Source organism: Conger conger, chromosome 11 (assembly GCF_963514075.1).
Source record: "Conger conger chromosome 11, fConCon1.1, whole genome shotgun sequence".
NCBI classification, from domain to species: domain Eukaryota; kingdom Metazoa; phylum Chordata; class Actinopteri; order Anguilliformes; family Congridae; genus Conger; species Conger conger.
In genome coordinates, this window is record NC_083770.1 from 43,269,314 (window position 1) to 43,341,402 (window position 72,089).

Consider the following 72,089-nt stretch of genomic DNA (forward strand, 5'->3'; position numbering starts at 1 on the left):
AATGGTATTAGCGAAAACAGGCTTTATATAGTGAGAAGCATTGCCCCTCCCTTCAATGAAGAAAATGGAAACACAGGAAATGCATTCTAGGAAATCTATTGCCGCCCCACACTGGAAACACGATTTCACATAAAATACTGTACATTATGTTACTATGATGTAGGCCAAGCATAAATTGCTTCATACTGTCAGTTCCCAACAAATGTTGCTGTATTTACAGTGTGGTATGGGCATGCATTGCTATAGACTGTCAATTCATGAGCAGCTCACTAGGAATTTTACAATGAAATTAAAGTTTTTATTTGTGTTGCACATTTCACACAATATTTGTCAGTACATGTTTTAGAGCTGTGTTTCTCAACCAGGAACTGATTTAATTAATTAAGGGCATTTTTGGTGGTATGATTGGTTCAGTCACTAAATCTGGTGTGTGAGTTTCTGGTTACAACAAAAACCTTCTGGCCTAGAGGACTAGAGTTGAGAAATACAGCTTTAGAGTAAGCCCCAGCCTTTTCCCCCATGAAAGCATGCCGAGGGCAACAGTGGCAAGGAAAAACTTCCTTGGCGGGGAAGGAAGAAACCTTGGGAGGAACCAGAGTTAGGAGGGGGGGGGCATCCTCCTCTGGCCGGCTTAGTGACCATGATGGTCAGATCAGACAACAATTAATTGAGAATAATTTGCTTGTGTGATGAGTTTTGAATGTGTGTGAGATTGGCTGGGCGCAGATGAAGGAGGTGGTGGTCCCGGGGCAGTGTGTGGGCCAGAACCAGTGCTGCAGCATGGTTGCAAATCCAGTGACAGACAATCAAGAACTGCAGATAAAGATGAGTCGTGGTGTTTCAGTGAATCCATTAATATTGCATTTAGTATTCTGCAATGTCCCATAGTAATATAAACCATGGTCCAATGTAAAGAGGGTAATACAAATTCACTAACAGTTTTGCTAACAAATTACCATAGAAAGTCGAGCCTGTGAAAAATGTATAAATAAAATGAAGCAATCTTACCTGTTTGATCAAACGATGATGAAAATGGAACTGTCTTCTTTGTCAATAAGTTAGTTCACAGGTATAAAGCAAAAGTTATGAAATTATTAGATAGCCATAGGTACAGTGCATCCGGAAAGTATTCACAGCGCTTCACTTTTTCCACATTTTGTTATGTTACAGCCTTATTCCAAAATTGATTAAATTCATTTTTTTCCCTCCAAATTCTACACACAACACCCCATAATGACAACACACTCACAGCAAGGAGGTCCTGGGTTCGAATCCCCGTCGACCAGGGCCTCTTTGTGCGGAGTTTGCATGTTCTCCCCGTGTCTGCGTGGGTTTCCTTCGGGTACTCCAGTTTCCTCCCACAGTCCAAAGACATGCAGGTTAGGCTGATTGGAGAGTCTAAATTGCCCATAGGTATGAGTGTGTGAGTGGATGGTGTGTGTGCCCTGCGATGGACTGGCGACCTGTCCAGGGTGTACTCCTGCCTTTCGCTGTGAATACTTTCCGGATGCACTATATGTCAAATGGGGAATGCAGAGGTTCTGAATGGTATTTGCGAAAACAGGCTTTATATAGTGAGAAGCATTGCCCCTCCCTTCAATGGGGGAAAAAAAAGGAAACACAGGAAATGCATTCTAGGAAATCTATGGCCGCCCCACACTGGAAACACAGTAACAATTTCTGGGAACATGATTTCGCCAAAAATACTGTACATTATGTTGCTATGATGTAGGCCAAGCATAAATTGCTTTATACTGTCAGTTCCTAGCAATTGTTGCTCTATTTCCAGTGTGGGGTGGCCATATATTGAAATAGACTGTTGCTGATTACTCTGATTACTCAAAAACTAGAAATTGGTACCAAAGGAAAGCTGGTATACAGTAACCCATATCTTTAAAATTGAACAGTCTTTTCTGTGAAATCATGTTACCTGCAATTGTTGCTGTATTTCCAGTGTGGGGTGGCCATAAGTTGCAATACACTGTCAGTTGACAACCAGCTAATTTACATAGCTGAAAAACTATAAATTGTTATAGACATTACAAAATATGTATTTAATTTGGAACCCAAGATATAAGATATATAAAAAAAAACAGATTTGTGGAAGAAATAAATATATAACTTAAATATTAAATCTGTTAAATCTCAGTAAATAAAATCCTATGTAGCTTAAATCTTTAGGAAAATGCTGTATTTAGGCTAAGAGAGATATGCTGGACATTTGGCACCACATAGTGATGTGATTGTTTTGGTCTTTGAAATGGTCTATAGTATTCAACCAAATACGTGGCAACAACTCAATGCATTAAAGAGGTTCAGTTGTTGTTCAGAATGTGGAAGAAATGTGATCTTTAAGTGACCTGATCTTTAGACTTTATATTGACTGTGGTGTGGAATGATTGTTAGTGCCAGACAGGGTGGTTTGAGTATTTCAGAAACTGCTGTCCTCTTGGTATTTTCAGAACAAAAAAAAAAGTGAGTGGCAGTTATGTGGGTGAAAAAGGCGTGTTAATGAGAGAGGTCAGAAAATGGCCAGACGGTTCAAGCTGACAGGAAGGCGGCAGCAACTGAAATAACCGCACCGTACAGCAGTGATATGTAGAAGTGCATCGCTGAACACGTGGAACCTTGAAGTAGATGGGCTACAACAGTAGAAGAGCAATAATATATGATATATAATAAAGATATATAGAGTATATCAGACCACTTTGTTTCCCCATCTGCTGGATTCAAGAGTGAACTGTGTGTGTGTGTGTGTGTGTATATATATATATATATAAAATGGATAAAGGGACCCAATGCAGGAACGAATCGCTCTTCGGCATGGGACATCCCTGATATGGTCCAGCTTGAAGGCTGTCATCCTCCTCTTCAAACTAGCGGAGAGGTGCTGAGGGCGGGGTCACGGAAAATTAGGGCTGCACACTGCAGAATTGCGCGTAGAAGTCGTCTTTGCGTTGTTCTGCATTGGACTACGAGCGAAGTGTAGGCTAGTTGGCGGTTCTGACCGCGGCAATTCGCACTGCCTGGCGGGCTCAAGTGGAATAAACGCGGTTAAACTGCCACCTGAATATTTATTCAGTAACAACTGTTCGATGGAGAGAACTTGCTGATGAAAACAAGTTATAGTTACAAACTGAAAGAATAATGCACAGTGAAAGATAAGGTAATGTCCCATTGCCTCTGACATTAAGTAGTCTAATGTAAAGACAACCATTAAACTTGCCTGTGCCAAGTTGGAAAAGTTGCCTGAGCGACAGATAGTAACCCATGTGATTATTTGAAAACAAACGGGAAGGTTTGAAAGGTAAGGTGGCCTATTATTTCAGAAATGTTTGGCACTTGTTAAATCGGGAAATTTGTACTGTCTCAATTGCAGTGTTTAGGGCAGACGTAGGATATGTAGCCCATGTTTAATGATACTTACGCTTTTATTAGCGTGAAATTAAAATTGTTTCCTGAATATTTTTTCTGCTACATGCCTACTGTAAACAAGCATGGGAATTTAACTTTGGCGATATTGCGAACGAAACTTGTCACCATGCTCTAAATGTTCAGAAAAATTAATGTTGTTCAGACGATTAAGTCAGAAATCGCATTTTAGGCTTAATCACTTGATCATTTCCCGAAAAATAGTTACCAACGCTTGTTTTGGTCTCTGATTTGAAAATCGATTGTTTGATCTATTATGTTGTAAATCCAACAGCCACAGAAATGGCTTATATTTTCATCGTGCCTTCCATTTCAGCATATCGCAGCACAGTGAAGAGGGACCTCAGGTAGCCTACTACCCGTACAGTATCCTACGCACCTGGTGGATACAGGGCAGCCATTTTGCACTGGAAGTCAGCCCAGGCATCTCCCTTTAAATGTTTTTTTCCTTATAATTTTTTAATTGATCATATATGCATAAATACATGAAAGAGTTACATTAAAGAATGATTCCTGTTCTATTAAAATAATTCGTAAGGCAAGTAACAGATTGGACATAAACGAGCTGTCCCAAACCTCCAGTCTGCACTCTGCTCTGTGAAGTCAGGAGAGCACACCAGTCCGCCGGGAGAATCCCAGAGAGCCGATGAACACGACAGAGCCGGGACTCTACATCTGCTCCGCCTGGTGAGGTCTTGCTGGCTGCTAGCAGTTTGGGGATTACATCACTGTGACTGACAGTTACAAGAGTAGAATGATCATGGGGGTTGAAAGATGGATAGATAGATACAGTGGGCTCCAGAATTATTGGCACCCTGATAAGAAGACTGCATATATAAACAACATGGATAATATCTATATGTTATGTGAAAACATGGGAAAACATTTACTCTCATGTTTCAATACCTTTTTACTTAATATAGTTAATCTCAGTCTAAAGGAACTATATTTTGTCATTCCATTATTTCAGGTTTCACAGGAGCATAAAAATTTGGTAACAAGCATACAAAATCCTTTTGTCAACCATCAGCATGGGAAAAGCCAAATAATGTCAATTCAGAAAACACAGATGGTAATTGACCATCACAAGTCTGGTAATGGGTTAAAAAATAAAAATAAATGGTTAGCATACCACTTTGCACTGTTAGGGCAATAATAAAAAGGCTAAAAACATGGAATGGTTGCAGACTTGCCAGAGGAAGAGGACGCAAGTGCATAAGTTACCCATTAATCACAGTTTAGGAATTTTTGAGATTGTTTGCATCTTGGGGTCACCGAGTCTCAATAACCCCCATAAAATGGCTGAAGACAGCCCTTACTGAGCACAATAAACAAATTCAAGCATCTGGAGTTTGCCAAACCTCATTGGAATTATGAGTGATACCAAAATTGAACGTTTTGACCATACGCACGATCAACATGTCTGGTGGCAAATGCATACAAGAAGAAGCACCATGGCGGTGAGTCATTGATGTTTTGGAGATGTTTGCTGCCAGTGGCCCAGGGGTACCAGGAAAATATGGTTGCCTCTGATAGGAAACTGAGACTTGGTTATAGGTAGATTGTCCAGCAGGACAATGATTCCAAACATATATCAAAATCCACAGAGAAATGGTGGAGTAAAAACAGCACCCATGTTCTGCAATGGCCGTCTTAGTCTCCAGGCACAAGTCCCATTAAGAAATAGTGATCTGAACTGAAGAGTGGCATCCATAAGTGCAAACCCAACGATATGAATGTTTCTGAAAAGTTCTGCATGGAGGAGTGGTCAAAAATCCCTCAAATGTGTTCTCCAACCTTATTGCAAATTATAGGAAAAGACCCTTATCCTGTTGTCCCTGTCATCTTTGCCAGGGGTGTTTGCACAAAGTATTAAACCAGGGGTGCCAATAATTTTTTTGTTTTGTGGGGAAATACATTTTTATTTGTAAAATGTAAGACTTTGGTTGATTCCATTGAATCATTAATAAAGCACACTGCTTTACACATGTTGGAAAATAAAGCTTATGTTAGTTTATAGCACTTTTTGTGCATATTTGGGGCAACATTAAGTGCAGTCATCTGGCAGTTGGAGGGTTGCCGTTTCGATCCCGCCCTGGCTGTGTCAAAGTGTACCTGAGCAATTGCTCCTGACAGGCTGGTTGGTGCCTTGCATGACAGCCAATCGCCGTTGGTGTGTGAGTGTGTATATGAATTGGTGAATTAGAAGTATCAATTGTACAGCGCTTTGGATAAAGGTGCTATATAAATGCAGACATTTACCATTTATATTTATTGAGGGTGCCAATAATTCTGGAGCCTGCTGTAGATAGTTGCATTTATATTGCACTTTTTTCACTCTTTACAATGATGAGGAGGGACTCACCTCATTTCACGTCAGAATGTTCACCACACATCAGCTAAGGTGGAGAGGGAGAGAATCGGGATGATTAGGTGGCAGGTTGAAAGAGCCATGTTGGGAATTTAGGAGGTGTTTGTGTCCTGTGTGATCAGGAGCCCAGGAGCAAATCCTGCTGATGGTCGGCAGGGAGGCCTGAAGCTGCAGTGTTCTGGTGTGGTTGACCCGAATGGACCTGCTCGTTTACATCCTCATGAAGTACGAAGCCCAGATGACCCCAGTCAGAGACCAGACGGATGGGAGTATGATTGCCTCTCCCCATCCTCCCACTCTCAGGCCAGGCTCAGAGACCTGCTGCAAAAAAACAGAGGCCTTGAGAGGCTCAGAGAGAAGATCCACCAGCAGAGATTGGACAGGAAGTCAGTTGTAACCACCAGTGACCCCAAGTTCACGCTGGTCAGTCACAGAGGTCGAATCACCAGGAAGATATGCAGGGTGAACTTTGACCCCTCGATGCCACCCCCCACTCTCAGAGGTAAGTGCCAGCAGCAGGGGTCAGGGGTCATGAACTGTCTGTGTTTTAGCACACAGACAACAGGGCATACAGCCCAGCTTAAACAGAGATTTGTCTGACCTGAACATTTTTAAAACCCAATAAATATTTTCTCAAAACCACCTGTAGATGTGTACTCAAGCATTGGTGATTTTCTGCTTGAACTGATGTTTCCTAGCCCACATTGTATCAATATGTATTGCATGTCTGTTTATTTCTCATGTTATTATTTGATACTGTTGTTTTCAGGGCTGTGAGTTTTCTCTAAATTGACTCCTAATATATAGTTATGTCCTGTCTGTTGTAAAAGGCAGATATAAAGCCTTCTTGTTGGTTGAATGCTTTTGAAATGGTCAATTTCCCCTACTTTACAGTATTTACATTCTATGTTTTTGCAGGGTTAGCTACCAAATCCACTGATCATCACAACGACCCACAAGGCATGATTCCATCCAGCCTGGAGAAGACGGGCAGGGGACAAAATGTCGCCCTAACAGATGGTGCGAATCACTTCCTCTAGAGCAGAAACCCACTCATCACTGGCTGTACACATATCTGGCAGTAGGGGGCAGTAGAGTTCAGAACAGAGCTGATGGGTTGATGTTGTCCATACAGGGTACGACAGCAGGCATCTCTCCCTGTAGAAATTGCACCATAGGAACAGGCCCCAGGGGTGTGCTTCTGGGCAAGCATTTGAAAAATGTATACACAAATTTCAACATCGCTACTTCCACATATTAAATGACAGCTTCACAGCCGTGACGTGGGTATTTGCCCTGTCCTGTTTCTGAGTTGGAGCCAAAGCAGACACATCATGCAACACGCTGAGGTACTCTCCATACATCAATGGAAATCTGTCAATTCCGTTTTTCCTAGAATAGCCCATTATTCAGCTTGGCATGGATACTCACAGCCAGTCAGTGGGAAACGGGGGTCAGACTACTGGAGATGGGTGTTGTTGAAAGGTTATGAGAGCCACATTTGTGAGGTGGGTCCTGTAACATGGATCTGCAGGAAGATGCAGGGAGTCCTCCAGTCGTTGCTGTGACCACATTTACGATGAAACGCGCACGTCAGCTTAATTCAAGGCGTTTTTCCTTTCTCATTACAGTGGGGTGCCACAGTGACACACATGCCATGAAAGAAGCCCAGTCAGGTTTGGGGCCCAATCAGATGGTCCTCCCTTCACCCACGCAGAGAAAAAACTGCAATCCCAGCAGGACAGCAGGTGCTGTATCTGTGTATCAGTAAATCATACAAAAAAATCAAAGTGGGTTTAAGTTGGTATAAATGTTGGCATAAAAATAAATGTTACAGGAAACGTTTAATACTTTTTAAAAACTAAATATTTAATGACATTCTGATGGCAGGAAAACAGATTTTGATGGCAAAGCTGTGCAAGCCTGTGATTAGAGGCAGAAATCCAGCTCCTGAACTCTCAAATAGAAGCCTCCGGAAATCTGCCCAGAGACCGAAACCGAGCAACGCTACAAGCAAAATAACCTCCTCTAAACAAAATATTGGTTTCAAGTCTCCCATTTCTACTCCTGGCACCCCAAATAACAGTGTGTCAAAGAAAAGCCCAGCCCCTTCGACAGATGAAGCAGCCAGAATGCTGGACAGAAGCCTTAGCCCATCTAAAGCCCTCTCTGCAGAGGGACCGCTGGGTCTCTCCTCAGGGCAGGCGGAGGACCAGGGGGCAGAGAGATGCGGTGCCTGGGAGGTCCGTGAGTTCATGGGCCGGAAGGAGAGGGACAGGAGGAGAATGGAGCGGCAAAAGAAGGAGGCGTTGCAGAGAGAGGAGGAGAGGAGGAGGGCCCGTGTGCAGGAGGTGCTGCACAAACAGAAGATGGCACTAAACCGTGCCAAAGGACGCCGCCAAAATCCGCCCCAGGTCAGATTAACTCTCTCCCGTTCATCTGAGATGTGTGCTTTGTGAATTGTGCACGCATTAGGACGGAATGGAGCTGCTTTTTCTATAACAGGTGGACCAGGGTGTGGCTGTAACAGGTGCAGGTCAGAATCAGGACGTGTCCCGCTGTGGGAGAGAGAAAAGGATGCCCGGAAGGGTGTGGCAGGGGAAAGGGTGAGCCTGTTCAACTATTTGAAAAGTGTTGTAATCAGGCTGTGACCGCTCTCTGGGGCGAAGCTTTTGTGTGCCAGCAGGGGGCAGCATTCACCACTGTATGTGAGGCTGCTATCACTGTTGTGGTGAACTGTTATGTAACTTCACATTATTGCCATCTATGTATATGATTCTTAATTGATATTGCTAGTCATATTACTGTGACTGTTACTAGGCATGCAAATAATCTTAACGGTAGCAGTACTTATTAGTCGATGTATAGGTGTATGGTAGTGAAAATTAGAAAAATCTAAATCAATAAATGTTTTCATTGTCAGAAGTACAAATGTGGAGCCAGTATCATCGGAGCCAGGCGAGGGACCCAGCCTGGACCAGGGCAGGCGTGTTCCCCCCGAGAGCAGGGGGCAGCGGGTGGAGGCCCTGAGGCAGGCCGCAGTCGTCCTGGGGCTCCGCGTGGAGGAGGAGGCTGCCCGCCTACGGGCAGCGGCCGGCCAGACGCTTAATCCGACCCCAGGACTAACCGGGCCCTCTCTGTGTCCTGAATGCCAGTCCAGGTCCACCTCCTTCAGCGTGGACCTCCCCTGGTCCGGGACGCCTAACCCAGGTACCAGCTCGATTTGATCAGAGAAAAACACACACGAACACGTCCAAATACAGCCCTGGTTAATTAGTGCTACTAATTGGCGAGACTGTCTTCACACCTGAGTCCAAGGTGAAGGGAGGGTGGAAAACTAGCAGTTCTTAGCCCTCGAGGATCGTGAGTTGCTGATCCCTGATCTCGGCCTTTGGAGCCTGACCCTGGGCCTTGTTCTGACTCAGCAACAGCTTTCAGCCGTAACCCCTCCCGCATTACTGCACGGGTCAGTTACACAGAATCTGCCTCTGGGTGCATCACTGTGCCCTGGACATCAGCAGTCAATCCACTTATCTGGCCTGGAGTTCAAGGGTAGTGTGACTAGGCGTGGGTCAGGATGAGATTTTGATGGTGTACTAACCTAAACCAGAACAATTACACAAAGAGCAATGGCTGGTGCTCCCGCAATTGTGTGATTGCTCCCACTCTTCTCCGGCACGTTTTACTGGTTAAGTGACCTTCTTCCTTTATGTCTGCCCCTCTTTCTGCCATGGTACATATTTTACTGCGTCTGTACACGGTGAATCCAAATTACCTCTTTCATCCAGCAAATCACTTTAGTAGATTTTTAGCAGATTAGATGCAAATCGCATTGATAGAGTGCCTTCTCATGTCTGTGGTAAACATTATGAATAGATGCAAGTTGCATCTTTGTGAATAGTTAAAAAATAGCTCATACTGTTGGAACATTGTGATGGGAAATTATTGGTTGTTTAGCAACATTTTCATACAGTAGTATACCCATGGCTGGGTGACACTGTGTCGGCCTTTTGATTAAATTCAATTCAGTTTCATTTGTATAGCGCTTTCACAGAAGACACAAAGACACTTTACAGAGTAAAAAGAGAAAAAAAACTCTGGGTATGGAGGGGGAGCCTCAAATGGCTGGCAAGATGTAAGGGTAGATGGATATCACATAAATATGTTAAAATTATAACAAATAAAATAGGTTGAACCGGTTACAGTTGGGGTGGCACAGATAGTGCAGTGGGAAGCACTGCTGCCTCACAGCAAGGAGGTCCTGGGTTCAAATCCCCGTCTGCCGGGGCCTCTCTGTACCCGGTTCTCCCCCGGGTACTCCGGTTTCCTCCCACAGTCCAAAGACATGCAGGTTAGGCTGATTGGAGAGTCTAAATTGCCCATAGGTATGAGTGTGTGAATGAACGGTGTGTGTGCCCTGCGATGGACTGGCGACCTGTCCAGGGTGTATTCCTGCCTTTCGCCCAATGTATGCTGGGATAGGCTCCAGCTCCCTGCGACCCTGTTCAGAATAAGCGGGTTCAGATAATGGATGGATGGATGGACGGTTACAGTTGGGCAATATATTAGCTGGAAACATAGGAAGTCCATGCAAGGGGAGAAATAGTGGTAAAATGGACACACCTGCAGTGTCCCAAGATATCTTTTCTTTCAGTTAAGTATCAACAAAAGCTGGCAGCTTACAGGAAAACGACAGGTTACCGGTTTTAGCACCAGTCTGACTGCCTTGCTACCGCCGGCTGTCTTGATATGCTTGTGTGCTGAATGTCATACCACAAGTCTATTGTTCCTGTGCTTTGTGTCATGCTTGTGCCTACTGTGTGTGGTTTGTATATTGTTCACATTTTATGCTATGCTTATGTTTTGCAGACCCGGAAGACACAGAAAACATGGTATCAACTGCCAATGCTTCCATATGCCATACTGGGTAAGAATACTCTCGATTTCAATAGTCAGTGGTATGTTATCAAGCCAGTTGGGTAAGTTGGAATTAGCGCATGTGTTGTGGCAGCTGTGGCACCAGCCTACTCTACCATTACTGTAAAACACAGACTGCACTGCACTGGCCTAACAATGAAAATGTTGTTGGTGGGAAGTCTCAGCAACCATTACCAAGATGACAGTTTAGACATTTTATATTTTCTACACAGAATACAGAGGTTTAAATTTTGTATTAATGATTAGCTGTTCCTGTTCAGTGCATATTACCCTAAACCCCGAGCTCATGGTTTTGATCACACTGCCATTAATGCCATGCTAAATCAACGGCTTTTCAAGCAGCCTCTCATCCCGGCTGCTGCACATGACAGGGAAATCATTATTTTAGAAAGTGAATTGCTGTGAGGCATTTTATACTCTCTGCAGATGTTTAATACCATGCAGATGTATAATTCCACATTTAAAAAATAAGGCCCTCGAAAATGATAGGCCCTCGAAAATGATTCACAATTTTGATAAATATGAACAAAACCGGCTGTATGATACAGACCTAATTTTACACTGGTATATATAGATTTTGTTATATTTTTTTCCGCAGAAAGATATGTTTCATATTCACACCCCTGAGACAGCAATATCCTACATAAACAACAAGAATGGGACCAGAACACCAGCCACTATTTCTACTGCATGATTCTTTATTTTCTTTCATTAGCTTGCCGCTGAGTGATTGGAAATGGGCCGAAAATGGCTGCTTAGTCTCTGAGGTCCGAGCCTGTAGGGAACGAAATCCGCTCCTGTTAATGAAGAAAAAAAAACAGGATTTGAATAATCTGTGGATTTAAAACAGCTGCTAGATATCACATATGTATCAGTGTACAAACATTTGATTAAAGTGCCCTGAAATGTGGAGAACTTCCTGGTGCGGATGCCGGAGGGGTTAACCGATATGTGTAAAGTGTGAAATGTTCTCTTTCAGGGTTGCGGTTCAGGGGTCCGCTGCAGTAACAGTGAGGGCCAGTGAACCTCTACGGACAGCCCAGGATGGCCAAACTCCCACAGAGGGGCCTGTCACTCTTACTGGTGGGTATGTGTGTGTGTGTGTGTGTGTGTGTGTATGGTGATACGTCTGTAAATTACACACTGTGCCTGGCAGGTACAGACTTGTGTTTAGTAATTACATCACAGTATGATTGCTCAGCAGGTAACTTTATAACTTCCTAATCATAGGCCTTCAGCACCAAAACAGGAAATGATTGAATATAAACAGTACATCTTTGAAAACTATGTCTATTTGTTTATCAGACAGCATGGTGACTTGTACTTGTATTTCATAAACAATTTGCTTTTGTAGCTTGGTACTTTACTGAGGAAAAGCTGGTTATTGCTGTGTACCACTCTTCATAGTAAAAATGAAGTGTTCTCTGGAAAAGCAATCCACAGCATATGAAAACACTGTTCTTTAATAAAAGTAGTAAACTGCTGCATTTATTCCCACCATTGCCAGATGGTGGGAACAGGCAGTTCGTTCCATGTAGGCTTGTCATTTTACCAAGACAGTGTTGTGCATTATGTCTAGCCTGGTCTTTTACACCCCGTGTTTACACCATGTGTTCTACAACATGACCTGGCGAGCACACTGTGACAGCTTCTCCAACACAAAAGAAGTTACTGCAAGGTTGCAATGTCTATGTCGGATTTACTAAACAGTCGTGGTGGGTCAAAATTGCTATGAGGATATGATTAACAGGGATTACCTCACTCTACATCTTTACTTTTCACACATCGTTCAAAGCGGAGGCGACATTGCCTCAGGCAGTAAGAGCAGTCGTCTGGCAGGCAGAGGGTTTCCTGGGTGTGTCAAAGTGTCCCTGAGCAAGACACCTAATCTGCAATTGCTCCTGAGCAGGTTGGTGCCTTGCATGGCAGCCAATCGCCGTTAGTGAGTGAGTGTGTGTATGAATGGTTTAATGAGAAGCATCAATTGTACAGCGCTTTGGATAAAGGCCAGCCATTTACCAGTTAGTTAAATTTGTTCATGTTTTTGTACCTGGGGTGAATGTGCTAAAACCTTGTAAATTAGACCAGGAAAGTTTTCAATTTATTTAGGAATTCCTTAATTGCAGCTCTGGATTAAACCACTGCTGAAAGCAGGTGGTAATTTGTGCTCATATAGCCTAGCTCATGACATGGTCTATAAAAGGTATGCTATTAAGGAGTATGCAATTTGCAGAGGTGTGCTCTTTTTCATAGGTTCTAATCCTCCAGACAAGCTCAGCAAACTGTAGAAAAGTATTTGAATCCAAAACAATTACGTATTTGACCCAGGTCTGCACCCAGAAGCAGTATCCATCAGTCTAAACATTGATTTTTTAAAATATACAAAATGAAATATCTCAGCAGAGTGAGCAACCACACCCAGCATCTCGGGCAAACAGTTATAAAATATAATAACACTCATCACTGTGATCTCACATGGGATTACAGGGCACTCTTTGCAGTTCATCAGTAATTTAGTCCGCAGGGCATGGTTTGTCAGGTACATGGTGCGTACAACCCTGCTGTGAAATGCAGCTTGGAGATTGAGCTGGTCATGCTGGTCATAAGATGGTCTTGCTGCATGTTCTCGTTCTAGTTCAGCCTCAACTTTGGTTGTGGCAAAGGTTTATGGGATATCTTACCATGCAAAAGACACCGCCAATATGCACTAGGCATACATTTGAATTTGTGTAGAAGCCTGCGGCTGCTATTGCGCATAAGGATGATGTGACTGCGCACTGTGTATTAGCGCTGTGCACTACGCAGGCCATCTGCTTCATGTTCATCTAGAGTTATGAGCTTCAGAATTTCAGCACGCGCATACTGTGCATTCACTTTCACTGCCCTTGCGTGGGTTGTCTGTGGTAGACGTGTAGCTGAAAGGTTCCCTTCCCTGAGAACTTTTGCGAGCCTGAGAAGTTTAACGTGAATGTAAAATGCTTCCATACGCTCAGCGGGTTAACAGTGCGGTGCAGAGAGTTTTCTCCTGGCAAGCCTGGCGCACGCTGTGCACCGGATGTCTGAAGCTCGGCACCACAGGAAACGGGCCTCACTGCCTTATATCAACCTTGGTATGGTAGCCAATCGGAGAGCGGCTGAGTGCCCTGCCCTGCTTGCTGTGCTCTGCTTGCTGAGCTGTGCTGTGCTGAGCTGTGTGTAAAATGGGATTTGAGATGAAGTGGACTGTGGGATGGCAGCTGACAGGAAAACCCAATTTGAGCTCAATGAGAAAATGAGTATATATATTATACACTCCCTGAGCACTTTATTAGGGACATTTTTACTTTATTACACCTACTTATTCATGCCATTATCTAATCAGCCAATTGTGTGGCAGCAGTGCGATGCATACAATCATGTAGATCCAGGTCAGGAGCTTCTGTTAATGTTCACATCAACCATCAGAATAGGGAAAAAATGTGACTTTGACCGTGGAATGATTGTTGGTGGCAGACAGGGGGATTTGATTTTCTCAGAAACTGCTGATCTCCTGGGATTATTAATATTTGCTATCGGTAAAGTCCAATTGATCTGTGCACCAACGTCAACCATTATAGAATACTAATCAAATCATATTTAAAAATAGTTAATTTACATTTGACATTCCCATTAATGTGTTCCTGGTACTGTGGGGCTACAGATTTGATGGTTATCGCTTGCATTTAAATTCTGACAGGGTTGTGACATGTAGGCTGTAGCCTTTGTATGGAAAAGGAAAAGTCAAATAAGATTTCCATTAAAACTTTCACATTTGCTGATAACGTGCATTGGCCTACAGTATCTTGAAATAGTACAAAAAAAATGAGTTGAATCCAAAACAAATACTATTTGAACCCAGGTCTGATAGGTAAATACTAATAATGATAAAGGGCTTCTTGCCCATGTGGTGTTGGGCTAGCCCTGGCCCTATGAAACAGAAATGCTATCTCATGAAATCAGACATTAACGAGTGTCCCTACAGAACTGCGCTCCATCGGGAGTGTTCCCTGTATTTTCTGTGAAAGGCTGATTTAATTAGACTTCCTGTTCCATTGGTATGGGGAGCAGTGTGATCCACTGCCTACCTGGATGGGCCAGAGGGCCAATGCCTGGCGCTGAGCACACCTCCACTGCAACATGGGCCTGTCAGCTCATGAAGGATGATTTATGTGCTCATTCCTGAGTGGATGTGTGGAGGCTGTTACCCACCCATGACCCTGCTGCACCGAGGAGGAGCTTTGCTCGTAAATATATGTGTGTGTGTGTGTGTGTGTGTGTGTGTGTTTCTGTTTGAAGAGCTAAATCAGCACCATGGCAGCCAAGGATGATGCGCCTCTATGAAACATTTTTCTCTTTTCCTTGTACTCTCTCTCTCTGCAAATGACTCCTGACAGTAGGGAAGAACTCTGCTCCTGTGTAATGCAAAGAGTGTATGTGCATTGACATTCACTCTGTCAGCTACTTCTCTTTATTTTTCCCATTTCAAAATCATTCACGAGTACCTGTCACCATCGATGGAGCAAGCAGACGTAGCAGTATAATGTTGTCACCTTTGAAACTTTTACTGTGACAGTATACTGTGCTCCCTTTCTCTCGCTGCAAAGTCTGTTTGTTTGAAATGTTGTGCTTGCTGGGAACTACATTACAATGTCAAATTGAAAAACCTGTTTTCTGCACACAAGAGAATTGTAGAAAACGTTATAGTACTACCACAGGAACATGAGTAACATCATATGCATGTGGTGAAATTGGGAGAATTGTTCTTTTATATAGATTTGTGTATTTATACTTTTGAGGGGTAATTGTGATGTAGATGCAGTGGAACAGCAGTTCCCTCCAGAGGAAGGAAGAGTCACGCCACAGTCAAAACACAGTGACAGCAGCGACAACACTGACAGCACCAGCAAGGTAAACATGAGTGGGGTTTCCATCCAACCATTTGTATACAAATGTTGAACTTGTGCAGAAAGCATGCCAGATGATGTGTCAGATGGTGAAAAGTAGAGTTGGGTGTCATCCGCATAGCAGTGGTAGGACAAACCATGAGCAGAAATAACAGGGCCAAGGGATCTAGTGTAAAGGGAGAAAAGAAGCGAGCCAAGGACTGAGCCCTGGGGAACTCTTGTGGCAAGGGACTGAGGTGTCGATACTGTACCAGCCCAGGCAACCTGGAAATGCCTGAAAAAAATTCACCAAAAAAGTTTTGATTGGCCGAGGTGAAGATGTTTGACATAGAGAAGGTGCGATAAAGGGTGACGGAAACAGATTTTTTAAATAGACGATGATGTGGTGGGGACCTAAGCTGCATGACCTCTGACCCCTCTCCCTTATATCCACTTCAGAAAGCCCAACAAACGGCCTCTGCCACTCATTTCGTTACATCATCCTCTTCAGAATATTTGCATAACAGTAGTTCATGGAAACGTACTATGATTCACTTTTTCTTAGCCAACATTTTGGATATTTGCTTCATATTTGTGAAACGTGGATCGAAATTACAGAGACATTGGATTACAGAGACATTGGATCTTTATCATCCGTACTTCTTCCTGGTGGTTACAAAAAAACCTTATGAAACTGTATTTTATATTTTTCTGGATGGAGATGTGATGAGATGTGTGGGTGCAGGTTGGGGGTGGATAAAGTAGGCTGCACGTGGTTGTGGTTGGGTCAGATATGTGCACCGGTGTGATTGGATGATGTTGTGCATGAGTGGTGTGTAAGATGGAAAGTGTGGAGAGTGTAAGATGTGGGTGTGGTATGCTGGTGTAACAGTGGAGTGCTATTGGCTGGTGTAGCATGTGTGGGTGGGTGTGATTTGAAGGGACATAATGTGTATGATTCGTGTGTTGGGTGTGCATGTGGGTGTGGTATAATGTTCATGGGTACGGTTGGGTGGTGTGACACATGGAGGTGGATGTGGTGTAATGTGTATGGGTACGGTTGGGTGGTGTGACACATGGAGGTGGATGCGGTGTAATGTGTATGGGTACGGTTGGGTTGTGTGACACATGGAGGTGGATGTGGTGTAATATTCATGGGTACGGTTGGGTGGTGTGACACATGGAGGTGGATGTGGTGTAATGTTCATGGGTATGGTTGGGTGGTGTGACACGTGGACGTGGTTTTCAGTGGAGTGAGATGAGCGGTTTCTTCGGCCACCGTGAGCTGCTGAGCCGCCTGTCGCTGGCGATGTTCGAGCAGTCGTTGAGGGAGGAGGAGCTGCGTGCCCGTCAGCACAGCGCCCTCTGCAGGCTGAGAGAGGATGCGTTTAAGGAGAAGACGCAGACGGAGATCGCTTGGCTGGAACATCGCCGGAGGTGAGATCATATCCGAAATCCCAAGGGCACTACAAACACCAGGGTATTACAAACGCCAGGGCACTACAAACACCAGGGTATTACAAACTCCAGGGCACTACAAACTCCAGGGTATTACAAACTCCAGGGCACTACAATCCCCAGGACAGTACAAACTACAAACCCCAGGGCACTACAAACACCAGGGAACTACAAACACCAGGACACCACAAACTACAAACCCCAGGGCACTACAAACCCCAGGGCACGACAAACGCCAGGACACTACGAACTACGAACACCAGGGCACTACAAACCCCAGGGCACTACAAACACCAGGGAACTACAAACACCAGGACACCACAAACTACAAACCCCAGGGCACTACAAACACCAGGGAACTACGAACTACAAACCCCAGGGCACGACAAACACCAGGACACTACAAACACCAGGGCACTACAAACACCAGGGCACTATGAACTACGAACACCAGGGCACTGTAGGAGAGAGGAGGGGATAGGGTCAAGGGCACAGGTGGTAGGCCAGTGGGAGAGCAGGAGTTTGGAAACATCGGAGTCTGTAAGGGGAAAGAAAGTGGAGAAAGAGGGGGCGGGCATGGGGGGGGGGGAGGCACAGAGAGGAAGATGGTGGTTGCGAAGGATCTGCAGATGTCTGCGATCTTCTCATGGAAGAAAACTGAAGTCATCAGTAGCGAAGGAGGACTGAGGTGGAGGAGGCGTGCTGAGGACAGAGGAAAAAATAAAGTAGCTGAGGGATAGAAGTGGAGTTATGAATTTGTGTGTGATAGTAATTTACCTTGGCAGTGGTGACAGCGGAAGAGAATGCCGCCAGGAGAGGCTGGTAGGTCGAGAGTCCCTTCTCAGTCCCCCTGTCAAAAACACACACGACAGGAGCACCAGTGTCCTAGCTGCTGTAAGATCTGCCTGAAGGATCAGCTTGTTCAGCCATCTGCGTGCCTGCAACCAGAATAAAGGACAACCTACAGGACCAAAACCCCTTCCCTTGATCTCCGGACATGAAGCCAAGCCATTATGATGATGATAATATGTATAAATGTTTGTGTCTGTGTGTCCATATTCATGCATGCATTTGTATGTGTGTTGGCATGCCTGCATGTGTGTGTGTCTACAAACACTGCACGCGCATGTTTTTGTTTGCAGGTGCCTGAGAGCGGGGGAGGATGGCACCCTGGCTGACATCACCAAGAAGCAGGAGGAAGTGGTGAACAGAATGCGACAGGAGGAGGTGTTGTATCGAATGTGGGCTTTTAGAAAACCACTACATAAGAGCTTCTGTAGCCAACTGCAGGCAGGGTCTTTTAAGATCGCCAGGGAATGCGGTTGCAGTTTGCTGCAGTTGCATACCGAGGACCGGGGTTTGATTCCCGGTACTGCCAAAAAGCCGAGTTTGGCCAGCTCTCGTGGAGCAGCATAATTGGCTCGCTGCTCCAGGGGAGGGACTCGGCAGTGTTAGTGGGATCGCTGCATACAGCGCCCCGGAGCGCCTCGGAGTAACGGTCTAATTGAGACGAGACGGCTTGGAGAACACGTGTCACTCTCAGGGTCGCAAGATCCTCCTGGTCCACCGAGGGACGGGGTAGTAAGGCAGTGTATCCCTAGCTAGCATTAATTGGATTAGGTTTAATTAGCTGCCAAATTGGGAGAAAAAGCGAAATATAGGAAAATAAATTTTATCAAAAAAAAAGATTGCCAGGGAGAAGAATATAATTGTTTTTTTAGATATCTGTACACAAACACAAACTAAAATACATATTCATATAGCCGTGCATTTAACTTTCTTCCAAGGCCTTTGTACAGCAGAGAACTGCTGTTGCGCTCTTCAAAAAGCCAATACTCCGATTCTCAAGATGAGGCCCTACATTTATGGTGATCTCTGTGTGTGATCTCTGGTTCGCGCACACAGGCGGAGACGCGGCACTGGCAGAACCTGTACCGGTGCGGCCGGCAGCAGAGAAAGCTGCTCCTGCGGCAGCAGAAGGAGGTGGTGGAGATCCGCAGGTCGGCTGCGCAGCTCAAGCAGCAGCTGCAGGAATATGCGCAGCCGGGCCAAACGCCAGCGGAGCCCGGAGGAAGCCGGCCCTTCAGCCCCGAGGCCAGGCCCCCTCGCCTCAGAGACCCCGAGCAGGTGAATCTGCGCAGTCCCGGCACTGTGGGAGTGTCTTGCGCAGGGGGGTTGTCTCCAACAGGTGGCCACGGATTGCCCCACCTGAACAAGGGTCCGGAAAATAACGTTGGAAACGAGAGGCAAGATGTTTCTGAGACGACCCATGTTGAGTACGGACGGAAAAGCATACGCAGGTGTGACCTCCTGCTTGAAGGCGACGTCTTCCAAGACTCCCAGACTGCTGGGCAGGTACTGAGTCAGTCATTCTGCATGTGACAAATAACATGGTTAAGTGGTTAAGGTACATGACTGGGACCCGCAAGGTCAGTGGTTCGATCCCCGGTGTAGCCACAATAAGATCCGCACAGCCGTTGGGCCCTTGAGCAAGGCCCTTAACCCTGCATTGCTCCAGGGGAGGATTGTCTCCTGCTTAGTCTAATCAACTGTATGTCGCTCTGGATAAGAGCGTCTGCCAAATGCTATTAATGTAATAAAATAGGCAGTATAATTTGTCTCGCAGAATAAGATTGACTCAAGTCACATTTCGTCATTGGCTTTCTGTACAGGACGAGAGTGTTCTTGCCGCACAGCCTGGGGTTGTGGTGGATGCGAGAGCCAAAAGTGAGCCTGTTGAAGAGGGGAGCCTGGATAGGATGGCCCCGGTGGACAGCCAGCAGCTTGGGTGGGGAACGTGAGTAAGGCCTTGTCTCCAGTGCAGCAGCTTTGGTTTCAGAGAGATGGTTACATCAGTGGTATGAGGGGCACTATCGGGGGCGTCATTTCTCCCATTGCAGTGAATCCTGCCTTGTTGGTGGCCTTTGCATGGTAGCCACCTGTCCACGATGGCAGGTTTTTGGTACTTCCATTTCACTTTTCTCTGTATATTACCTTTTCCGTCATGGTGAACTGTACAATGTGGTTGGTGGCACAGGAGGGGCTAAGGTACATGACTGGGACCCGCAAGGTTGGTGGTTTCAATCCCCGGTGTAGCCACAATTAGTCTAATCAACTGTAAGTCGCTTTGGATACGAGCATCACCTAAATAACATGTCATGTAATGTAACAGGAGCTTTATTGATGCATATGATGCCTACTCCTCAAATGATAAGTAAAGGCCATGCAGACTTTTTTTCAACAAGTTGTGTTTTGTTACTCATATATACTTTCTGAAGCCACTGTAAATTGGCTTCATCTTTTTTGACCACTCCAATTTTGCTCAAACCTTGAGCAAATGTTCTTTATATATTCAATAGAGAACATGCAAAACATTAGACTCATTGGAGATATCTCATTCTTGAGATAGTCTTCACATTGATATTGTCACTTTTGGAGTGTCACGTATTTGGCATTAAATCAAGGAAAAACCTGAAAACGTGCACAATTTTCTGTCTACCTTCAGATTATAAACTCTGATTTTCATAGTATTGCTCAGAAAAATGTTATGGTCATTCAAAAATGCTAAATATTGCCTCTTATTTATTTTTTCAATTTGATGTCTTTTGATGTCTTACTACATCAGCAGCACTTGGTGTATGACTTCCAAACTTCAAAGACAAGTAGATATTTTGGTTAAGAACAGCCAGAAGGAAAATGAAGTTAAATAGATTATTTATAAAAAAAATTACGAAATGTTTTGACATTTGCTCTTATGTATTTATGCCAAATTATGTCCTCTGTGTATGAATGCCATTCCGGTCATTGTGCCATTTACCCTTATGAATACCTTGCTATAACTATAATACTGATGAAGACCTCACGATTTATCTCACAGATAACGCTATACTGGCATAGTACTATTTGCCATTACAGATGCTGTGCTTTCCACATTCAAACACTGTTCTGTACACACAGTCACACACTGATATGTTACAATTTAGTTCTGGAGGCTAGGGTTTATATCAGGGTGAAGCTTGCCTGTGTCTGCAGTATACTGAAATGCCACAATTACGATTCGAGTGCATCACAGATGCACTTATCCTGAAGCCACTTACACAGATTACATTTTACATACAATCCATTTATACGGTTGTATTTTCCCTGAAGCAATTCTATTAGGTATGTTTCTCAAGGATGCAGTGGCAGTGCCACACATGGGAATAAAACCTGCAACCTTCCAGTTACAAGCCCAGCCCCCTAACAAATGCTACGTTAATACGTGTCGTGCACTGTGTGAGGGTTGTCCTGTTCTGGGTCTCTTTCGTGAGGAATTCAGGGATGAGGAATATGCACATTGAACAGAGGGGCTGCAGTGAGATAGTAAAAGTTGGGGAAAGCTTCACTTTGGCCCCTTGGGGGAAAGGAGGCTGACTGTGCTCTGAGATATCTGTGTAATAATGCATCAGTAGAAGGAGAGGGAGAGAGAGAGAGAGAGGCTGGAACACAAGTGATGGGTCAGGAGAGAATGAGTGAGAGACTGGCTGGAGAACAGTGAGTAAGCAAGAAAGGGAGAGAGAGAGAGAGGGCGAGATAGAGGAGCGAGCGAGACTTAGCTAAGAGAAAAGGGAGCGATGCAGAGAGAGAGAGAGAGAGAGTGTGTGGAGAGGAAGAGGGACAGCAGCAGTGAATTGAGAGAGAGAGACCGGAGGGACAGCGAGAGGCCCGGCCCGTCAGCCTCTGGACGCAAACCTCGCCGTTTCTGACAGGGGGAGCGCTCCCGGCATGCCCGTCATGAGCGGACCGGGGTAGGTGGACGTCTCGTCCCTTTCTCTCCCCACGCTTTTATGCATTCGCAGAGCCCGGCTTTCCACTGCGGAATTTAGGGCTTATCCCAATGTGACCCTCAGGGAAATCCGTTCTGCATTAGGCAGATGTAACAATACAGCCCCTTCCCTTTCTCTCTCTCTCTCTCTCTCTCTCTCTCTCTCTCGCCCCGTCTTTCCCTCTCTTCCTCCCTTTTGCCTCCCTCTCTCTCTTCCCTTCCCTCCTGTCCTTTCTGTACAGCTTTATTCTCAAGCTTTATTTCTGCCATCCCTCCCCCTCGCTGTCTCTTCCTTCCCTCCCTCTGACTCCCTGACTCTCCCTGTCCCTCCCCTCCCTCCCCTGCTCAGTTTGAGCAGGGCCTGGGACACACATGGAGAAACGAGGACAGATCTGGGGTGCCGGGTGAAACCCCGTCATTTCCCTGACAGGTTGCGAGCGAGACTGCGGGGCGCCTCAGAGGAAAAGAGGGAGCAGAGATACATAGCAATTTGGGAGTCATTTATGCACACCGAGGGGTTTTTTTTTTCTCGGAGGCGTGTGTTTTCCTGCACAGTGCAACTGGGGAGGGATGCTCTGCCACGCAGCTGCAGACGCTGTTCGGCGCAGAAGCTAGCCGAGTAAATTCACTTCAGCGGAGATGTGTGGCCTCAGAGCATGACCGTGCAGGACTGCACCACCGACAGTTAACGCCGCGAATTCCTGAGCCGGCTCATCGCCGAAATGCCCATGAGGCAGCACACGTGCGAGTGAATGGTGCACGAGCCAACGACTGCTCAGGTACTGAATCGCACGTTTTTTGTGTGTTCGACAGGTTTTCCACGGATACGGACGTCTCAGGTTTGAGGCGGCCCCTGCCCTCGGAGGACGGGTGGCGCTGGAGGAGGAGGGGGCCGGTCCCTGACGAGATGGCACCGGCCGAACAGGGGGAACTCAGGGTGCACAAGTTCAGATACCCCGCCTCCTCAGCCGGACATCCGAACACGGGTCGCCTTCCGCCCCAACAGAGCCGCCACGCCAAGGGGAGGGGCACGGGTGAGGAAGAGGAGGGTCTAAGTCAGAGTGATGCCATGGCGATGACAGAGACCCAATCTCTGCAGGACTATCCAACAGGTGAGACGGAGAGCTTTGAAAATTCTCGAGGGTTGAGGTAAGACCTGGGTAAGAACATTTTATTAAACATACATACAAGAAGGACTGTAATGTACATTATCCCACAATTTATAGCCTTGGCAACTGCTCAAGCTTCGATGACACTTTGGACAATGACAATGACAGTGACTGTATTGATCGCATTCTTAATCATCCCAGTTCCAATTAACAAATGTGGTCACATCACAATGAAAAATGACCGCTGACATGATTTTTGGGATTGGAAGTGCTCTTTTTCTGCATGTTATATTTTGCAAGCCAAACAACATAAGTTTATAAAAGGCAAGTGATGTGCGGTTTAAAAAACAAATATTATACATTCCCCTTTTCCCCTTTCAGTCCATTTAAAATGATTATTATTCAATGCCAGTGTCAGTGCCAGTGGCACAATTGCCTTAATTGTAGGTAGCAAAAGAGATTCCAGGAAGATTAATGCTAAGTAGCGTATTGGCTCATACTGTACCCAGCTAACGGCACTTTAAAGGTGGGGGTGGCAGCTAGCCTGCAGTGGAGTTAAAGGTACAGCAGTTTGTGTGATTTCTTCTGCTTGTGCTTGTGTGTCGCTTCTTTAAGTTTATTGATTGGAGATGTTGTTATCCATATCACGGTGTAATGGTCAGTTTAAGATTTGCGTCACCCTGTAGGTGGCTTCTGTTAATGTGGAGTTGTGTGGCTACTGAGGAAGGACCGTGGTCGTGGTTCGGGCTCGGCCACTGCGGGGCTGTGGCGGCAGAATGCTCTTCTCTCCTCCAGAGAATGCTGTGTGTCTCAGAGTGTTTCATACCCATCCAGCTAAGTGCTACAACACGGGTACATGCTGACTCATGCTTAATGTATAGCTTAGTGACTGCTGCACCACTCAACACGCACACACACACACACACACACACAAACACGGGCACTAACACAGATACACACACACATACACGCACACATGGCCACACACACACTTACCCATGGGTACAAGACATATATAAATATTTGCGCACACACACAGGCAAATAGACAAACGTGTACACACGTGCACACACAAGGACAGATATGTATACACAAACACATGGCAAGAGGCCAGCTAAAAGTGACAGTATGTAATCAGTCATAATGTAATGAGCATGGACTCCTTGCACGAAAGAATTCTGCCTGCCATCTTACTGCAGAATTTCACATCACCACTTTACATGTCACGGAAAGCCGTCAGGTCAGGTGTTATATCTAAAGAAACAAATAGCTTACAGGTTTACTGTGTTTACCGTTTCATTTGACTTTATAGTTCCGATATCGATGGCTGGTCTCCGAGCAGTTCAAGGTTGAAACTGTGGGCCGTGCCTGGGACGTGTGAGTGCTATTAGGCTATTAGGGTTTATTGATCTCCTGGGAGAATCATATCGAGCACGTAGACGAGCAGGAACAGCCATCTGTATGCGACTTGTTCTCTAAAAGCTGATAATGAAACTAAATTAGTTTCTGTGGAGACAGTCACCGGGTACAGGACCAGCTTGCCGGCTGAGGCTGTCATGGCGCTGATAAATGGAGAGCACTAATGAGTCTGATGCATGTCTTCATGTCTGTGCCGTAGACTCTCAGAGGTCCGAGGCAAATCCAATCAAGCTGGGTCATGTGTCTCTGAAGGATCGATAACTCCAGGTCTCTTTTTCTTCTATCGCGACAGCCCTTGAGTCCAGGGAACGGCTGCGGATTCTCCCTCCGCCGAGCGTCGATGAGGAGTCTGGTCCTCCGGAGAGGGTCAGCCGGGAGGAAGAGTCGTGGAGTGATGAGTCATCGTGCTCGGGTGGGCCCCTCCGGGTGCGGTCGCTGCCCAATTTCGCCGAGGTCTCGTGGAAGTCGCGGAAAAGCGTCGGCTCCTTCGCCTCTCTTCCGGAATTCCAGAGGGCCACCGCTGTGTGCGTGAGTTTGTCGGAGATGTCCGGCCCCTCGTCGGACGTTGAAGAGGACCTGCCGCTCAACGTAGAGGACGGTGGGTGGAGACAGGCGGGGCACAGCAACGAGGGGGATTGGGAGCTTCAGTCCACTGAAGCTGCCTACGAGTTTCACCCTGCCCCTGTGGAGGAAACCGAAAAGGGCATGGGCAACACGGTTGCTCTCAACATTCATAACGACCAGAGATCGCAGAGCACCCTGATTTCTAACAACAACTGCGAGATCATGCCATCCTCCCGTACCACGATGGCAGGGGACTGCCCAGGGACACTTCTGCAGGCTGGTCCTTTACTGGACATGGTCAACTCGGGGCCCTCGTCTGTTCCGGGCAGCCCTGGCCCAGACGCAGGGAGCAGGGACACGGAAAGCTCGTCAACTAACGACAGCCAATCAGAGACCGAGGAAGAGTCTGAGGCCCTGTCCTCCAGCAGTGAGTGCCTGATCTCTTCAGCGGAGGAGGACCCAGAGCGAGTCAACCTTGGCACTGAGGAGGCCCTGACAGACGGACAGGGGCCTGCTCACCGGACTCACCCGTCTGGACCAGGAGCACCTAGCTCTGCATGCCGTGAGACATTCCAAGCCAGTCCAAAGGGGAGACAGCCGATCCCAGAGGAGCTTACATCTCAGAGGGAATCAGGGACAAACAATCCACGTTGTTTTGGGTCACCGTGGAAGCCCGCAGCACCTGAGGAAACTCTGTCAGAGATACTTTCTCCGGTGGATGAGGTTCTGTCCTACAGCAGCACAGAATTCCCTCCCACAGTAACCGATGAGCTCATGCTCCCCCGGCCACCACCCGCCTGTGAGGTCATCACGTGGACGAGTGACGATGGCTTCCCTCCCCCGCCAGAGGAGCTGTGCGACCCTCACCCCCTGGAGGACCCATCCATCAAGAGCGACGACCTCCCCTCCCTCTCCGACGACCCGCTTCTTCCTGTGAGCACGGGCTTTTCCGCCGGACTGACGGACAGACGCAGCAATGACGGAGACTTCCTGAAAGTAGACCTGGTGACAGCCGGCTACTCTTTGGGTCAAAGGTCAGGTGAAGGTCAGGGAAAGGAGGATGTGAGGGCACTGCATTCGCCTGGTCTGTCTACGGCAGAGGAGGAGGACGAGAACAGCAACAGCTCCGACCCGCTGTCCTCTTTCCGCATCGGTGACCGCGTGTTGGTGTGCGGATCCAGGCCTGGCCACCTAAGATTCAAGGGCGTGACCAACTTTGCAAGCGGACACTGGGCAGGCGTGGCCCTGGACCATCCGGCGGGAAACCACGACGGCATGTTCCGAGGGGTGCGCTACTTCCAGTGCAACAACAAATGCGGTGTGCTGGTCAGGGCCGAGGATGTATCCCGTCTGCTCTCGGAGCAAGAGAGCGATCAGGAAACCAGGGCTGACGATCCCTTTTCGGATGAGGAGCCACCGGGTGCCACCAAGCCTCCACGGGACGGATGGACAGAGAGTACGGGTCAACACTCAGGGACAGGGGTGGAGACGAGCCGGAGCCAGGGAGGGGAGAGGAGCGGTGGGGCAGGAGGCCACTCCTCAGTCCCTCAAATGTCCAGAGACAGCTTCTGTAGAGAGCTAAACAACAACCCCACGCAGAGTCCAACACCTGAGCGGGAGGGAGAGGACACCATCCCAGACTGTTCATCCCCCAGAACCTGTGGGGGCATTGACCCCAGCATCTGTGAACCCCAACGGGAAGAGGACATTCACCAGGAGTCTCGTCAGTTACAGCAGGGAATGCTCGAGGCAGAGGAAAATAAGTCCTGCCTCATCACTCCAGACCTCTGGAATTCCATGTCTTTAATCGGAGATCAGAGAGGGTATGGGGGTCCCAATTATCTCATGGTGGGCAGAAGTCCACAGAATTGTTTGAAAGGTCTCCCAGAGATGAGATCTGATCCTGCACCCCTCCTCCTACTGGAGCAGAGCACCAATCAGACCCCATCAGACTATTCGGGGTGCCTGCTGGAGAAGAGAGATATGGATGTTCGGCCGGCTCTATGTGCTGACCCGCAGAAGGAGAGAGTGGGTGCTGGTGAGAGGTGCATAAATGATCTAGATACCCTGGTGGACAGCCTGATGGGCAAGCTGCTTATGGAGGTGGTGAATGAGGCCAAGGAGGTGAGGACGAAATATCGTGGGAGGAGGTCGACGCTCAAGAAGGAGAACCATATTCAGAAACCTGTAAGTCAATCAATCTGCCTTCAGAAAGTATTTTTCTACATATGTAATAATCAGGATCATGCATGCACACATCATGCCTATAAAATGATGTTGTCACTTAAAGGAAATATCAGATGTGCAAGGATTATAGATTTATATTCTCCAGTGTTAATTTAGTTTAATATTTTATATCAGTGGCTAATTTCTGTCATTCTTAATTCTCCCAATGACTCTTTTGGACCTCCAGCAAGCCCTGGGAACGGGTGATGGCAGTCCCGCGAAGCAAAGCCTCAACCCAAACCTAAGGCCAAGCCCCCCTTGTTTAAGTGATCAGTGGCGCTGTTCCCTGGCCTCAGCGGCCCAGCCCAGGGTGCGAGTGGAGCCCCATGACCCGGGTGTGGTGTCCAGGCTGGTGGCGGAGTCAGTGGAGGCTCTGTGGTGTCAGACTGGGGGCTGTGTGTCCGACAGCTGTGACGCACCTGCTTACCTGGCCAGTGAAGAGAGCCGTAGAGCATACAGACAGGTCAGTGTTATAAAAAAGATTTATACATTGGGGTGGGGTGACATTGGCTCAGGCGGCAAGAGCAGTGGTCTGGCAGTCGGACGGTTGCCAGTTCGATTCCGCCGAAGTGTCCCTGAGCAAGACACCTAACCCCTAAATGCTCCTGACGAGCTGGTTGGTGCCTTGCATGGCAGACAATCGCCGTTGGTGTGCGAGTGTGTGTATGAATGGGTGAATGAGAAGCATTAATTGTACAGCGCTTTGGATAAAGGCGCTATATAAATGCCAACCATTTACATTGCGCTACTTCCTCTTGCGAGATGTTATTGATACACTAGTTCCAAGTATCAATGCAAGAACCACTCTTATGAACAGATTTCTTCTTAAATCGTTCAGGAAAAAAAAGAAAATTAGTTAGGAACAACATCTATGAGTGGTCCTGACCTGTCATACGAATGGCTTGCAGTGCATGATGGGCGCAGTCCTGCGGGTGCTGTACATTCAACGGTTCTGTATTTGCATATGTAAATGAAATTCAACAGTCCGCCATGTTGTTATGTTTTTCCAAAATGAATGAACGCAGTCTAACCTATCAGGTGCCAACAGTGCTATGTACTAGATTGTGTCCTGTGTTCTTGATGATCCCATTGAGCCATCTATCCCATGGAACCCACCTACAGTACCGCCCATTAAACGGACAGATGCCATTTTTATCAATGAGTATTCGGACATGCCTAACCTTATATGGCATTTTTGGGGGCATCAATTATGAACACACACTCATAGACATAGAGGTGAGATTCAGTGGTTTTTCAGGAGAGTTTTCTGAAGTTTAGAGAATTTTTTGAATCTGATGTGGCACACTTGTATGAGTCCATTGTGTGAAAAAAAGTCATTTTCAGTATTGAGTATTTTTTGCTGTTTTGGCAGTTTTGTGGCTTTCTTGTTCTTTGCTATTTCTTCAGTTCAGTGTGGTTTTTTGTGCTTTCCGTGACTTTTTGAAAGTTTTGGATGGGAACTGTCAGCCTTAACGTGGCCATAACTGCCGGGGAAATCATACACTGCTACTCAAAAGAATTAAAATCGAACACGTGGGTAGCTCAAGCATGTGTTATTACTTTAGCAAGCCAAATGCAATTTGAGCGTGACATGTTGCGATGTATTGTGATGTTAAATCTGGTGAATTAAGGCTGCTATATAAATATGTCATAACCTGTTGTGTAGCTCCTGTCATGGTAATTATTATAGGAGTTGGGCCTCAACTAGCACAGCTAGATAAATACGGCAAGCAACATAAACTGCCATGTCAACGTGTGTTATAATATTTTTCTACAGCTTCATGGATCTTGACACTATTTGCCATAAACTGTCAAGGCTTGACAGCTATCATAACACTTTGGGTTTAGCTAGAAATTTGGCGAGTGATATAAGCTGTCATGTCAACATGCCACATAACGTCTGTCATAACATTTACCGAAAGAAATGACAACAGCATTATGTCATTGGACATGAACTGACATCAGCTGTTCTGTCATCTTGTAGCAGTTATTGACTCAACTGTATGGTTCAATAAAGTAATAGAGAGCACAACCAATATAAATCCGCAGACCAATATAAATATTGTAATTAACATATTATTTAAACCTTAAATGTGAGTCTTATGTGAGTCATATGAAAAAGTTTTTTTTTCCTGAGTACAGTATAGCGCTCAAGCAGTCTTTGTCTTTACAGTACTCGAGTACTCCCCATGCCCATCCGTAGTCATTTGTTCTTCTAAGCTGATGTCAAAAAGTAGTACTTCCAGGAGAGTAAAATTGCTCTGTCCTTTCAGGTAATTTTCGATCTGACTTCGGATATATATCACAAAGCTCTGAGGTGTCACTGGGGGACCAGCACATCGCCATGGGAACTCAAGGAGACATCTTCAGTTTCACCTGTCTGGTCAAGCAGAACATCTCTTAGCGATGTCAAGGTAAACCCGGTGCACTGAAAAAAAAAAAAAAAAAAGTTGTGTTTGACTTTAATTCTTGCACTGCAATTATGCAACTCGGCAAACAGTAGGACAGGGCAACAAACAATACAGCATCAGTGACAAAGGCAACATCCTTCTTCATTCTTCTATGTTTAGTTCAGGAGGGCCCTGTGCTGAACATATCTACAACCTGTGCACACCAATGACTGTGCTTCCTGTGTAGCTGAGGGGCACAGTCTCTGGAAAACTGCACGACTGCCACGGTTGGCCCAGGAAGTGGAATGCAGGCGTCTGATCTTGCTTGCGTCTCTCACCCTGGTCTCCTTGCAGGCCGCGGTCCTGGCGGAGGTTCGGAGAGAGCTGAATTTGGAGCGGACGGATGTGCAGACGCGAGAGATGATGCAGAACCTGTCCAAGTACAGGACCGCACACAGGGACAGGGTGGACTATGTTCTGGTAGGCACTGACTGTTTAGCGGAGTGTGAGAGCACAGCACCCACACACTGTCTGGACTGTCCAATGATTATTACATACTGCATGTATTTAATACATTCATACGGACAGTAAAAACTGAGCCAGTGCTAGTCGTAATACACTGTAGAATGCAAATGTTATGTTATTGTTACTAACATATTTTATATGTTACTCATTTTCAAAATATTTGCTGAACTGCCATAAACAATATTTTTTGTGTTTCTTGCATCGTGTTTGAGTGTCTGGCATTTGACAAAGTTTCTAGTCCCTGTCTTGGAAAAACAGACTAGCGTGTTAATTACTGTTGCATTCATAAAAATCCCCTTTCTTCTCGTTGACTGATTGACCCAGATCCAAGAGCTCCACAAGGAAGAGCAGCAGTGGGTGGACTACAGCCTTGACCAGCTCAGTGTCAAGATGCAGCTCACCGAGGACCTTTTTGACATCCTCATGCAGGACACTATTTCAGTTCTTAATCACATTTATACAGCGCCATCCGGTGACAGTCCTCCAGCCTTGCAGCCCTCACAATCTTCTCTCATACCTTAGAATCTCCAGATGAAAGTGGCAATCGATTATATTTTTAATCCGAACAAATACCATATTTGACACATATTCCCACTGGCATTTCACTAGGAATGATCATTGAGACCATTTGCGTTGTTTAATTTAATTTATATATTTTACAATTTTAAGTTAGTGGAAGGCATAAACACAAGAGGAGGAGTTGTCTTTGCTTGCAGTAACTTTACAACAATGGAAGAAAGTACTAGGTAAAGTGACCAAAGAAAGAAAACCAATGTGGATGCGCTCGTAAGGAAATATGCTATGTTAGTGAGGAAGAAATGCGAGGAGTCTACCTAATGCACTTAATGCATGTAGCTTGCACACTACAGGCCAGGCTACTGGCACAAATTGAAAAGACTGTGCAGTTCTCTTAACAGTAAGATACACAAGACTGCTCAATGACGTCGGTATGAACCAATACATAATGGTAGATGCAATGATTGTTGCTTGTTTAACACAAACGGTAATTAGCCTACGTCTTCATATTTGTTTTGTATTTATATTACATTATTAGCAAAGAGAGAATTTGTTGCAAAATATTGCATTAATCATCAGGGTTAGTATACCCATAATTTGTGCCAGTTGGACTACTGCAGCTATCATTTTAACTACTGTCACGTAATTAAAATGAAAAGAATGTTTAAGATGGTATGAGCTGCTCGCTCTTGATTGACACACCCCGAACTGCGGCTCTCTTCCCGCTTTGGCACACTGCGAGTCCCAAAATTACCAGAGGCGTCTGGATCATCTCGAAACACGCCATGAGCCGCCTGGAAAATACGGCCCTTCACATGCAATGCTTATCTGGGGAATCAAAGTTAGTACAGAATCCAACTGATAGTGTAGCCAATCAGATGGTAAGGGGAATGATTGCGTAGCCAGATGTAGATGGATACAATTTGATAAAGACATTAGGGTTAGTACCACAGCTATTTTTGATAAATCCCACAGCCAATCTCAAATTTGTTTTAGCTCATCATCTCAAAGTGACACATCTTGCTGTGTTTATAGTGCAGTTCTCTGTCATTTCACTGGAGCTCCAGAGGAAAGTCCACCCCCTACTTGCCTACTAACATCACTGGCTTATCAACATCACTTCTAGGAGCAACTTAGTCTCCCTAGGACATCTGCCGTCCAAGTAGTAACCAAGGCTCCACCTGCACAGGTTTGGCTGTTTGCAAAAGCAGGGTATATGTTAAGTTTATAAAATGTTTATAAAATGTTGTTCCTATTGTCTTCCTGACCTAACTGTGGCCTTTCCCTTCGATAATGTACTGATAATCTGTTGCTGTTTGCCAAGCTCTCAGGAATGATATATGTTTTTCTGAAATAGTGTTCACTGCTCAATTAAATCATTGCTAAAATTTACAACCTGATTATTTTGAATGAATATGTGTAAATCATGCACAATAGGAAGTGCCACATTGTGTCTTCTCTGAAGACTTCTGACTGAAATGTTTGGTTTTACCCGTTTATCCAAACAACCCATTCATGGCAGACTGGCAGTTTGGGTTTTGGTGAATCTCTGGAGTTTGTTAAATGGTTTGGCGAGAGTAAACTGCCAAACATTTACCCAAAGTGAAACACTATTGTTGATCTTATGTGAGACAGTACATTTCATGACATACAGTACAATGTCTGTTGCAGGTGAAGCGCTATCGGAGATATGAAATGGCCTTTCATTATTTTTATGTCCAAGATTTCTCTAATGTTTGGTTAGTGAGGCATTAATGGTGATATTGGGTCTGTTTTAACTTGATCTATGAAATTACTTTTTCCATCTGAATTTGATGAAATAATTGATATGAACAATTTGAATTTGCTTTCTACTTATACATTAAATTATGCACTTGTGTAATCATGCACTTTTTTGTGTTGTTTTGTTATTTAAGTATAATTAAATCTATTTTTGTACTCTGTTAATGTTCAGATGTAATGAACCTAATAAAATTGTTTTAAGATGTAATGTTGTTTGGAAAGTACTTAGTAAAAATACATTTAGATGGTTGTTGGGATTTTGGGTGTGAGACCACATTGAAAAATGGGGGGGGGGGGCATTCAGTAACATCACTAATAATGCTGGGATATCATGAATCATCAGGTTTTGCATGTATAATACGGTGTAGTACACCACCATATATCCCCCACAATATGTAAACATGAAAGTGAATAAAACAGATTACAAATAAAACAATAAAAAAGAAAAACAATACAAAACTATTGTTTTTCTTTGCTATTATGTTCTGTTTTTGAGTGGATACAGATTATTGTGGCGGTGCCTGATGCGCTTAGAAACACAATGGAGTGCAGCCAAAACACTGGATAAATCCCCTTTCAATTTTCATGACAATATCACCAGAAATTAGCATTCTGCGTTGTTCTTTCTAAGGTATGCCTTGGAAGTTTTCCAAAAAGGACATTTGGAGACTCCAAAAGGACACATGGCTTGCTCCTTATTTATCTTAAAATAGGTTATACTGATAGAACTGTGAGTTTTAAAGCTTTCAAATAGTATATCCTGTTACCAAAGTGATTGAAAATTGGAATTAAAGAGGAATTTATGCAAAACCTGGACAGGTGGGACTTAAGGGGTTAAATAGAGGTTAAATAAAAAATAAAAATAAAATAATATATTTGCAGACAACGTTGCATGGGATTGGCCCACCTACTAAGGCAGTTAAACTTCAGGGACATCACTGTTCATTTAGGAAGCACAAGTGATTGTGAATCAATTTCACCTGCTTTGGTGAAAATGAAAGTGACAACAGGTGCAATGGAGATGCAAAAGCAAGACAACTCCCAAAAAGGTTATGGTTTTGCATGTGGTGGGCACAGACAATTGCTCTTTCCTTATCCTTCCTGACTGATTCTTCTCTAGTTTTGTGTTCTGCTAGTGTCCTTGTCACTACTGGTAGCATGAGGCGGTACCTGCAGCCCAATCAGGTTGCACAGGTAGTCAAGCTCCTCCAGGATGGCACATCCATATGTGCGGTCGCAAGAAAGTTTTGCTGTGTCTCCCAGCACAGTCTCAAGAGCATGGAAGAGATACCAGGAGAATGGCTGTTACACAAGGAGAGCTGGACAGAGCCATAGAAGGGCATCAAACCAGCAGCAGGACCGGTATCTGCTCCTTTGTGCGAGAAGGAACAGCAGGCTACTGGTGTGCATGTTTCTGACCAAATTCACAGATGAGAGCAGGTTCACACTGAGCACATGTGACAGGCGTGAAAGAGTCTGGAGACGTCGTGGTGAACGTTATGCTGCCTGTAACATCATCCAACATGACCGGTTTGGCGGTGGGTCAGTGATGGTCTGGGGAGGCATATCCTTGGAGGGCCGCACAGACCTCCATGTCATAGCCAACGGTACCCTGGTGCAGACCTTACGCTGGTGCAGTGTGCCCTGGACTCCTCCTGGCGCAGGACAATGCCCGGCCTCATGTGGCCAGAGTGTGTAGGCAGTTCCTGGATGAGGAAGACATTGATGCCATTGACTGGCCCTCACATTCCCCTGACCTAAATCCAATTGAGCACCTACGGGACGTTATCTATCGGTGCATCCGACGCCGCCAAGTATCACCACAGACTGTCCAGGAGCTCACTGATGCCCTGATCCAGGTCTGGGAGGAGATGCCCCAGGACATCATCTGCCGACTCATCAGGAGCATGCCCAGACGTTGTAAGTACAGTGCGTACAGGCACGCGGGGGCCATACACACTACTGAGTCACATTATGAGTTGCTGTGATAAAATTCACACAAGTTGGATCAGCCTGTGATTTCAATTATTTACTTTGATTTTCGGTGTGATTTTGAATAATCCAGCCCTCAATCGGTTGATGATTTTGGTTTCCTTTGACCGTTTTGTTCTCAACAAATTATACAATATACATCAGTAAAGATTTTCAACTTGAATAAATCGTTCATCAAGATCCGATATGTCCCTTAAGTGTTCCCTTAATTTTTTTGAGCAGTGTAGAAAAAATTGGATTCCAGTCAAGTGGAGCCGATTCTATATCGACGGCTTGCCGTGGAACGTTTGCACAGGCGATTGGCCGTTGCTAGGGTCCCGTTTAATAGTGACGTCGCTTGGCGCATGCGTATTAAGTCAGCGCTCGCTGTAAAAAATAGCATTAAGCTGACGTGCTATCCGATGTATCCACATACTCACGTAGACATGGCGATTTGTGCGAGCAGCTGCTGTTCTGCTCTGCGCTTGCCGACCGTTTCGTGGTCCACAATACGCCTTCTCATTCTGTTTCTTTTCAGTCGTACTCAGGCCACTCGGCTGTACTCCAGCGAGGACCCCGTGACAATACTGACCAGCGACACAGTGAAAGAAAGCTTACACAACTCTTCGTCTGCCTGGCTGGTCCAGTTTTATTCGTCGTGGTGTGGTCACTGTATTCAGTACTCACCGACATGGAAAGCGCTGGCCGGGGATGTGAAAGGTAAGGAAGGCAGAAAATTGGATTCCGAACAGCTGTTTTTGCTCGGGACGTATGGGTCCCTCTGGTCATTCACAAGTTTGCGACACAGCATATGGTTGGTTAGCCAACGTTACAGTAGCTAAGTTAGCTAACTCCGCTAACGTTATAAACGATAAACTGGAAACGACACCTAATGTTGGTTGTATTTTGCTGTTTAGCTAACGTTAGCTGGCTAAATGTGAGAGCTGCCTGTGACATTACAGTTACATTAATATTAGCTAGGTAGCTAAAAGCCTCCGAGATGTAGATCAGTTGTGTAAGTTAAGCATGATATTGTGCATTAATGTGGGGGCAATAACATAGTCTACCAATATGAATGACGTTCAGCACTGCATATTACATTATTTTTGCTGGCAACTTTGCTTTCTCGCTGCTAATATAACAATGCTAACGAAAACTAGCTAAATGTATGAGGGCTAACACAGTTAGCTAACCTTGCATGTTAGTTAAATTAAGCGTTTGTGGCTTCGTCAACGCGGTCTATGAGGCATTCTGAAAAAGATGTGGCTTGCAAAGCAGTGGCTTGCTGTCCAAGTTACAGCCCTACTAAATAATTGAAACATTAACCATCTTGTTGGTTAACGTTAGTAATCTTATCAGTATCATTTAATGAGGCCACACAGCTATTGAGACTATCCGATCTGCACTGGGTGAGTTAGAGCCTTTTGGTGAATTCCTCGCTGATACTTACTTTTTTTGCATATTGACATCATTAGCTAGCTACGTTACGTTAACACATGTCAAATTGTACAGTGACGGTCATTACCCCGGGATAGGCTTTATATATGGCATTTGTTGGGGAGATCGTTTATCAGGCTATTCATTGTACATATCTAGGTCGTGTTTTTGTTCGCCCAGATCCATGTAACCGTCCTTGATCAAGGCTCTGGGTTGATAAAGCAGCAACTGTTGGCTCAGGTGTGAATCAGTAGATGATCCCACGCCTGTTTGACCTATGTACAGTGCACGGCATATCACCTGTCTTTAACCGCTGATATCAGCTTTTAGTATGACGTATATAATTGAAATCAGTTTTGTTTTGTGGAGAGCAGGAAGTGCTTTGTTATTATGTTTTTCCAGGCTGTGTTTGAAACCGTATACTGCTCCTATTACATTTCTAACAAAATCAGTCGGATTTAGTAGGAGTAGTATGCATGTTCAAGTGTCTGTGTGGTCTGGTTCCCCTTGTCGATTTGTTCATTGTTATTGTTTAGTGGATTAGTTGGTTTTGGTGCATCTGAGTTATTAGACAACCAACCATGAATTCTATTACATTTTATGCATTGGGTGTACCACATCTGTACTCAAGAAATTCAAGCACTGAGCAATTATTTACAGTATTTATTTTATTTATTGATTTTATTTTATTTTTTAAATCAAAGCAGGGTTAACATTTTATGTAATGTTATCGAATACATTGAAGTGAGCTCTATGCAGTTCGTCTGGTGGCACGAGCCGACCTTGACAGATGCTCTCAACATGCTCAGTGCGAGACCAGACAAGCTCAGTCAAGCGTAGAAGAGTATTTGAATCCAAAACGATTACTTATTTGACCCGGGTCTGCTTCCTGCCAGAGACCCTGCAAGCACCAAGCCTCCTCACACCTCAGAGGAGGATCTCAATCTGATAGGCCAGAGCTGTCGCACGTTATCTCCCCGTTCTCAGGCCCTGTCTGTCTCACTCACTCACTCTCAATCTGTTATACACTCACTCTCTGACCCGCTTCCTTTCTCTCTCTGTCCGACTGCACCTTCCCTCTTACATCTATTTGTGCAGCCTAAATATAGCCGTGGAACAGGAAAACACAATACAATGCTCTGCAGTGAAAAAATATATTGCACAATATGCCTCTCTCCTTTTAGTGTTGTCTTTCTTTTTTTTTTCCCCAGGTTTTTCGTATTGAAAATGGCAGCATTCATCGAGACACTTTGATATCTTTATATGTAGCAGATAATAGTCCTGCATTCAATTAATTTGTTAGATACAGTGCCCTCCATAACCCTTGGGACAAATAAATATTTTTTCTTGTTTTGGCTCTGTTCTAGAAACAAGGCTGCTGAAAGCCCTCTTATGGACGTGATTAAACACACCTGACTAATCACAAACCTGTGAAGCCAATTGTCCCAAACATTATGGTGCCCTGAAATGGGGCACCTAGTCTGAAATTCAGTACAACTGATGCTTAATAAAAGTAAGAAGTAGTCCTTTAGCAACGTATCTTTCTGTCGAGCAACTTCAGACAGCAAGCCAACTGGGTAGCTAAAGTGGAGGTTGATAGCACATACTGACCTCCTGTCATATAAAAATACTATTCACGGTACAGTTAAGAGGATATCCCATCGAGAGTAAAAGGAAAAGAGAAATGTAAGCAGAAATCTAGTGCCGAGAATCAAATAAAATGTTATTATCTCGTATGCTCTCTGCTTCTCCTTCTCTCTTTTTCTCCTCTCCCTCCCTCTCTGCCCTCTCTAGTCCCTCCATCTCATTCATGTATGAACAGCGAGCTGCCCCAGGGCCTGCATTGTTAGCAGGCAGCGCAGCCTGGAATGGGTGTCCAGTAAAAAGCACTGAACTCCCCGCGCTGCGAGCGGTTAAGTGTGCCATGACGCCCGTGAACGCGCTGCTCGGAGCCACAGGTCGCATCGTTCTGCAGGAATGCCAAGTCATCCCCTGAAGCAGACAGACGGCAGAAGGGAAGGCAGGGGAAGAAGGGGGGGCAGGAGAGGAGGAGGAGGAGGAGGAGGAGGCGCTGCCCGGATCGTGGGGGACTCCCTCCTTTTGTCCGTGCTCTGTGGGCACAAGCTGTCGGCCCGGTCGCTCGTGGGGGACCGCCTGCCAGCTGTTCAGGGGCTGAATGGGGGGTCAGTGGTGGCATTGTCCCTCTCTGACCCCGGCACAGATTCCCGCACACTGCCCCGGCAGACAGGTGGAGAACAGAGGCTCAGGGCCGACGGCTGGGTGGGTGGTGGGGAGCGGGATAAAGGCCTCTTTCTGCCCAAACCTTTGTGTGCTTTGTGCGCCGTGTTGTCTCTGTGTCTGTGAGTGTGAATGTGAGTGCCAAATTTGTGTGCGACATCCTCTTCATTATATAACATCAATGTTGTATATGTGTAAATGTCATATTTACACAGTAGCTGCTTTTGGTTCTTAAATTAGGTGTGTAGCCCAGTTAAAATACAACCAGCTGCAACACCCAACCAGTAAAGTCATGCAAAAAACAAAGCTTACATAAACGAGATAAATGTTAAAAACAATCTACAGTCATGCCATTAGGCATTAATACAATGCTCAAAATCTAAATGGAAAATCATTATGAAGATGATTTTGCTTATGAAGGGCTTTTGCACCTAAGGAAGGCCCCAGAAGCAGTGAAAGACCACGCTCATCGTGCTTAAGGGCCGGATTGAAGAGGATGATCTCTGCACAATAGCTGCTTTGTGTGGTTTTAAGCCTGTAGCATGCTGAGCAACTGGCTCATTTCCTGGAGTCAGAGAATGCAGTAATCATATAGCACGTTAGCAGCGAACTCCTTGTCTTACCGATTAACTCTAATCAGATCAGAGAGAAATGAAATGCAGTTCGCGAGGCGGGGGAGAGAGGTTATGTTACATTATATGTAGGCATTTGGCAGATGCTGTTATCCAGAGTGACGTACAGCAAAGTGCATAACCATGACCAGTGGGAAGTACAGTTTCAAGTGCTAGGATTGACCACAAAGATAAGGAATTTGGTTAATTCCTGACTTTCTCACTTCCTCTCTCTGTCTCTCACCCTCATTCCTGACTTTCTCACTTCCTCTCTCTGTCTCTCACCCTCATTCCTGACTTTCTCTTTCTCTCCCGTTTCCTCTCAGATTGGGAGCCGGCCATCCACGTCGGGGTGCTGGACTGTGCCCATGAGAAGAACTTTGACATCTGCCGGGAGTTTGGGATCCACTTCTACCCCACGTTCCGGGTACCTGCTGCCCGTGCTCCTTCATGCCCTGCTTGTGCATTATATATACAATATAATACATTATATCACACTATCAAGCACCCGCTTCACGGTTTACAGTATTCCCTTCAGTAGAGAGAATTCTGACATTTTGCTCTGAGAACAATAGTATGTCTTATAGTAGTGATATTAGTCTGCAATTTACTTTCATACACATTCCGTAAGTATGTTATTATGTGTTTATTGGACTTATAAAGTCTTCTGCTCCTGTAGCCTATCCACTTCATTGCTTGACACATTGGGCCAGCTTTATGTTCATGAAGCTCACAGCGCGAACTGCCCGAGGGTGTGTTGGCGCGGTGTCAGTCTGCCTGAAATCTTATAACAAGTTATTTGATTGGGTGTTTGTGGATAATTTTTTATTTAGCCTGTTAATTTTCATTCACGATCACATTATGTGAAAATAAAAAACGTTCTACTCATCATGCTCCGTTTCGTAAATCCAGCCAGAGTAAATTTTTTGTCCGTATAGCAGTCTGGATTCCACCCAGTCACTCAGTATTCAGAGGTTGGCGCGGGGTGGAGGAAGCGGTGGGGTGGTGTGGTGGGGCTGGGGGGGTGGGGGGGGGGGGGGGGGGTGAGGAAGATGGGGAAGGTCTGCTTGTTCGACTTGTTCATGGCTAGAAGGAGACTGATATATTGGGCTGATTTTTATTTGCCATCTCTCTTTACAATGCGCGATAAATTTCTCATTCGAAAAGTTGAATTTGCCTTCTCTAACTAGCCTTTATTCTACTGGTAAATGTCGAGAAACAGACGTGCAAAAGTCATGGTCATGAGAACTATTATCTCACTAACTAGTGAAATATTAGACAGATTATGCTGGTATTTTATGGAGTTGAGATTAATAATTCATTCTCACCTGGAAGTTGGTCCCATTTGACAACAATTGAATGACAAACTGCGCTATGTTATTTTCAAGCAGCAGATTCTGCTGTTCGACGTCTCCTTGCGATGCAGTAGGGCTTATTTCTTGTACATGGTAAACGGTCGGTAATAATAAGGTAATAATCTTCGGCTGGCCTGTGAGGTTTGTCTGTAGGAGCTGCTATGTCTGAGTCTTCGGTGATGCTGTCTGTGTACTAATGCCCACCCACTTCTCTCTCCAGTACTTCAAAGCACGCGGCAGCACCTTTGATGTGGGCAAGACGTACAGAGGTGAGACTGCTCTGACACGCTGGCTAACGGCTGGGACACTTCCAGTGAGACTGCCCCTGCTGGCGGCAGCTCTGGAAACATTTACCCTGGTTTATTTATTTTAAGTGATGTGGCGGACGTTTAAATGATGTAGTTCACCCCGGGATTTTATTTAACATGCTTTCATATTGTTAAATAAGCATTAACTTCATAACTTAATGCTGTTCTGATTCAGCGCCCATTAGCAGTGACTGTAAACCCAATATTCAGCGATGCAACGGGATGGGAAAGTCGATATGGTATGATTTTCTGTCACAAAGGCCAGCTGATGAGTGAATATGCCTTGACCTTGTGAGCGTGTGTTAGTTAGTTAGTGAGTGAGGGGGACCCTGTTGTTTTTCCAAACAGGACCAGATCGGGAGCTGCAGACAGTGCGCCAGCTGATGGTGAACTTCCTCCAGAACCACACCAGGGAGGACTGGCCTGTAGGGTGCCCCCCACTGGAGCCCACCAGGTACTGCACCCTGTGTTTCAGAATAAGGGCAGGACTCACAAGGAAGTTTCCCCTCCTTTATCTGATGGAGTTTGGCTCCGATTACCAGCTCGGCTCTCTAATGTGACCATTACACAATCCCCCCCACCTCCCCCGCCCCTGACCTGGGTCAAATTCGTAATGGTTTTGGATTCAAATACTTCTCTGTTTTCTGTTGATATTGCGTGGTGCAATTGAGCCAACCAAGAGGACCAGAGGGCTCTTTGCACTTTTTCAGAGTATTTCATAGGTTCCAATACATCAGACAATCTCCGTAAAGTGTTGAGAAAAGTGAGCGTATTTGAATCCAAAACAATGACGTGTATTGGGCCAGTTCTGCCCTGCCCACCACACTGCCTCCCCAGGGCGTGGCCCCTGACCTGCGTAACCTTAAACCATGTATCCGACATCCAAAATTTAGCGGATTATTTTGGACGTCATTGGCTCAGGTGGTAAGCGCAGTCGGAGGGTTGCCAGTTCAATCCTCCCTGAGCAAGACACTTAACCCCCCCACCTAATTCCTGACGAGCTGGTCGGTGCCTTGCATGGCAGCCAATCGCCGTTGGTGTGTGAGTGTGTGTATGAATGGGTGAATGAGAAGCATCAATTGTACAGCGCTTTGGATAAAGCCACTGTATCAATGCCAGCCATTTACCATTAATCCTCTGTGCCGGCAGGTCAGAAAGCATCCTGTCCCTGCTGGGCCAGAAGTCGGATCAGTACACAGCCGTCATCATCGAGGATGAGGACTCGTTCGTGGGCCGGGAGGTGCGCTGAGCCGGTGGAATGTGTTGAAACCGGAGTGTGCTATTGCAGGAATGCGTAGTGTTCACACGGCACCCGTTTCTAATTGGGGGGTGTTCAGCAGTAATTGACACTGCTGCAGCGTATGGTTTCTCAGGACAAATTGTCCTGTTGAACTCGATGGGGAAAAATGATTCAGGAGAAACTAATCTTTTTCTTTGCATTCTCCTGCATCTGCCAGCAGGTGGTTTGAGGCTTTTTTGATACCTTGGACCCTTGAAGACTTAAAGCTATTTAGCCAACAAATGTGTTCCATACTGTATCAGCATAATTTACTTCTGAATCCACCCCCCCATAGAGATCCATTCAAATGCAAATAGTTTTAGTATCACTTGTAGGACAACTTGAAAGGAAGATATCCAGATGGGTCACATACATCAAGACGTCATTGCATGCAAAGGATATGCAACAAAATACTAAACATGACTATTTACATAACATTGCTGTGCACCAAACATTATGATTCCCTGAATTAGAGGGGGGACTATGTATAAACACTTCTGTAATTTCTACATGGTGAAACCAAAATGAAAAAAAAATAATAATAATTTTTTGAATGTTTCTGAAATCTGACAATGTGCACTTTAAGCACATGTGGATGTTTTATTACTAATCTCGTATTGTGGAGTACAAAGGCAAATAAATAAATGATGGGTCTTTGTCCCAAACATTATGGAGGTCATTGCAGTTACTGTTTCTGCTCATAATTAATTATTGCCACTGATAATGGCTTTAGGAACTGTAAGTAGGTATTAGTGGTGTTATTAACATTCATGAATCCTCGTTGGTGTTTATAACAGCTGAGCCCCAAGGTGAACTGCTTCCCTTCCCCCCTGTGACCCAGGTGATTTTAGACCTGATGGTGTACGAGGGGCTGCGGGTGACCAGGGCGCTGAGCTCAGACAAGGCCCTCTTGGAGAAGCTGGGGGTCACAGCTGTGCCTGCCGCCTACCTGCTGCACCCCAACGGAAGCCACTCCCTCGTGGACACGTGAGTGACCCCCATCGCCAGCCAATCGGGGGCTCATCCCGATTCTCCTGTTTGTCAAGGTCCGCCATCTTTAAGGACATTCCACCCTGTTAAATGAAGCAGAAGTTAGGAACTCCCAATATTTCAAAGCGAGCAGTGCATCCTTTACGGAAGTATTTTTTCCGGAAAACGGGAAAGGAATGATCGACCTGTGGATCCATCTCTGCCCATCTGCCGCGTCTGTAACTGACTCGACTCAACTCAACTCTCAAACACGATCAGAAATCCTGTCTCCAGGCTGCTAGTAGTGCTGGAGCCCAGGAGACTGACCAGGGAAACCAACTTAAGTGTGAGAATAATCTCTCTCTGTCCCCCTCTCCCTCTCGCAGGCAGAAGCGTCTGCGTTTCTTCTTCTCCTCCTTCCTGAAGCTGCTTCCTGGGGTGCACAGGAAACAGGCCAAGTCCGGCAATGACCCAGTGCATGCTGGGCCAGGGGCAGCCGAGGTGTGGAAGGAGTTTGACAAGTGAGTGTGTCTGTGGGTGGTTATGGCTGTGAAGATGCCCTGACATACTGCCTGCATCTCGGAAAGATTTAGTTCTCTTCTGCCACCTACTGGTCAGTAGCTGTACTTGGCAACTGCTTTTGTTGCCTGAGCAACATAGCGATTGTTATTGAGACCTACATATTACAGGTGCAGCTCCTGTTGTCTGCTGGCTTTCAGAAGAGACCTCTCAAATTTGATAGCTTCTGTTGTTTTATTTAGTTCTTTTTTTCACAACTCCTGGGTATAGTGAGCGGTATTGTGATACATGGAGCAAATACTTGCTATCTATTTCATTATGTTTGAATAATATGCTGAATGCTGCCAACTCCAATCCCTGTTTTGAATTACCATCCCCCTCGACAACAAGGGGCAGCCCGTAGCCTAGTGGCTAAGGTCCATGATGGTGGTCGCAATAAGATCCGCACAGCTGTTGGGCCCTTGAGTCCCTTAACCCTGCCTTGCCCCAGGGGGGATTGTCCCCTGCTTTGTCTAATCAATTGTAAGTGGCTTTGGATAAACATGTGTCTTGTCATTACCAATGACACCAGCAGGGGGCATCCATTGCTTGTGTAAGCGTGACTGCAGTAGCAGCATTGGCTTTGTGTGTGTATGAGGCGACTGCTCTGCTCTGTCTCAGCCTAGGCTCACAGGCCTGTACACATGGGTACCCTCACTTTCCCTGAGACTGAGGTTTTCTGGGGGTACTGTTCCTTAACTGACCGCCTGTTTTGTGTGTGTGGGTGTGTTTTTGTATGTGCGCGTGCGTGTGTGCATGCATGTGTGCGTGCATGTGTTGTGTGCGTGCGTGCATGTGTGCGTGCGTGCGTGTGTTGTGTGCGTGCGTGTGTTGTGTGTGCGCATGTGTTGTGTGTGTGTGTGTGGGTGTGTTTTTGTATGTTTCTACATGTGTGTGTGTGCGCGTGTGTGCGTGCGTGCGTGCGTGCGTGTGTGTGCTGCAGGTCTAAGGTGTACATGGTGGATCTGGAGTCAGGGCTGCATTACCTGCTGCGTGTGGAGCTGGCTAGCCACCAGACTCTAGAAGGAGAGGAGCTCAAGACCTTCAAGGATTTTGTTACAGTTGTTGCTAAGGTAACGTCTCTATTGGACAAACCTGCAAACACATGCTAAAAAAAGACGAAGACAAACATAAAAGGGCTGAACCACTGACATAAGCTGTAAAGTAGTGCTTTATTCTGCACTTTGTTGTGCATCGCTCTGGATAAGAGCGTCTGCTAAATGCCATGTAATGTAATGTAATGATTCAATGGATCAAATTATTTCCCCTAAAAACAAGTTTCACAATTTAATACTTTGTCCGAACACCCCAAGCAAAGATAACAGCTATAAGTCCTTTCCTGTAATTTGTGATGAGTTTAGAGAACACATTTGGAGGGATTTTTTGACCATTCCTCCATGCTGAGCTTTTCATAATTATTGATTTCCTTGGGATACCCCCCTCTTCAGTTCAGACCGCAGATTTTTCATGGGATTTAAGTCTGGAGACTGAGATGGCCATTGCAGAACATGGATGTTGTTTTCACCTAACTATTTCTGTGTGGATTTTGATATATGTTTTGAGTCATTGTCTTGCTGGACAATCTACCTATGCCCAAGTCTCAGCTTCCTATCAGAGATTTTATGCCTAAATAAGTTTTCTGGTACTTTGTTGAATTCATTGTGCCATTTCTCTTAAGTAGTGCCCCTGGACCACTGACACCAAACCGTCAATAATCCACCTCGATATTTGACAGTAGGAATGAGCTCCTTGTATGCATTTTGCCTCCAAACATGTTGATGGTGTGTATGACCGAAACGTTCAATTTTGGTCTCATTTCACCATAGCACTCTCTTCCTGTCATAATTCCAATGACATTAGGCAAACTCGGTATTGGTATGGAGGTGCCGTGTTATGGTTCTTTTTGAGACTTGGTGACCCCAAGATGCAGCCAATCTTTAAGTGCAATTCTTAAACTGTGATCCTTGGGTTCTTTATGGTCTTCCTCACCATCTTCACCATCCGTGGGGATAATATGCACTTGGGACTGCCTCTGAGCTCAGGATTAGCGTGCATGTGTTAAATAAGAGGGCTCTCTCTGTCTCGACCCTCCCGTTCCCCAGCTGTTTCCAGGACGGCCGTCCGTGGTGAAGCTGCTGGAGACCCTGCTGGAGTGGCTGGTGAGCTTGCCTCTGGAGAGGATCCCCTACAACGCCATCCTGGACCTCGTCAACAACAAGATGAGGGTGAGAGCCGCGCCCTGAAAGCCACACCACACGCAGGGTGTTGGGTCTCACCCCCACTCCACACGCAGGGTGTTGGGTCTCACCCCCACAACTGCGTGTGGAGTGGGGGTGAGACCCACCTCCCTGCGTGTGGTGGGGGAGAGACTTGGGCATAGGTAGATTGTCTCCCTCCAGACCCACCGTTCTGTGCAGCCGAAGTGAAGTGTTTAGGTAGTTTTGTTGAATTCCTCTTCCAGATCTCGGGGCTGTTCCTGAGCAGCCAGCTGCAGTGGGTGGGCTGCCAGGGCAGTCTGCCGGGGCTGAGGGGGTACCCCTGCTCCCTGTGGACCCTGTTCCACACCCTCACCGTGCAAGCAGCACAGCGGCCCGACGCCCTGGCCAACACTGGTGCGTACCTGACCTGCTGCTCCCTGCACTCTGTACCATGTACCAGAGCAGACCTGACTGCTGCTCCCTGCACTCTGTACCATGTACCAGAGCAGACCTGCCTGCTGCTCCCTACACCCTACACCCTGTACCATGTACCAGAGCCTACCTGACCTGCTGCTCCCCACACTCTGTACCATGTACCAGAGCAGACCTGCCTGCTGCTCCCTACACCCTACACTCTGTACCATGTACCAGAGCCTACCTGACCTGCTGCTCCCCACACTCTGTACCATGTACCAGAGCCTTCCTGACCTGCTGCTCCCCACACTCTGTACCATGTACCAGAGCAGACCTGCCTGCTGCTCCCTACACCCTGTACCATGTACCAGAGGCTACCTGACTGCTGCTCCCTACACTCTGTACCATGTACCAGAGCAGACCTGACTGCTGCTCCCTGCACTCTGTACCATGTACCAGAGCAGACCTGCCTGCTGCTCCCTACACCCTACACCCTGTACCATGTACCAGAGCCTACCTGACCTGCTGCTCCCCACACTCTGTACCATGTAGCAGAGCCTACCTGCCTGCTGCTCCCTACACCCTGTACCATGTACCAGAGGCTACCTGACTGCTGCTCCCCACACTCTGTACCATGTACCAGAGCAGACCTGCCTGCTGCTCCCTACACCCTGTACCATGTACCAGAGGCTACCTGACTGCTGCTCCCTACACTCTGTACCATGTACCAGAGCAGACCTGCCTGCTGCTCCCTACACCCTGTACCATGTACCAGAGGCTACCTGACTGCTGCTCCCCACACTCTGTACCATGTACCAGAGCAGACCTGCCTGCTGCTCCCTACACCCTGTACCATGTACCAGAGCCTTCCTGACCTGCTGCTCCCCACACTCTGTACCATGTACCAGAGCAGACCTGCCTGCTGCTCCCTACACCCTGTACCATGTACCAGAGGCTACCTGACTGCTGCTCCCTACACTCTGTACCATGTAGCAGAGCCTACCTGACTGCTGCTCCCCACACTCTGTACCATGTACCAGAGCAGACCTGCCTGCTGCTCCCTACACCCTACACCCTGTACCATGTACCAGAGCCTTCCTGACCTGCTGCTCCCCACACTCTGTACCATGTACCAGAGCAGACCTGCCTGCTGCTCCCTACACCCTGTACCATGTACCAGAGGCTACCTGACTGCTGCTCCCTACACTCTGTACCATGTACACACCATGTTGCTTCCTCTACACACCTCAATTTAAAGAGCGATGTCATAATGAAAACAAATCCAGCTGGCTCCCTGCTGCGCTCAGCCCTCTGACCCCTGACCCCTGACCCCTGGCAGGCCTGGAGGAGGACCCCCTGGCGGTGCTGCAGACCATGCGCAGGTACATCGGCACATTCTTCGGCTGCCAGGAGTGCGGGAGGAACCTGGAGGCCATGGCCAAGGAGTCCCTGTCCCAGGTGCAGTCTCTGGACCAGGCTGTGCTGTGGCTCTGGAGGAAACACAACCAGGTCAACAACAGGCTGGCAGGTAGGGGGCGCTGTGGTCACATTTATCATTGCACTCATCATCCGAAAGACGCGCACAGGTTATATATGCACATGCACAACAACAGGCTGGCAGGGAGGGGCGCTGTGGTCACATTTATGAAGCAACGCGCGCATCATCATCTGCAAGACATGCAGAGGTTATATACACACCCAAAGGTATACAACGGTATCAGATACACGTCATCCACGCATACACGCACACATCCCCTGACCCCCACTGATTGGTCCTGAATCAAAAGGAGGTTTTCCATTTTGGAAACTGTGTATGCGCCTTGGAGGTGTGATCTCTAATTGATCAAACCTTTTTTTAGTGCCAACATTAATATGATTATTTATTAGCATTTCCTTTTATTGTGTCTTGTTCTCACTGTGATTATCATCGGCTCACATTTAAAACTGCTGATTTGGTGCCGGTTTTGACAACTGAGAGATATAGACACAGGAAAACATTTCCTTGATGTGATAATATATGCTTCTGCGTGCATGTGCGATGAAAATCAAACTGTCATTCTCAACTTTGAAATTCTTCCCAAAGAACGGAGGAGAAAAAGTTCTATTTGATTTCAGAAAATAATGTCAGTATATAAACTTTGCGACACTAAGCTAACATACCCCAACAGCTCTGGAATGATGCAAGCTCATGTAAGATATAAACACTCCTCAGTGACCGTGAGGCAAGCTGTGAAGCAGCTTGAGCCTGAACGCATCTTCATTTTCAACACATATCAATGAGAGTGTAAGTTAACCGGGCAAGAAAACATGCCCAGTAGTATTCATGTGCTTATTAAAAGAAGGCTTTCTTAGACATAACATTCATAGTGTTTTTTTTATTTATTGTGTAGAATATACAGTACTGTGAAAAAGTCTTAGACAACCAAGTTTTTTTATGTATAAGTTTGATGTTCGATATTTTCCACCCACACGCCTGGAGGAAACCTCTGAACTTGAACTCCGTACTCTGTGGCTGTTTCTCAACCCCCTCCCTTTGTTTGGGTGCTGTAACCGAACTGACTCAACACAAGGGCCAGGCTCAGATCACCACACTGTGGGGGGGGGGGGTCTTGCTGGCGGTTGGTGGCAGGGGATGTGTGCTTTGGTGGGATAAAGCCCTAAAACGAAATGGTAGAGAACAGGACCTTCAGTTGGTGGGGCGTTTCAATAGGCTGGTCGATCGCCTTTGTCTCTCCCCAAAATGAATGACAAGTTTGAAAGGGGCCGTCCCGCCCCCGTGTCCCCTGAGCTCTGTGTCTACACATTAAAACCAACGAGGCACTGCTTTCTCCTAAACTCTGGAACAGCCTCGGGTGAGATTAAAGCTGGGTCAACCGTCCTATCATACTGCGCCCAATACGCCGGACACGCTCAGCAAAGTGTAGAAAAGTATTTGAATCCAAAACAATGACCTGTTTCACTGATGTCTGGTCAGAAGTCCCGGATAGTTGGTTCTGCAACTGGTAACGGTGCTATAGAACCGATAATAGGCTCATTGTCTCTGTTGATTATTGTTTATGGTCCTGAGGATGCCGTGCTCCTGACCGCAGTTCTGGGGGCACATGCCAGCTCTCAGTTTTTAGGAAACTGGAGGGAAGCTGCCCAAGCTCTCATGGCCGGTGGATCAGAGATGGAATGTAATCTTAAGAGAAAGTAGCATACTGCATGAGAAAGAGCACAGCTGCTGTGCTGAAAGGCTAGGACAGCCCAGCGCCCTTGGTGTGAGTGGGTGAATTGTACTGCGCTTTGGATAAAAGGCGCTATATAAATACCAACCATTTACCATTTACAATTCACACTAATTTACAAATGGTCCAGTACTCTCATGTTTAACACATTTAACAGGCTGGTTTTTCTATTGATGATAATAAAATAATGATAATGTAAATCTTTACACATTAAACATTTAACATGTTTAAACCCCCCCCCCCCCCCCCCCCACCACCATAGGTACCCTGAGCGAGGACCCCCGCTTCCCCAAGACGCAGTGGCCGACGCCCGACCTCTGCCCGGCCTGCCACGAGGAGCGGGACGGCCTGCACGTGTGGAACGAGGAGCACGTGCTGTTCTTCCTGAAGCGCCACTACGCCAGCGCCAACATCTCCCCGAAATACACCAGCAGCGTGTCCCCGGAGCCCGGGCCCCCTGGCGACCAGGCCCCGGCCCCGGCCAGCGCGCGGGACCAGACGCGCCTGGGCGAGGCGCTCTCCCCGAAGGCCCCCGCCGCGCAGGAGAGGCGCCCGCGGCCCCAGGGCCGCACCGGGGAGGCGGGCGTCAGCGGCGCCAAGGAGACGCGTCCGGGCGGGGTGAGCTTCCTGGGCCTGGGCTTCTCCAGCGTGGACATGAGCCTCTGCGTGCTGCTGTACGCCTCCTCCTGCCTCTTCCTCATGCTCATGTTCTTCTTCTTCCGCATGCGCTCCAAGCGCTGGAAGGTGCGCTACAGCCGCCCGTACGTATAGCGCCCCGGCGGCCCCTCCCCCACCGCCGACCGGCCTCAAGACTCAGCCGCCGGCGTTCAGCCTCCTTCCTCCGTCCTGTCAGCGCCACGACTCGCAGTGCGCTTCGGTTTGAAGCGGTACGGACGGGAAGCGGTGCGGTGCGGGTCTACCCCGGCTGCGGAAGGGGCACCAGCTCGAAGGGATTTTTGCCGCGGGGGACATGGCCGTAATCGGGGGGACGTTACACGACTGTGACAGGACCGCAGTGTATTCCGTTTGTTTTGTGCATTTTTTTACCGTGAAAGTGAAGCGGCGTCTGATCGCCCCGTTTTCCGGATCTTTCTCCGGAGGCTTCTGTGCGCTCGCCGGTGATTCAGCTCAGTTTACTCCATTTGTATGTTTCCGCCATGAAGTCAGAACAGAGTGCACTGCCGCGCCAGCCGCCTCTTACTCCCGTTTAACCGGTCCAACGCTCTGCCGCCCCTATTCACAACACACACACACACTCCTGGACCGGTCCCGTGTGGCCATCTGGTAACTCTTACTGTGCGTTTTTTTATAACTGTTCTTCTCAGAACTGGGAGCCCTCCCATAAGAGGAAACATTACCTGGTTTTAACTGAGTTTAAACCAGTCTTGGTTGGCATTTCAGGCAGTGAATGAATTCAGGTCCTCCATGGAACTACAGAGAAAGCCTGACCGTAGGATCGAATGGGACCATTTTGCCAGTGTGATACTGTACAAATACTCGTCAAGTGGACTGTTGTGAGTTTTGGAGGAAATCGCGGTGACATTGATAATTATCCTGTGTTATTCTTCTTCAAATTAGATGAGGATATAAAATGGTATCTTTGTATTTTTGTATGCTTGAAAATGCACACGTATTTTGGGGAAATGTTTAAGTGGATCGTGCTGTGGAGCTGTGGCTTTCACGTTTGTAAAGGTTAAGTATAATTGTCATTTTTCAGTGATGGATTAGCAGTTCCCCTCTGCTGGGGCCTGTCGAGTGTGAGGCAGCTGAAATGATGACACCAATAGGAATATTTTCTTAACTATTGTACTTTTCACACCCGTAACGGTCAGATTTGCCATTTTATTTTTCACTTCATTATGAAGTGATTTAATGCATTTTATTTAGCACATTTTTCTTTTTTTTGGTCTCCTCATTATTGTGGTAGACTGTTGAAAGGGCAGATTGAGCGCTCACTCTGGAAAGATTGGAGCCTTTCTGGAGTTTTTGGGTCCACTGAAAGCTGCCAAACTGAGCCTTAATGCTTTGTATATCTGGGTGTGGTTTTCTCCAGATCCTGATCTTCCCATTTCTCCAGGTGTCGACTATGGGCTGGTTTTTCCTATCGAGCTGTGCCTACATTAACTACATCAGAAACACTAAAAAGAAGACGCCGGGTGCTTTGTGGAAAGTCGGCATCGACAAAAAGTTTTAACGAGTTGGTGCTTAGGCTTGAGCGGTTATTATTATGGTTGTACAGATGAATATATTAATATGTCCAGTCAGTCAACTAATGCTAAAAAGACTGAATTGGTCTTTAATGTGAAATCTTTACTTTTTAAATGCCCAGTTGCCTCCTTTCCCAGGGGAAAGGAAGTAGGATAAAACCATGAGTCCAGGTGATGAAATCGGCTTGCATCATGTTGGTTTTGAAAAGGGTGGGATACTCAGTCCCTCAGGGGGGGATTTACAAGACATGTCCATCAAAAACTTCAGCATCTGCATTGTAAACAGGTAGATATTTGGTGGTAGATGGTTTGTATACCCGTTTACAGCATCACCAGCGAACATCGTTTTAAAGAGAGCCTTTGTTGAAAAAAAAAAAATGGCTCATTAACATGCACAAAGGGATTACATGTGATCCAACAACTAGCATTGCATTCCATGGAATATTTATTAATATTTAATAAACAAGTTTAAAGTGTGCTGAATTATCGACCGTTAGTTCAGCTAAACGTTAGACTTTCCAACTATTTTTATAGGGTGACAGCCTTCATTATTAAATGAAGATATGGCTGAACAAAGAGTGTAGTCTGTTTAAAAAGCAACAAAGGATTCAAATTAAAATGTGTATTTTTTATTAGTCTCTTTCCCAGTTACTAAGAAACCCCCACTCAAATGGTTCCTATCTCCTGAGTTTCTACTGTATTTAATCTAAGGTCAGATACTTGAAGCAGGTAGAGACTTATACATCTCATCACCTCAGTATATGAGACTGGATGTAAAGTTTCTTTTTTGAACATTTTGGATCCAGCACAACACATGGCAACAACCTGGCAAAACGGGTCCCTGTAAAATCAACAAAAAAAACTGAAATTGAAACATTTGAAAATGGGTTATTGTGGTTACTGAATATTTCAAGGAAATGATGTAATTCAATCAGTTGATATGTCCTGCATTTGAATGGTTTTGAGGCAGGTGACATTTGGAACAATTTTTACTGGATTGTTCTGAATATTTGGAGCAGACTGTCTGATTCCAGTAGGAACTGTGTTTGAAACGGCTTCTGCTGGGGGAGGATGTATGTGCTGGTCACACTCAAATGGCCTTTTTCCAGCTGCTGAGTGATTGTGTTAAATCACATCTATTCCATCTTTCTGTACATTTTACAGTCTCAAGGATGCTATGTTAGCATTGTGTTTGTGTAAATCTCATATTTATTTTTTTGTTCTTTTTTTATTTTAAATTGATGTGCGATTTCTGCAATTTGTCTGGAAAATTAAATTTAAAAAATGTGTCAATTGATTCTTTATGTAAATATATGCATATTTCCTTCATGTGGTGAAGTACATTTTTTAAGCAGGGGTAGTAAGCTGTTGCCTTGACAACTATATCTTGTTAAATTATCACTTTCCAGTAGTAGGAGGCTCCAACTTCCCAACTTCAGAGATCTCTGACTGTATGGCTCCTCAATGGGGAAAAATGGCCTCTGGTCTTTTGCTTGCAGCAACTTTTATTTGGTTAAGAACAGTGTAATAATGAAGAAAACATTACTAGCGCTATGTGATTAGGGTTCTTGGGCCTTTTATTTGTTTATATATATATATATTTTAATTTTGGTCAAAAGCTAGTCGCTGGCTGGCATGGCCCAAGCAGCAGGTTTCACAGTAGAGTTTTCCTCCTGGTTGTTCCAAACCTGTTCCATTTTACAATAACGGAGGCTGCTGTGCTTCTGGGAAATACTCAAAGCTTTCATACCCTTGCCCTAGTCTATGCCTCGCCACAATTTTATCACAGAGGTGTACAGAGTCTTTTGTCTTGTCTTTTTGTACTGACTTGCAGTGTGAATTGTGGGACCTTGTATTTCTTGGCAGAGCACCCACAAGAGACACCATGCAGGATGTTTATCAGGCAAGAAGACACCCAAAAATGGCAAAATAAATGGTTAGGTAATGTATTGTAATGGGATAAACCCCTTGAGAGGTATCCTCCTTTTTGAGGGGGTCCCAAACAAATAATTACAACGAATGGTAAATGGTTGGCATTTATATAGCACCTTTATCCAAAGTGCTGTACAATTGATGCTTCTCATTCACCCATTCATACACACTCACAAACCGACGGCGATTGGCTGCCATGCAAGGCACCGACCAGCTCATCAGGAGCTGGTGTCTTGCTCAGGGACACTTCGACACACTTCGGTGGGGGATCGAACCGGCAACCCTCCGACTGCTAGACAACTGCTCTTACAGCCTGAGCCATGTCGCCCCCAACACAAACAGACACAAACAACTACAAAACAACACGAGAGGGAAAGCAATTTACAACTTTAGACTAAACATGAAAAGAAAAAGAAGAAAATAAAAGAACAGGGAGAAATGGTCTAATATGGTTCAACAAAATAATAAAACCGTAAACAAAGAAAAAGGAAAAACCTCATGGTGGCAGAGAAGATGGCTGGTCGGGGATTCTCGAAGGCTGGAGAGGGAAACGTCATGCGGTAGCAATGTCCCAAAATGTCTCTCTCCTTAAGACATGACCGATTGTTCCTTTGTAACCTGATTAGGGACTAGGTGAGCGGACCTGAGTCAAATACATAATTTCGATTAAAATACTTGTCTGGGCTCGACTGATCTTTCCTGCTGCAATTAAGCTAACCAGAAAGGAGGGTTTTCAATTTCAAAAGGTCTCAATTCACAGGCCCAGTAAAGCATAGAAAAGCATTTGAATCCAAAACAATTAACATTATATATTTCACCCAGGTCTGTGCGCATGCCTGAGTCTGTTGTCCAAGTTATTTGAACAAATGTAGTGTCTGATATCTAGCTTTTAGATTCCAGCCTTCAAGAGACACAATATAATTGGATTGGGCAAAATTGTTCATGGTTCATACCGTATTATATTGTTACTAAGTAATAATAATTTGTTATTTAGCTGATGCTTTTATCCACTGTTGATTCAACTAAGCAGGTCCCCATTGCTCAAGGGCCCAATAGCTATGTAAATCTTGTTGTGACTTCACTGGGGCTTGAACCACCAACCTTCCAGGTCCCAGTCATGTACCTTAGCCACTAGGCTACAAGCAGCTAGTATTTCAAATGAATCGCCTAAATTATTAAGCAATGAGCCTACAGCATACAGTGTGTATGATTTCACTTAGTATTCTAGTTGACTATTTTTTATTTAATACAAATATTTAATTTTGAGACCTAATATAGAGTTTTATTTATTGTTGCTTGATTCCACCAGGTTACTGTTCAATTAATTCTATTGCTAATAATGTTATCAAATATTAAGTAACCAATAATAAATGAGACAAGTGTCGTTCCTGTTGGAAAAAAAAAACGAGAACTGCATAAGAGCCGCCAAAATTGTGTCTGTTCTGAAAAGGTTTTTTTCCGGTCGTGAAGACAATGGCCAGGCTCGGTATTGCGAAGAGTCCTGTGTGGGATTAAGGATAGACACGTGTCCCGCTATGGAACACAGGGAAGATGACATCGCACATACGCCATAGGCACGGCGTCTGAAGTCTCCCTTCAGAACCCTAGACAGCGCAGCCCTTTCACTGCGTAGCGTCACGCGTCGCTATTTACTTTTGTTATGCTAAAATAGACGGAACGAGGTCATCTGACGCTGTTATTAATTGTCAACGGAAGAATCCCCGATCCCCTCCCTTCCTAACTACCTACGGCACCAACCAAGTAGTGGCTGCGGTTTGAAAGTTGTCATACTAGCAAGGTTGTTATTTCTAACGACGATCGTATTTTCAGATGAAGACTGCAATGTTTCGGGAATTTGTGCCGATTCATAAAGCAGTCTGCAATGTGATTTTTTAAATTGTCTGATTACACCAATTACAAATGTACTTTATTATATCTTTAACTTTTCGCTATTGCTATAGGCTATACCACAACCTGACGTGAAACGCGTGCTTGTACAGAATGTTGTTGAAACATAACGGATCAAATTGCCAGAACCACAGAAATGTATCCAGATGCAGCACGAGTCAAGGTAAGAGAGGCTGGGGTCGTTTCATTTTCATTTCATATTATATTTATTTTCGCCTATTGAGTATTTTTGTTTTCTGGTTCTTATTTGAATGAAATGTTGAAAATAATTTATGTTGGCTGCATCATTCTTCGTAACTATAGCATTTTAACATTTTAACAACCCCGTGTGCATTATGACTTTAATCATTAGTCTTAACCTTTAATTTGCTACTGGTTGGAATATTACGACAAAGAGTGAAAAGTGTGCCAACCATCCACAGTTTCCCATACGTTATATTTTTGTGTCCAGTTGTAAATATTTTAGTCGCTACATGAACTCGCGCTAGCTTTTGCAAGTGATGGGACACTTGCTATATGGATGGTACGTTCCTCTTGGCATAAACATGCAGAATCGAAATGCTTATTATGGTCATTTTACATAAGAAATTCAACCGTAATTGTAGCCTAATGTGTCGTTTAATTTTAATTATGCAGGTCCATAGGCTGTAGCCTATCTACATCCAAGTCTATATCCCGGTTATGTTTCCAGTCCATGTTGTCCAAAACAGTCCAAAATATTAATCCTGCATTCTGCTCCGTGAGAGACGTTGTGAATATGTAACGGACTGCATTGTTAGCAAATTATATGAACAGATGTTATGCGCGTGCTGTCATTTCGCACCATCACTCAGCACTGCCGAGAGACCACCAGGACGCTCTTAAATCCCCAAGGGCCACGCGCACCGCCTCACCCCTGGCAACAGCCTGTCGAAGGTTCAGCATCGCCGAGCGTTATGAAGACATCCAAATAAGTGCTACTTTTACATGAAGCTATTTACCGTTGTTAAACAAAATTCGTTGTCCACTGTAGGCTATAATATTTAGCCTTTAATGGAAAAAAAGAAAGTTCATACATTGTCAATAAACTTTGACAAAGGGTGATTATTTTCATGCATGGGAAATAGAAAATACACTATTCCAGCCCGTATTGCGCCTGACGTCATCTTACTGCACTCGTCTAGATACATTTATCACATTGCTGCAGTCTGACCCTTCAAAAGTGCGCGATCAATAACACATAAAAATATTATTATGGGTTAAAAGTAAGAAAGAACACTGAAGCATCTCGCACCTTTCACCGAAATGGTACATTGATTTTGAATTAATCAAGGGGCCAGCACGTGGCAGTAGGATATTGCGCGTGATTTCCCCAGGCGCCCTTTCGCGCTAAAGATCTGTGTCAATCAAATGTACCTCTGTTTTGCTCTACTTAACCTTTTATTGAGCGGTTAAATGTTCTCAAAGTAAATGTTTGTCTTAAATAAATATCGGTATGCGTAGAACTTGATGCACATAAATCCCCTCGCCTACGTAAACGGCGCGATATTCGCTTTCTACTGTGATAAATACATGTTTGGTTTGCACCGTTGGCCAAAGCAACCTGATCGAAACAACATTTAAACCAGGATCCGTTACGAATCTCGATTAATTTAGGAGTGCTTTGAAATGAATCAGATTTTGAAATGAATCACCATTCCTTAAATGTATAAATGTAAAATAAAACTAAGGAATGACGATGGGAACTGTCTATAGGCCTATTACATTTACGCATAACTTATTTGCTTGGTTTAGTTAGTGTGGATGTTGGTATTTGGCCTGAATTAATGAATGAATACATCCATAAATACACTGTATGTTCAATGCAAGGAGATTCGAGCATCATGGACGCTAACGAATATTCACTCCTACATTCGACTGAACTGTAATCGCCAGAATGTGCTAGAACTGTACTTACGGTCTATAGTCATAGCAAAGACATGTATCTTCTCAGCTGCGGGGCAGGTTTAAACAACGTCCGAAATATCAGAAATGCATGTTTTTTTGACGTGACGACTGAAAAGCATTTAGCTAATGACATTGGCCGCGTTTCCCGAACGCGTTAACGTTCTTAAGCTACGGTCCTTAAGAACTTTCTTAACTTAAGAACGTTCTTAACGCGTTCGGGAAACGCGGCCATTATGTTTTCCACTGTCTATAGTTTGCTAGGCTTGCATAAGTAGGCTTGAGTAACAAAACCATAGCATTTGGAGACTGTTGGCTTGAGCAAAAACAGTTCTTGAGATTTTATGCCAAAAAGGTTGACGTTTTTCAACAGTAATTTGTAAAATGTAAAGACTTCCATCGAGGGCATTTATATAGGGTAAGCATCTAAATGACATTCTCAAAATATTTTATTATCATTCCGTATGCTTATAAATAAAGGAGCCAGTCTACTTTTAAATAATAAATAGCATGTGAAATTGTGGAATGCGTTTGACTTGTTGATGGGGGTTGGGTATTTAACAAAAACTTCAATCAGTTGACCTCAATGAATATATTAGTATACAATATATTATTAGTGACATAGTTGTATTCGTGTTTTATCGTCTCCTCAAAGTGTTTCTGTCTGATGATAGCTGTACGGAGAGGAAAGTTGGGACAAAGAGGTGGGGGGAGGGTAACAGGCGAGGGAAGTGCAAACCCTTTTTTCTGGATAATTCACCCATAATATTATTTAGTTTCCATGAGTAATTCGGAGTCTCCAAATGTCCTTTTTGGAAAACTAGACATAACTTAGGCAAAAACAATGCAGAAGGCTTTTTGTTGATATTGGCATCATATTTGAAAGGGGAATTTGTCCAGTGTTGTGACTTGGCTCCATTGTGTTTCTAACCACACCAGCCACCGTGGCGGTATCTGTAATAAACTGTATCCAGTGAGGCTAAAAGCTTCCTCTTTCACTGTGTTTGGGCTTCTGTACCTTTGATTAAGTAATACTTTCTGACTCTTGGCAAACAAAGCTTTTCAGAAGACACCAGGGCTGCGTTCCCCGAAGCTTTCTTAACGCGACATCGTTCGCAAGTTATACCTTAAGCTCTACCATAACGTTTCAGCGTGTTTCCCGAAACGTAAGTATACCTAAGTATACCTTCTGCAAGTGGTACTTTCGTAAGGTTGGTCTGGACCACTCTTAGCTATACCTTATCGATGTTGTCAGCTCACTCCGCCAGTGGCCACCACTGTTGCGGCCTCTGAAATCAGCTGTTGCTCTTAGTTACATCTCAAACTATTAAGCAATATGTACACTAATAATTCTACTCTTGCATTTGGCTAATAATGTTACTAAAATACCACATTAATGGGACTGTTTTCATGCAAAGAATAAAAGTGTACATTACGAAGGATGCATGTTGCATTTTATTGAACATTTTGCCTAATTGGTTATGTAATTTTCAAGCTTGTGTCAAGAAAAGGAGCAATACTTCAAGGGTTAACTTATGGATTCATTATGGTAATAATTTAAACACGCTTATATTTCGTTTACAATAATAAGCTTCATAAAGTCATATATTACTTATAATTATTCTTTTTTGAAATGCTTAATCTTTTGGGCCTGTCGGCTAGCAAAGTGTGGGTTTTCGTCTCTGCCCTCTGAATCTGATACCTGGAACGAAATAATGAATATTTCATGTTCTTTGACCATTCTGTATAAAATATCGACCAGATACATCCGAGAAATATATAAATCAGCTATGTTCCACATAATGAAAAAGGTTTTGCATAAACAGAAGCACGCTGGGCGTTCTGGGCCAAAGTTTTGAAATATTTAATTTTACTTTTACTTTAATTTTTCCTTACAGAAAGGCACATTTTATGTGTAATTTGATATTGATAAGGTGAACCCTATAACTCCCAGCCATATTTCTTCGCCTGCGTCCTGAAGTCACCACGTTTCAAGCAAGTACATTTTTTTCAGTTCAATTTATTTCAGTTTAATTGACCTCAGTCAAATCCAGTCATGTTTAAATCACTCATACATATATAATTTATAATTTTTTTATAATTTATAAATTTATAAATTTTTATAAATTATAATTTATAATTTCATATATATATATATATATATATATATATTCGTGTAGTGGGTAAACTATTTGTATTTTTATAATTATGGAAACCAGACAAAATACACAATGAAAATAAATATGCATATTAAAACACTGCAGTTGAAAAAAGCCCTCTGTACACGCTCTGTACAGTATTTCAGATGACAAAGTAGTTTACTAAAACATGCCATCCTTCGGTATACCATCCGAACCAAAAGAGGTGTGATATATAGGCACTAAAAATAGACTACATCAGAATGTATTAAAGAATTGCTTAATCGATCAGTCAATATGGATGATGGTGAAAAATTGTCCTAAAATAAAACGTGGCAACAGGTAGACTAAATCTTTCCAGGAGCGCGTGAGGTAGTATTGCACTTTTGACAATACCTAAAACAGTCCGCTGGTCGCTCAAAGATCCGTCAGTGCTAAGTAGGCTACAAACCACTGCCCCCCTCCAGTTGCCAAGAGTCTCGATACCTGAGCACTTCTCTCCGCCAGCAGGCAAAGCTGTAGGCTTAGTTACATCTACTGTCCAGTCGCTACGATGACCGGGGGTATTTGTCTCCAGGACATCTCGCACGCCATTCTGGCAGAAATCACCTTCGTTGAAGAAGAGGGTCGTTAATTTCACAGACGTTTTCTGGCTGTAGCGTTAAACTGGGGAAGGGGGAATCATGCGACATGGATGGTCCCGAGGAACTGATTGAGCCAAATTAAGCGTGCAAGGCTGACATGCTGTTCGCTTTGCTGTCACTGACAGATAATCTACGCGAACGTATATCAATGTTTACATTTATATTTAGCTGATGGTTAACTTAATTACATCCATTGTGTAGCCTACTTGGAGCATTTCAAGGGATTCGTTGTATAGTCTTAATTCCTTCCCCATAAGGCAAATATCACTTAAAATAAACATTCGTTATTATTTTATGAAGCTGAACGCTGATAAGAATAATTTCATTTTATCTGTTCTGCAGATCACATGGGTCATTATGTCTTTGGCTTGTGTACGAATCTTTTCGATCAAGTCACATCATTGCCATAATGTGTAGGGCTGCTTTGAATCCCGAACAATTTAGATTTATATTAGCAAACATTTTATTTCAGAAAGTTGTGGTACATTGTGCGGTAACGAGCTACTTTTGTTCTTCCCATTACATCGTACGTTTGAGCTTAACTACTATTTTAAAACAATGTTAAAGCAGAATAGAGTGTTTTAGAGATTGGGCGCCGTTTTGATAAAACGAAATTTGCTACAAATCAATGTATTTTGTTTTCCAGATTGTGAAATGTTGCCATATCTGCACTGACAAGTGTATCACAATAAACAGGAAACGTTTATTATTTGGTTGTTCCCCGGTGTCCCCTATCATGTCCATGTTCTTGGTCTAAAAAGTTACATTGGAATCTCACCTTACCGGTAAATTAACATGTGGTTACTTTATACTTTCAGCGCTTTGGATAAAGGCGCTATATAAATTCCAACCATTTACCATTTATAATGAGTTATGTATGTAAGTCCGAAATTAGGCTATGACGAAAATATTACAGTTATGTTTCTGTACATTTAATTTAACAACGGCTACCCGTGCTATACAATCTATCCTCTGTTTTGACACAATTTTAAGGCTTTTGTCATTGAAGTCTTAAAAGTTCACGATAAGAGTAATTGTAATGTCATTGTAAAATAGTAGGCTTTCAAATTCTTCTTGCAGGCCTATTCCTGTTTTACGGGTAGTGATATTGGAGACAATTGTATGTGTCTTCATAATTAACATGCATTAACATTTTAAGAAATCAACTAATTTATCCTTTATCCTACTTACTTTCATGTCCCTACATTTTTTCAGTTGTACCTAGTTAGGCCTATGTGATGATAATAGGCCTACGATGTATGATGATAATAATAATAATAATAATAATAATAATAATAATAATTTTAATAATAATAATAATAATTATTATTATATCTATGTAGCCTATAGGCTATTTGTTGTTAGGTTGTTATTGTTTATTTTGAATGACATTAAAGTAAGTAATTACTCAGCATGGTTATGGCTATAAGCACAGCTTTATGGTAGCTTACAGTGGGGTGCAAACATTTAGGCATTCCTGATTCCTAATTCTGTTACAATGAATTTGTATGTGATTGAAAGCAAACTTGAACTCTAAGCATTAAGCACGAGTTTCATTTTTTACTGTTTATAAATTATCAAAAAAAGAAAAAGGGTCCTGTGCAAAAGTTTGGCAACCCTTTTGGATTATTAAAAAGATTATTACCAAGGCCCAAACCAAGGTGATTTACTCCTACATGGACCTACATGGCAGAGTTGCCAGAAAGAACAACCTCAACACAAAATTAAGCATCTGAAGTATGCAAAAGAAAACACTGAGAAGCCTGAAGCCTTTTGGAACAATGTGCTTTGGACCGACAAAACCGAAATTAAACTTTTTGGCCACCACCAAAGAAGGTCTATTTAGAGAAAAAATGGTGAAGCCTTTGTAGAGAAGAACACCTTGCCAACTGTGAAGCATGGAGGTGGATCCATTATGCTTTGGGGTTGTGTGGCAGCTGGGGGCACAGAAAATATTGTATATACTATATAAGTGGAAGGAAGAATGGATTCCATGAAATATCAAGAAATTCTAAAAGCTAATGTTCAAAGGTCATTCCAGGCATTGATGTTGAAGAGAGGTTGGGTATTCCAGCAAGACAACGATCCAAAGCATACCTCAAATCAACCAAGAAGTACCTTCAGGAAAGACGGATGAAGGGTTTTGGAAAGGCCGCCACTGTCCCCAGACGTGCATATTATTGAAAATCTGCGGAGAGATCACAAACATGCCGCACATGCAAGGAGGCCAAATAATGTTTCTGAGCTAGAGGGAAAAATTCCAAAATCATTCATTCAATTATTCTTAGCTGGCTACAGGAAGCGTTTACAAGCTGTTATAGCTGCAGGGGGAGTTACAATGTGGCTAATAACAGACCAAAGACACAGGGCCTGAAACTGTGAAAAATTACAATAAAAAGTAATCTTGCTTTAAAATTTGAAGAAATGTGTCATGTTTGACATTGTACCATTTAGAGATCAGGTTCGCTTCTGTTCACTTAAAAATTAATGTAAAAGTTCAGGGGTGCTCACATTTTTGCACACCAGTGTATGCTATGAGAGCTTGACAGAAGCGACCAATCAGAAAATCCTGTAATCTGCACATGCACACCATTAAAAAAAATACATTATATAATATTTATATATATATATATATATATATATATATTTATAGAGTTTTTTGAAGACTGACTGAGACCACCCTGCATTGCGAGCCTGTACAATAAAATGTTCAGTGTTAAATCAACTCTTAGACAGTCCAATACGCGCCATATGTACTATGTACTATATGTACTATATATGTACTATATGTACTATATGTACTATGCATACTCTGTGAGAGTTTAGTTAAAACTGGACATTTTCTGCGCAAGATCTAACCTGCACTATGTGTTAATTATATGTGTTATTATTTTCCTGGCAGAGATTCCGGTGTGCGCAGGCTGTAATCAGCACATTACAGATCGCTTCATTCTGAAGGCGCTGGACCGCGACTGGCACAGCACGTGCTTGAAGTGCAGCGATTGCCAAGGCCAGCTCGCAGACAAGTGCTTCAGCAGAGGCGATGGGGTCTACTGTAAGGACGATTTCTTCAAGTGAGTGTTCTCCAACAGCTTAGGTAGCTAGATAACGCCTAATGATTTTTTGATGAATGAAGTCCACAGAGAAAACGGTGGTGCTATCACTAATTGTAGTATAGTATATTTAATATAACATATTTATCGAATTAAGTATAATAACACATTTTGTCAACTCGGCAGGAAGAGTGAAATTGGATATCTTGTCAATGATCTGACACAGCATGTGATTTCATTTCACAGAGTGTAGAAAATTAAGAGTAGGGTCTATATATGCCCTTGTACGGTAGCCTATAATTTCAGACCGGCTATGTTATGATTGCTGTTCATACACTGTAATGTAATTATATTAAATTACATTACATTACAAGGCATTTAGCCGACGCTCTTATCCAGAGCGATGTACAATGAAGTGCAGATCAAACACAAGTACAAGTGTGAAGTGTAAATGCATTTTGTGACAAATGTATGGGCGTTCTTTTGTATGTCTCCCAAAGACGGTTTGGCACTAAATGTGCGGCCTGTCAGCAAGGCATTCCACCTTCCCAAGTGGTACGGAGGGCACAGGAATTCGTGTACCACCTGCACTGTTTCGCATGCATAGTCTGTAAGAGGCAGCTGGCCACAGGAGACCAGTTCTACCTGATGGAGGACAGCAGGCTCGTGTGCAAGGCTGACTATGAGACTGCCAAGCAAGGAGGTGAAAACCACTGCGCGACTTTTACACCTCATGAACTGTAGCCACAGCTATTATTTCCCACTACATAAATATCTATGTTCATTAAAACATAAATATATCTAATACTGATAATACAGGAGCATTAGACATTTTGCTTCTCGTTGATCCTGTCCTGTACCTGGGTAATCTCCTGAGCTGACTGCAAAACAAGGCAGTTGGTTGGAACAAAAAGCAGTTTGCAGAGTTGTCCACCCCTGCAATAAAAGGAAATAAAAATGAAATATAAACCAAAAGATGAGACAATGAGAACCATGAGACAAGTGTGTCTAGCTATAAAAACAGCTACGATTCGATAGGCCTAGAAAAATGTGTAGGCCATTTTACTCTACATTCAATGTTACGAGAATTTCGCTCGGAGCCTACAGGACGACATCCAGTCTAAATGTGTGGCAACTTCCACGACATCATTGCATTGGGATACGGATTTGTCATTGCATTGAGCTAGCATGTGTGCCGTCTCAATTTTAACTCAATAATCTTTCATTAAACAACTGCTTCGAACTGTGAACTTCATCTCAGAGGCCAGCAGGCCATCCATAAACATTTGACCCACCTGCGCTAATAACGCCGCTGCTCGCTTCCAGATCGATATCACTCTTTATACATATTGCGAATCCAAGGGCACAGGAGAAGAAAAATGATCATTCTCCTGTCCAATAGTGAACTCCGCCCGGCGTCCATATTCCACGCGCTGATTAAACATTCTGCGCAGGTACTAGTGTGCGATTCGGCCTAAGGCAAATAGGTGGCATGAAGCAATTTACTAACGTATTCCCGTTTAGATTTCTTTTGTTTTGGCCCTTGCAGATGTATTAAGAGTGGTTTTAAATTAACGAATTCATTTAAATAATCTATTAAGAGAATATCCATCGCAATGCAGACATGAAATGGCAGATTTTCGTTCATGAGCATATTGTGGCAATATAAACACACACACACACACAATTATGCTTAAAATATAAAATTGGCGAATACTTGAATACTCGCCTCACACCACGAGGTTCCACGAGATTGGAGAGTCTAAATTGCCCATAGGTATGATTGTGTGAGTGAATGGTGTGTGTGCCCTGCGATGGACTGGCGACTTGTCCAGGGTGTATTCCTGCCTTTCGCCCAATGCAAGCTGGGATAGCCTCCAGCCCCCCTGCGACCCTGTTCAGGATAAGCGGGTTAGGATAATGAATGAATTAATGAATTAATGAATTAATGACTTGAATACTGATGACTTTAAAACGATTCTCTATATTCAGAAGCGGACTCCTCCGCGAAGAGGCCGCGGACCACCATTACCGCCAAACAGCTCGAGACGCTGAAAACCGCCTACAACAATTCTCCCAAACCCGCAAGGCACGTGAGGGAGCAACTGTCGTCGGAAACCGGCCTGGATATGAGGGTTGTGCAGGTAACGCACTTTTTAATTTAAAATATGCTCATGCTACATATTCATAATTAAGCTATATTTATAGTACTATATTTATAAAGTAATTTTCAAAGGCCGCGGCCCGCGAGTGCACTATTGCAGAGAGTAGAAAAGGGAAATTGTCATTAGAAGTATCCTATCGCAGATTTACGGGCTATTTACGGTCTTAATTTACGGTGAGTTAAGGTCAAATGAAGTCCTCGGCTCAAAGTCGGGTGGTAAGGACATGGCTGAGACAAGCTCATTAACACTTCTACACTTATACGGTGCTCCCGCCATCCTGGCGAGATGTGGTCATATATATCGTTTTATGCATTTGTATTCACAAGGGCAACAGGACTCTTGGAGAGGACGCTTTGATTTCAATCCAACATGCAACGTACTGTAGCCTACCTCTTATCCCGTTTCATCTGTATAACACCCCTCCCCCTGCCATTGTCCCTATCCAATGCAAATAATTGAGCCATAACTATTTTAAGACGATGTAGTATTATGATATTTTAGTTTTTAGAGCTGGTGCAGTAATGTAAAATCTAAATAGCTCTCTAACAAATTATTTACAGCACGTTAAAAGGTTGCCTCTGAGAAATACGAATAATTAAATGGAGCTCTGCAGTCAGGCGCATTCCACCTAGCCTTAATTTCATCACCAGAGGTAACCTGATGCCTTTTGAGGAGGCTTCCCTGATGATATAACTGCAGGTGTGTGTTAGTAAGGAGGCTCACCTGTTGATGTAACTGCAGGTGTGTTAGTGAGGAGGTTCACCTGTTGATGTAACTGCAGGTGTGTTAGTGAGGAGGCCAACCTGTTGATGTAACTGCAGGTGTGTAAGTGAGGAGGCTCACCTGTAGATGTAACTGTAAGTGTGTAAGTGAGGAGGCTCACCTGTTGTTGTAACTGCAGGTGTGTTAGTGAGGAGGCTCACCTGTTGATGTAACTGCAGGTGTGTTAGTGAGGAGGCTCACCTGTTGATGTAACTGCAGGTGTGGTTCCAGAACAGGAGGGCAAAGGAAAAGAGGCTGGAGAAGGACACGGGGCGACAGCGATGGGGGCGGTATCTGCGCGGGATGAAGAGGCCCCGGGGCCGTGCCAAAGACAGAGGCCATGTTCTGGACGAAAGCACGGACAGCGATGCTGCGGTCTCCTTTACAGGTACGAGCAGAGCACGCTGCGGTCTCCTTTACAGGTAGGAGCAGAGCACATTACACTGAGGTCTCCTTTACAGGTACGAGCAGAGCAGGCTGCGGTCTCCTTTACAGGTACAGGCAGAGCGCATTACACTGAGGTCTCCTGTACAGGTACGAGCAGAGCGCATTACACTGAGGTCTCCTTTACAGGTACGAGCAAAGCACATTACACGGTGGTCTCCTTTACAGGTACAGGCAGAGCGCATTACACTGAGGTCTCCTTTACCGGTACAAGCAGAGCACATTACACTGAGGTCTCCTTTACAGGTACAAGCAGAGCACATTAGCACTGGACCACTTAAGGACTGAAGTGCAGTAACACAGTAATCCTGTACTCTTGCATGAGTAATCCCTGTACTGCAGCACGTTGGGTTCATAGCTTCTATGCCATATTGAATTGTCTATGTATGTGTTCTCATATTTGTTTGGACTTCCAAAATGCCATTAATGTAATGTAATGTAATGTAATGACTGTCGTTGTTGGTGTACGGTGATTGGGTTTTATGGTGATTGTATTTTTTTAAACATAATTTCCCCTGGTGTGACAATAACGTTTGACTTGAGTTGACTTGTAATTAGAATATATTATGAATATAGCAGTTATGAGTTAGAGCAGGAGTACAGTAATGCAGTTATGTAAGCTTATTGTAAAGTGTTACAGGAGATTGCAATTCAGTTCCTTCCACAATTCATGGAAGATGCCACGTATTTGGAACTGAATTATCAGAATTTAACCACACTCTTCCTGTCTGTGTTTTTCTGTACATGCTCAGATGAGTCATCCATGGTGGAGATTGGCCACTCGAATGGCATATACCACAGCCTGAGCGAGGTGTCTCCCGAACTGGGCAGGCAGGGAGGCGACCACGCCCGCTTCATCCAGGCACAAGACCGGTACCGGAACGTCCGCTTGAGCAGCCCTTACACCCTGAGCCCAAACCTCATCTCCGGCATGGTGTACCCTGACTCGGGACGGTCTGCCGCGACACAGGGTGGGGCTGGCGGGGTGGCCCTGGGCAGGCCGGGGGTGGTGGGGGCGAACGGACCCAGCTTGGACCTGTCCCCGGGCAGTAGTGGGGGTTACCCGGATTTCCCAGCTAGTCCAGCGTCCTGGCTGGATCACAGTCAGTTCTGACGGAGGGAGACGCTTCCTGTACTGAGCAAAAATGACGTGTTGGGCCTAGTAGCGGGCTTTGGGTCAGAAAGTGATGGAATGGACTGGGTGGCGCATCCAAAGAAGCGTGGTGCTGTCCGAACCCCTCTCCCTCACCCACACAAACCCAGCAGCCAGCCAGGCTCAGCTTGGAGACCATCCCCGGGGAACACCTTTGCAATGAATCTTCTGTAAGCAGTTTGAGACCTGCTTATATTATTGAAATGGAAATTCCTCTTGTCTTTAGTGGGTCCCCTCCCCCAGTCTTCAGGCCAGTAGGGGGGGATTCCTGCCCATTAGAAGATAAAGCCTCGGTCAGATTTGCCAAAGTTCACCTGGACGCTTGAAGGGGGGGTAACTCAGACTGACAGCGTGACATATTTACTAAAGTGGTTCAGCTTGAATGTATGTTTCTAAAGTGAACAGGGTCACTTCCCATCCTGAGACTGCATCGACAGCCTCCAGAGCCACTCTGACCCACTTCTACTCAGATCTCCTCTTAGAACGCCATCTCGGCCCTCAGCTTGTCTGAATTTCCGTTTTCTCAACACTACCTCTTCACTGCACTGAACGGGCTTGGCTGTGCTGTGATGGAGGTTAAACGCTGTGAAGCTGTGCTGTGACACAGGTGACGTGATTCATGTCTGTGCTGTAGACCTGGTTAAAATAAGTTATTGTTTTGGATTCAAATATGTTTTTGCTTGATTGATCTGGCCCGGTGCAATTGATCTGGCCCGGGGCGGCCTGTAGCGTAGTGGTTAAGGTACATGACTGGGCTGCGCAAGGTTGGTGGTTCGAATCCCCGTGTAGCCACAATAAGATCCGCACAGCCGTTGGGCCCTTGAGCAAGGCCCTTAGCCCTGCATTGCTCCAGGGGAGGATTGTCTCCTGCTTAGTCTAATGAACTGTACATCGCTCTGGATAAGAGCGTCTGCCAAATGCCAATAATGTAATGTAATAATGAACCAACCAAGAGGACCAGAGGGCAACGTTTGCAATTTGAGAATATTTCACAGGTTCCAATACTCCAGACAAGCTCACTAAAGCATAGAAAAGTATTTGAGTCCGTAAAAATGACGTATTTGATCCAGGTGTGCTTTGCTGTGACTCGGCTCTGTGGTTATGCTGTGTATACTAGGATGTCATCTTTGTGTGGGCATTTGGATTATGTTGTACCATTAGTAGGAATGATGAATGCCCTCAAACTACGGCAGGAAAATGCACTTCACAAAATTACTTTGGAATTTCCATGATTTGTTCACAAGCAGTATATAAATGGTGCAAAAAGATATTGGTTGCATATCTGGTAAAAAAACATATCAGAGCAATGTGCTTTTCATTATATTTTAGATTTTTTTTTTTTGGATAATCCTCAAAACTTAAAGGAATCACTTAAAATTAACCTGACACTGCAGTGTATTGGGTCTATCGTCAGTATAGGGTACGGGGAGGGGCAGAGTGTCGTAGGATGGGTGTCTAGCTCCCATTTCACACACACACACACACACACACACACATGCATGCACACACCACCGCAGTGTCAGCTGGCCAGACTAAATTAGCCGTGATAGGGACACCTCCCTTGAGGCTTGCACATTACTACAGCAGCCCAGGACTAACGGAGTGGAACAGGACCTGTATACTCCCCCATGGGGCTCCAGGATTAGGGGTGTCTGCACGCGGTACTGGAGTGATGTCTGAATGGAGCAACAGTGGGCTCCAGTGTTCCTGGCACCCTTAATTACAAAATAATATTATTTATTGACACAAGTGTTATTTTCCAACATGTGTAAAGTCATTTTGTTAATTTATTAATGATAGTTTATTAATGATTCAATCGAGTCAGCAAAGGTCTTATATATTTCAAATAAAAAATATATTTCCCAAAAAACAGGTTTCACAATTATTGGCACACAGCCATGGGACTTTTCCTATAATGCATGATAAGGTTAGAGAACATATTTGGAGTTCCTCCATGTGGAATTTTTCAGAATCGTTGATTTCCTTGGGTTTGCACTTATGGTCCCCCCTCTTCAGTTCAGACCACAGCTTTTTGATGGGATTTAAGTCTGGAGACTGAGATTTCCATGGATGTTGTTTTCACTGAACCATTTCTCTGGAATTTGATGAGCCATTGTCTGGAAGTAAAATCTACCCATCACCAAGTCTTCCCTTCAGAGAGCAGCAGAGACAGACAGATTTTCTGACAAAATGTCCTGAATTAATTGCCACTGATCTTAAATAGTGCCACTGGACCACTGGCAGCAGAATACTCATTTAAAACAAGCTGCCTTACACAAACTACAAATCAGGACTTACTCATTGAGGAAGCTCCAGACTTGGTAAATGGTTGCCATTTATTTAGCGCCTTTATCCAAAGCTCTGTACAATTGATGCTTCTCATTCACCCATTCATACACACACTCACACACCAACGGCGATTGGCTGCCATGCAAGGCTTGAAATAAATGCAAAACCCAAAGGAAATGACATGACAAAGTGCAAAAATGCAAACCCAGTGTTATCATACAATGCAATTTCTATCCTTCACAGGTTTGTTTCATGAGGTTACACATTTCTCTCGAAATTAACCCCTCTGATCTCGCTCGTTAAAGATGATGTAGTACCGTGTCCCGCTTGGGAACAACATGTCTGGACATGGACGTTAAGCTGGAGAGGGGATTCACTGAAAAACCACATTCAAACGGGTGATAAATCACTTTTTTACGCATAATTGTTGGGTCTGGGACGAGTGGTTTTGTGTGTGTCTGCTGTCACACTGCCTCTGGGGATCGGGCCCAAGGCTGTGGCCTGGCACTCAAGCTTATGGGCTCCATACATTTTCATTAAAATATCAGTTTATGGGGCGTGCAGGTGTTCAAGAGGCTCAGCAAGAGGCTCAGAGGCTGCAAATTTCATCTTTAAAGTTAAGATTTATTCATTAATTAAATGTTTTTACATTTAAGTCTTTTTACACAGTGTAAAATAATATCAAGGAGACAAAACAATGCAACATATTTATTGAAGTATATTCTCTTCTTATACTAAATATACTTGCTCTGGCTGGTAAAAAAAAAAGTGTCGTCATAATCATTGGTGACATGAGGGTCTGATAAGTAGATTGATGTCACCCTATACTCCAGAAACACAAAAACGGGACGCAGGTTTGTCATGCAGACCATCGTTATGTTTATTCACATGATTGGCAGTGGTCGGCTTGGCCCAGTGACATTTTGTTTTTTCTTCAATTAAACTAATTACAAGGGATCATTATTATAGAGTCTTATGAAGACCCAAATATCCTACCCATATATGTATTAGCGGAAATGGATGCCAGTGGTCAATGAAATCATAAGTGCAGGACAGTCTTATTTGTGTCCTAAAACCTCACTCATCCAGATTGAGAACACAAGGACACCCCTGTCAATGCACACAATCCAGGTCTGAAACAAATCTATTGTTTTATAATAATTCATGTCAGCAGCATCTTCTTATCTCCAGCAACAGGGTGGAAGGGGGAACCTTGTTAATCCCCTGACCAAAATATATTTATTGAAGATTAACAATACAATCCCATCAGGATCTTTGTGATTTAATGATTTAGTAGGATCAGGCACAAAGAATGGACTGCCTCCTAGAAAAGTAGATTGAAGGATTGAAAGGAAAATTATTTCATGAAAAGGGTACAAAAAGGTTTTCTTGTGTTATTAGATTAAAACATAGAAGAAATAATAAGAAAAAGTGCATTACATAATTTTGCCAATGTTTTTCTTTGTGGGTCACTTATATGGGAAACACCTTCGCCATCTTATGTCAGTTGAGAAGATAAATGTGTCCTTACACAGGATAGCTTACATGGCTTACATTTTAAGGTGGCGTTACATGGGGTGACATGGCTCAGGCAGTAAGAGCAGTCGTCTGGCGGTCGGAGGGTTGCTGGTTCGATCCCCTGCCTTGGCTGTGTCAAAGTGTCCCTGAGCAAGACACCGAACCCCCCAATGCTCCTGACGGGCTGGTTGGTGCCTTGCATGGCTGCCAATCGCCGTGAGTGTGTGTATGAATGGGTGAATGAGAAGCATCAAGTGTACAGAGCTTTGGATAAAGGTGCTATATAAATGCCAACCATTTTAACCTCCTATCCATTCCCAGAGCAGGATGTTTTATTAACGAGTTTTGGCCCAGCAGCACAACCTCACCTGGGATGTTAGCCTGGCTTTCATTTGGAACCTGATATTTTACAGTACATTTGTTTTCATCGTGCTTTTTGGTAGACTTGTAGAATCACACACACACACACACACACACACACAGCCACTTTATTACATATACATCTTTGTTAATGGCCTGCTCCTCCAAACAGAGACTCATCAGCTGTAGCTCAATATGCTGTATGCAGACATGGTGAAGATGTTTTGTTTTTGTTTTGTCAAATAAACATTACAATGGGTAATCTAAGCATGATCTCAGTGCCTTTGACCGTGATATGACTCAATGCCAAACACAGTGGTTCCAGCATCTCAGAAACAGCTGCCCTCCTGGGATTTTCACACTCTACAGACTCTAGAGTTTATAGAGGATGGTGCAACAGCCAAAAACATCAAGTGAGTGGCAGGTATGTGGGTAAAAACACCATGTTAATGAGGTAGATCAAAGCGCAATGTGAAAACACCTTGTTTACGAGATATGTCAAAGGAGAATGGGCCCACTCTTTCAAGCTAACTGAAAGGCCACAAATAATAGCTGTTTGCAACAGTGGTGTAGCACAACACATTTAACCCTGT

The 72,089-nt window shown here is 44.7% G+C and overlaps 3 protein-coding genes across 3 annotated transcripts; all 3 read left to right on the forward strand.

Annotated features, from left to right (window-relative positions):
• Positions 1-26,950: 26,950 nt before the first annotated feature.
• On the forward strand, positions 26,951-32,060 carry LOC133140860 (centrosome-associated protein 350). Its single transcript, XM_061261127.1, has 5 exons — positions 26,951-27,183; positions 27,410-27,685; positions 29,496-29,636; positions 29,967-30,092; positions 30,462-32,060. The coding sequence occupies exons 1-5, from the start codon at positions 26,980-26,982 to the stop codon at positions 30,657-30,659; spliced, it is 945 nt and encodes a 314-aa protein (XP_061117111.1). The 5' UTR covers positions 26,951-26,979; the 3' UTR covers positions 30,660-32,060.
• A 2,747-nt stretch (positions 32,061-34,807) lies between these two features.
• qsox2 (quiescin Q6 sulfhydryl oxidase 2) lies at positions 34,808-52,504 on the forward strand. The gene is made up of 12 exons (XM_061261122.1): positions 34,808-35,126; positions 39,019-39,119; positions 40,268-40,316; positions 40,704-40,809; positions 41,505-41,595; positions 42,476-42,621; positions 42,990-43,124; positions 44,105-44,234; positions 45,264-45,386; positions 45,623-45,773; positions 47,113-47,301; positions 49,263-52,504. Exons 1-12 carry the CDS (start codon positions 34,829-34,831, stop codon positions 49,769-49,771), a joined length of 2,028 nt encoding a protein of 675 aa, XP_061117106.1. The 5' UTR covers positions 34,808-34,828; the 3' UTR covers positions 49,772-52,504.
• A 2,636-nt stretch (positions 52,505-55,140) lies between these two features.
• On the forward strand, positions 55,141-67,290 carry LOC133140859 (LIM/homeobox protein Lhx3-like). The gene is made up of 6 exons (XM_061261126.1): positions 55,141-55,210; positions 62,655-62,826; positions 63,306-63,508; positions 64,798-64,949; positions 65,952-66,120; positions 66,929-67,290. Exons 1-6 carry the CDS (start codon positions 55,141-55,143, stop codon positions 67,288-67,290), a joined length of 1,128 nt encoding a protein of 375 aa, XP_061117110.1.
• The last annotated feature ends 4,799 nt before the right edge of the window (positions 67,291-72,089 follow it).

Excerpts from the sequence above, each read along its gene's own strand:
- LOC133140859 (XM_061261126.1), top strand. The coding sequence starts at position 55,141 with ATGTTGTTGAAACATAACGGATCAAATTGCCAGAACCACAGAAATGTA. Across the intron at positions 55,211-62,654 it reads CAGATGCAGCACGAGTCAAG|AGATTCCGGTGTGCGCAGGC; the intron begins GTAAGAGAGGCT and ends TTTTCCTGGCAG. Across the intron at positions 63,509-64,797 it reads TGAGACTGCCAAGCAAGGAG|AAGCGGACTCCTCCGCGAAG; the intron begins GTGAAAACCACT and ends CTCTATATTCAG.
- qsox2 (XM_061261122.1), top strand. The coding sequence starts at position 34,829 with ATGTATCCACATACTCACGTAGACATGGCGATTTGTGCGAGCAGCTGC. Across the intron at positions 40,317-40,703 it reads TGTGGGCAAGACGTACAGAG|GACCAGATCGGGAGCTGCAG; the intron begins GTGAGACTGCTC and ends TTTTCCAAACAG. Across the intron at positions 43,125-44,104 it reads GTGTGGAAGGAGTTTGACAA|GTCTAAGGTGTACATGGTGG; the intron begins GTGAGTGTGTCT and ends TGTGTGCTGCAG.
- LOC133140860 (XM_061261127.1), top strand. The coding sequence starts at position 26,980 with ATGGATGTTCGGCCGGCTCTATGTGCTGACCCGCAGAAGGAGAGAGTG. Across the intron at positions 27,686-29,495 it reads GCCGTAGAGCATACAGACAG|GTAATTTTCGATCTGACTTC; the intron begins GTCAGTGTTATA and ends CTGTCCTTTCAG. Across the intron at positions 29,637-29,966 it reads CATCTCTTAGCGATGTCAAG|GCCGCGGTCCTGGCGGAGGT; the intron begins GTAAACCCGGTG and ends GTCTCCTTGCAG.